General features: G+C 41.4%; 2 protein-coding genes across 2 annotated transcripts; both read right to left on the reverse strand.

The window, feature by feature from the left end:
• Nucleotides 1–7,336: 7,336 nt before the first annotated feature.
• Nucleotides 7,337–32,112, reverse strand: LOC133753975 (ubiquitin-like modifier-activating enzyme 1). Its single transcript, XM_062184613.1, has 25 exons — nucleotides 31,996–32,112; nucleotides 31,809–31,864; nucleotides 31,553–31,721; nucleotides 31,329–31,466; nucleotides 30,042–30,148; nucleotides 29,697–29,787; nucleotides 29,456–29,588; nucleotides 18,184–18,281; nucleotides 17,957–18,103; nucleotides 17,659–17,835; nucleotides 17,466–17,570; nucleotides 17,255–17,335; nucleotides 16,761–16,916; nucleotides 13,922–14,087; nucleotides 13,595–13,791; nucleotides 12,079–12,143; nucleotides 11,674–11,869; nucleotides 10,982–11,056; nucleotides 10,683–10,872; nucleotides 9,042–9,130; nucleotides 8,731–8,823; nucleotides 8,413–8,604; nucleotides 7,836–7,937; nucleotides 7,630–7,730; nucleotides 7,337–7,472 (listed from the first exon to the last, which is right to left on the reverse strand). Exons 1-25 carry the CDS (start codon nucleotides 32,110–32,112, stop codon nucleotides 7,337–7,339), a joined length of 3,177 nt encoding a protein of 1,058 aa, XP_062040597.1.
• A 36,634-nt stretch (nucleotides 32,113–68,746) lies between these two features.
• On the reverse strand, nucleotides 68,747–70,368 carry LOC133753976 (heat shock transcription factor, Y-linked-like). Its single transcript, XM_062184615.1, has 2 exons — nucleotides 69,856–70,368; nucleotides 68,747–69,424 (listed from the first exon to the last, which is right to left on the reverse strand). The coding sequence occupies exons 1-2, from the start codon at nucleotides 70,366–70,368 to the stop codon at nucleotides 68,747–68,749; spliced, it is 1,191 nt and encodes a 396-aa protein (XP_062040599.1).
• Between the last annotated feature and the right edge of the window lie 1,721 nt (nucleotides 70,369–72,089).

Genomic DNA, 72,089 nt, shown 5'->3' on the forward strand with positions numbered 1-72,089 from the left:
GAAACAGAACCTTTTATAGCACAAAACTGCAGAGTCATTGGGGCAGGGCTAAGGACCAACCAATCACTTAAAAAATCACATTACGGGGGGATTTCTATAGGACTAGCCATATGTCTATACACTTGTTACTAGTTTTGTTACCTCCCCTGATGTTGCACAGCCAATCAGTTTTAGTGGTAAACAACTTTGGATTCTGCCCACCTTACTTCCTTTGGGCTCCATCATGTAACTAATTTCCCCACATATTCCCCCTTTTTTGTTTTAGCACGCGGTCCCTGTCTTAGGTTGCCCCTGGCCGTCCTTGCCCTTACCCGTCATTGGTAACCCAGGCAGCTTGGCCATGAGCCCTGTCTTAGGTTGGTGCAGGACGCTGGGTGCTTTACCCGTCTTGGGGTGTCGCGTGACTTGTTATTATGGGAGCGTGATGAGCTTTCTCCACCGCCTGTCTTAGGTTGTTCCGGTCCATCCGGAATCTTACCCGTCGTTGGCAATGTGGAGAGCACTGGGGGCACTTCCCCAGTTCAGGGGATCATAGCCCTCTGTGGCTAGCAGCCTCTAGTAATGAACCTCAACCTGTCTTACCCTTGTTGCCTCTATGCGCTGTTGTATAAACTGTATAAGCCTATTCATTATGCATGGGCCAATAGCAAGGATTAAAAGCAGGGCAAGAAGCAGTCCAAGAAGAGGGAAGAGGTAGGGCAAGAGTCCATTAAGGCCCGTCCAAAGGGGGCTTTCTTGGAATTCTCTTTGTCTTTTTCAGGTCTTCCTGAAGTGTTTTGATGATCACGTTTGGGTCATCAAATCCCCCGTCACTGGGCTGGGCACTTCAGGATCACAGCGAAGAGTAGCATCATCACCTCCTCTGGATCTCTGTCCATTTCTGGAAGAGGAAAGACAAGGGGATCTCCCTCAGGGGCAAACCACTCCCTGGGTGGGTTGTTACTTGCATCGGGCATAGGCCTGATATTTCTGGCCGGTATTCAAATTGGAGTCAACTCCCCTATGGGGAACACACAGCCAAATCCTCTTCCCAACTGAATCAGTGGGTCAGGCCCTCTCCAGAGTCGGGTGAGAGGGTCTCTCCATCTAACGAGCATCTGAGGTTTAGCGTTTAAATGTCCCCAATGTTTTTGGAACCTTGACTCCCTTGACCCTTTCGAAAAATCTAAAATATTGATAGTAAACAAGGCCTTATGTAACTGTAGATGGGGGGTAGCCACTCCCCCTTTTTGTTTTAATAACTGTTTTTTGAGGCATTGATGTTTTTTTTTCCACCATAGCCTATTCCTGTGGGTTGTGAGGTATTTTAGTAGAGTGCTGAATCATTTTACATCTTGGCAGCACTTTTAAACATCCCAATTGGTTATTATCTCTGTAATATGAGAGATATATCTTTTGATATCTCCAGGGGCCCTTTTGAAGATACCAAAAGTTTAGAGAATTTAGAACTTTGATTTTTAGAAAGTTTGTTAAAGGTGCCAAGAGAACTTAGAGTATCTGGTTAGAATAGAATTTTTTAACATCCTGAAATGATAGCCCTTTATTAGACAGGATGATCTTAACACTTTTAGACCAGATCTAATCATAAAGGTATTTAGCAATGCTTTTCATCAATTTGAACTTAACAGAGACAGTAGAGTACACAATAGATTACCTTGACAGAACATGAATTTTATGTTTTTTGTTATTGAATAAACCAGAAATAAACACCTTGAACATAAGAGTTAGTACACAAAATCCTCACATAACTTAGAACTATTTAACAGAGCTAAAAAGGACCTAACTTTAGAAATGGCAGAGTAACCCATTAAGCAGACACTGTTAAAATAGACGTTACAGTTTTTGCAAAAACAGATTCCAAGATTTACGACTTAGACCATTTCCAGATATTTACTAACATTAGTGCACATTTTTTATTTCAACTTTAGGTCAATGTAATTTTGGCATTAGCACGTAACTTAAAGAAAACTCTGTAAACAATTTTAAAGTTGTAAACCTTTTAAAACCTTTCATGACTTGCTCACACCTTCTGAAACTTTATACCTGTAGTTACTTTTACATAGTCTTGAATTGTCATGTATGGACAAACAAACTCAAAATGTCTCTCTTATAAGACACTGAGTTATTAATGAATACCACACCATTAACTCCTCCTGGACAGCAAACATGGACACTAGTACATGTTTACAACTTTGAAAAGATCTTCATCGTTAAGAGAAACAAATTTAAAGCATAAAACCGAGCAAGTGAGCTACCAAGCAAACCGAAGGGCTTTGGCATTAACTTAATTCTCTGAACCAATCTGTATTGGCTTAGTTTAGTTAACAATATAAGGGCTTGTATACACAGAATTTACTCATTTTTGTAAGGCCACTCTAGCTGGAAAGCAAGAACATGAATACAGTACAGGTCTGACGTTATTCACAACATTTTAATATACCTTGCATAATTTGAATTGACTCAAACAGTTGTTAGTTTAACAAATTTAGAGCCCCATCCTTTGAGAGTTCCAGGGATCCTACTGGAAGTCCCAAAGTTGTTAGACTCCATTTGAGAATTTAAACTGTTAGAGAGTCAAACTACTCAGCCAAAAACTAGCACGTATAACCTGAGTATTTTAATCAAAGCTGTGGGGTAGATCTGATCAGAGTTAGGTAATCACTTAAACATTAAAGACAGACAAATCCAATAAAACACGAAACCTTCAAGACACGTGCAAACTCTTAGATAAGTTAACTACAGCTGCACAGAAAAGAGCTGGTCATCAGCATAGGAGCCCATTGCTTAGGACAGGGAAACACATCTGAAACAAAGCGGCAGGGAATGAGAGACTTCCGTAGTGCTGGAGAAAAAGTCTTATTAACTGCAAATAAAGACTCATTAGGTTGGAAAGGGTTAATGGATGAAGGTTTTTGTTCCTTTAGGTAAGGCCAGTGGTAGCCGCAGCATCCATTTGCCCTAGCATATCCTGTCCTAATAAATTAACTGTGAGGTTTTTCACTACCAGGGGCCGTATTTTTCCCTGTTCTCCATCAGGACTGACCCATTTCATGAGGGCAACTGTTTCCTTAGATCGAGAATTGCCCCCCACTCCTAATATTGATGGCCCATCCGCTAGCTCCCAGGTGGGTGGCACCTCCTCTTCCCGGAGTACCGTCCTATCCACCCCAGTGGCGATTAGGCAGTGAAACATTTTTCCACCTATGACAACACTCATTTTGGGACGGAGCCCCTCCATAAGGGGGGCAGTCTAGTGGGCTTGGATTGTTCTAGTACGGGTTACCCCCGGTTTCCCCTTGGATGGGGTTCCTCCTTGAGTTAACGGGGCTGGAGGATGCCCCCCCCCCCTCTAGTTTAAAGGCTTCCCTTCTATATCAAATTTGGACCTGCAATCCTTTTTCCAATGATATCCCTTCCTGCACCTAGGGCAGGGGGTATGGGGCAGCTTTGACCCTCCCAGTCTATTAGTCAAGGAGGCTTGAGGGCACTCCCATTTAAAATGCCCCTCTTGCCCACACTTGAAGCAGGCTCTCTGAGTGGCCTGCCCGAGTGACTTGGAACTTTGGGTGGCCAGAGCCTGAGTAATAGCCTCTGTCATTGCCGATGTCTGGGCTGAGAGGGCCTGGATCATGGCCGTCATCTGAGCCTGTAGGGTCATGGCCAGGGATTGATTTTGATGCTGTTGCGTACCTACATCCTGCGAGGCCACTATCCATCGACTTATCGATGCTTCCCTTAGGCCAGCGCAGCCCGTCCTATGATCAGCATTCATTCCTTCCCAGATGAGCATCTTAACAAACTGATCCTGAAGGTCCCCAGCTGGCAACTTACGACGGAGACTGTGTTCAACCCTAGCTACAAAATCTGGCAATGACTCTCCTGGCTTTTGTTGCACCCCTGCGATGGGAGATTCTGTGGGCCCCTCATCCAGCTTGTACCAGGCATTAAGTCCTGCCTGCCTCACTTGTTCACGGTACAGAGCAGGTAGCACAGCTTGCTGGATCCCCATAGAGAACCCTTCCCCCATCCCAGCCAGCATAGCATATGTAATAGGGATAGCTGGCTGGGCTGTTTCGTTAGCTTCGGCTCTCACCCGGCACTCCTCCTTAAAGAAGGCACACAACTTTATGAACTGGAAACTCGCGGGGACTGCCTTGGCCACGTCCAACCAGCCCTCGGGGACACATGGTTGATAAGCTATGTGTTGTAGCAGAGTTTGGGCCCAGGGGGAATTTGGCCCGTCTTCTGCCACTGCCTTGCGAAGCTCGTGAAGCTCCTTTAAGTCCTTCGCTTCCCAGGGATACCACTCCAGAGCTCTGTTGCTGCCTGGAGCTAAATTAACAGAGTAGGCCTGAGGCAGCAGGTTCCCTGGCCCAGAGTTCACTTCCCTATGCTGCTTTATGTCCACCGGATAAGCTTCCGCAAAGGTCGCCTCATTTCTCCTCTCCCCTCCTGGGCAATCATAAGTGCCCAGATCACAAAGCTCCCTCCCTGGCTCTACATAGGGGGAGGCTGCCTCTGCCCCCAGGAGGTGTGGGGGTGGTTTTGGCCCTCCTGGGGTGGAGGGGCTAGGCGGGATGGCTTTTACTTTCATTTTTACCTCAACAGTTCGTGCCTCAACAGGCTCTCTGCATTCCTGATCAAACTTAGCCCATTCTCTTTCCCCGCCATCTTCCTCTGAGTCTCTGGGCTCTCCCAAGTCCTGTAAGGCCTTTAAGGCCCAGTCCATAATGGACGAAACTGCATTACCCATACTAGGGTTTCACTTACCCTGAGAGACCACTTGGCCTCGGCCGAAAAGTTACTGCTTGAGCCCCACGTTGGGCGCCAGATGCTGGGTCTTAGTCCACCCGTAGAAGGATGGACTGGGTCCGAGGAAAGGTAAGTGCACCGCTTGCCCGTTCCCCAGCCTCCCGATCCTGGAGACAATCAGACACAGCGGGGAGCCAAGTCTAGCAAGGACTCATTTACTTTGTGCGAAACAGAACCTTTTATAGCACAAAACTGCAGTCATTGGGGCAGGGCTAAGGACCAACCAATCACTTAAAAAATCACCTTACGGGGGGATTTCTATAGGACTAGCCATATGTCTATACACTTGTTACTAGTTTTGTTACCTCCCCTGATGTTGCACAGCCAATCAGTTTTAGTGGTAAACAACTTTGGATTCCGCCCACCTTACTTCCTTTGGGCTCCATCATGTAACTAATTTCCCCACAAGACAGCAATCGTACATCATAGCACTTGTTCCTAGGCCCTTTCATAAATTTTAATTATATCATCAGTGCTAGTTCTCTAGCTTGTCCCCTGCAGGCTGCAGGGCTAAATCTTCTCTACTTATCTATCCATACTTATTTCCATATATACGTATGGATTCAACTTTTTAGAGAATCCAGACTAACAGTACACCCCCCGCTCTATCATACCAGCTCAGTGTACTAAGGGTCTACAAGATGGCTATGAAATACCACCACAGGCTTCTCTTGGGTCAATCTGATATAGGTGCATGCTCGTGTGCAGAAAATACAGAGATAAATACAGAAAATCTAGCAGTGATAACAGAACATTATTTCAGAGCAGACAACAGCAGTAATCACTGAGGGCAAGTAGAGTGAAAATGAAATTTGCACGTGTCTGGGCCTGACGTGAAATTAAATTTCAGAGATGATGATGTTAAACATGGCTATGGGAGTTTGTTGGACTTGGAAACTATTACAGCAAAGAAATTATGCCACTTGAATGCAAGCCTCATACATTGTATGTTCAGTGGGCAGAGGCTAGCATCTGTACTGCAGAGCATTCAGTATACAAAAGCACCTACGAGGGGGGCCAGCAGTGTGGCGCAGCACGTTAAAGCCCTGGCCGGGAGTGCTGGCACCCCATATGGGCACCGGTTCTATCAGGCTGCTCCCCTTCCAATCCAGCTCTCTGCTCTGGCCTGGGAAAGCCCAAAGGCCCAAGTTGTTGGGGCCCTTTACCTGCGTGGCAGACCTGGAAGGAGCTCCTGGCTCCTGGCTTTGGATCGGTACAGCTCTGGCTGTTGTGGCCATCTGGGGGAGTGAACCAGTGGATGGAAGACCTCTCTCTACCTCTGTCTCTACCCCTCTCTGTAACTCTTTCAAATAAATAAAATAAATCTTTTAAAAAAGCACCTGTGGTAGGAAAAGCTTTCTCCTTGCTAGATCATTGCCTCAATCAAGTTTTTAAAGCACTCCTACTCAGTATCTCTGTGCTGTAAGGAAAACGGCATTTAGGGAAAAAAAGGACATCTAGAAATACAAAGTCAATGAAAGACCAATAATATCATTTACAGGCAAGCACATTATGCTGGGGCCATCGAGCTGGCCCCAAGCTTGTTGATTCAGTTATAGTTCAGAAATGAGACGTCATTTTAGAAATGAGGATCAAGCTGTCTGAAGTATGGGAATACAAATGGAAGCTTTGGGTAACCTGGGCGGGTTAACAATGTGAAAGTAGTCAAAACTATTGGTTCTTTCAGGATTTTGTAGAATTGTCAAGATGAAAGGGAAAGATTGGGGTTCTTGTGAGGCCAGTGATGAGTCCTGCTGCTACAGATCATCCTAACACAGCTCCATGCTGCCCTGAATGAAGGAAGTCTGGTGATCCTGAAAACAAAATGGTGTTGAGGGAAGTAGGGTACTGGCTCTTCACATTTCACCAGATTTACACCCTCCTTACAGAAGGAAACCATGGTTACACAGGTTTCACTAAGAGTCGACCCATCAAGTACCATGAGGGTAGGATGAAACCTGCATGGCAAAGGCACAGGTTTCAAAGACTTAAAAGGCACATCATATTACAATAGTAAATCCACGTGTAATACATACAAATGTACTTTATTCCTAACAACTTGTTGTCCCTTTGTTACAGATGAGAAATATGGAATATGGCTTACAACCAAAGATTGAGGTGGGATAACCTCTAAATATAATTTGTATTGTGGTAAACCAGGTGTGCAATCTCTATCTTAGAATCAACACGGAAGAGGGATTAGATCCTCAGATTTAACCCTGTTAATGGCTTTGTTGGTGTCACCATTTATTTTAGCAAATATGCCAAATTAAAGTTAACATACCGCACTCATCAATCAGTTGTACTTAGGCTGTCCTGTATCTTTGAATTTTAAGAAATTTCCATGTTGTGAGGGTGGAGCTGGACTCTGGATTATTACTTTAACAAATGGAAATACAGAGATAACAGGGTATTGGCCCTTACCAAAACAAAAATGTATCACATCTGGATCACTTTTTTATTATGAACGCCAATTTCAAACAGTAGAAAGCAGCAAAAAAAAAAAAGGTTCTCTGATCAAAGCTCAAGGAATGATGTAGCGTACATAAGGGACCTCAATGTCCTCGCCACTTTCACTGTTGCAACACAGTTCAAGCACCAGAGCCCGCACATGGTGGCCCACTTTTCTCTTCGACACACAGCTCACAATTTCTGTCATTCTGAGACAAAAAAAACCAGAAGGTTAAGGAGGTGACACAGAAGAGAGGGACATATTGTAGGCAAAGACAAGATCAAAGTTAACTATTGCTTGATACAGCTGGAAATTTAAGATCCCCCTGAGCAGGACACCTCCACCCTCCCCAGCTACCAACTCACGGCTGATCTAGACGTTCCTTCAGCTTGGAGGCAGGCATAAAGAATGAGTAGAGCATGGACACACCCTGGGACAGCATGGTTATTTCCAGTTTGTGCTCCGTCTACAGAGGATGAGAAGGAGGAAGGGGAACGACCATCTGTAAGATTTGGATTTATACAACTACCAACCCCGTGGGTGGGGGAAATGAAGAAGAAAGGCACCTTACCTTGAAGTATTCTAGGAACTGCCTGAGGGTCATCTCCTCACCATTAGGCTGTAATCCATGTACATCAAAGCGATCCCATAAAGTCCATTCTTGGTTATAATACTTGGAAACAAAGAACAAGGGGAAGGATAGTTGTTATTCCAGATGGCCTGGCCACTATCAGCCAACTTGACATGTTAGGTCAGAGCCATTGAAATTCTTTATTCCAAGTAGTCTGATAGCCACATCTCAATTTAAGTAACTGTAATTCTTATAATGACCAAATAGCCACATATGACTGAGACCTTGTTACCTCTTTCACTCATTTTCTATCTCGTTTACTTTCCTCCTTTTAATTTCTTATAAGTACCTTAGTAATCTGTTTTTTTTTCAAAATGTGTGTCATGCTCCCACTTTGTACACTGAATGAATGAACAAGGGAACACAAAAAGCAGATACCCAGTGACAGAAACTTACACGTGCCATAAGGAATACAGATGACTGCACACACATACACACACACATTTTTCACTCATATACATAGTTTACTAATGCGTAACATGACATCTCCATACAGGCAGGCTGTCACCCTTCTCACCTGGTGACGTGGTGGGGCAACGGGCTCAGAGAAGCTGAAGAATGGCAGAGCCAAGTTCATGAAGCTGTTCTTATAGGACTCAAGCTGTTGGTGTCCCTGCACTACCTTGTACAGCTCCAGACACACAAGGCCAACTACAGCTGATGTGGTTGTTGCAATGGCTGGGATGATCTTTCCTGCAATAAGCTTGCTCTGTGAATCAAGTGTGCCACAGAAGTTATTTTTAGAGAAGGCTGAAATCTACACAAGAAGCTAAGTTCAAATTCTAGACTTAAGTAAGCTTGCACAGGGATGGAAGATTCATCAGACTGTCATTACCTTATGACGGTCTGCAGGAGGTATATCATAGTTCTCTGCTCTGAGGTTGGATGCAGCAACAATGAAATCCATATGAAAGTTGCTATCATCATCCTGTTGTGAATGAGGAGGAGGGGGGAGAGGGGAAAGAATAAGAGTGAAAAGGATTCTTAGCTACATGCGAGAAGTATATTTCCCACTCCAACTACCTGCTAACCTCCACACCACAAAGGATGACTGGGCCCTGTTGTAGATCCATAATGCTGACAAAGCCTGAGAGCTGAGCCACTGTCAACTTATTTCCCTACCCAGATCAGGACCCCACCAACAACCTTCTTAAAGTTGATGGGGTACATCTTGAACCCGGAGAGTTTGTCTGGACTGGGAAGCACAGCCTTGAGCTCCTCTAGATGGCTGTCATCTGCGCGAAAAGAGGAGACACGGTTAGTCCCTCTGATCCTAAGCCTGTTTCTGAGGTAAAATCAGTAGCCCAGGGTACACAAAGTGTTCATGCATATCATGGACACTTTGGGAAATAGTGAGACAAGAAAAATAGGAGGCAATATTCCCCCAGAGAAAGAGGTACAAAGATGTAGGAAGCACGATAGGAAAATTATAAAGCTATTAATAAATGATGAAGAAGCACTATCCAGCATAGCCAAGAGGCAACCCAAATTTCTGTCAACAAAATGTAATCCATGTAATAGACTCAGTCTTAAAAAGGAAGGAAATTCTGACACATACTTTTAACACACATTAACCTTCTAGGTGTTGTATCTGTCCATGCATTACTGAAGACATCACAGCAATAAAATAAATAAGACACAAAAGAAAAATAGTATGATTCTACTTTTTATATTCCTAGAATAATAACTTGTGGAAGCAGAAAACAGGTATGCTGCCTGAGACAGTGAGGAAGGGAAAAATGAGGAGAAACTGTAACAGGACTTGAATTTTTAGTTAACATTAAAAAGTCTTAGTCTTGTTGTACAAGAACACATTTAGCATTGCTGAACATACATCATAAACAGGTAATAGCCTTATCAGACTCTGACCATATTAAAAAAAGAGGGAGCAGATAGGATCTTGACAGAAGACAGAAAAGATAAACCATGGATATCGAGGTCGTATGGAAGAATAACACACACAGATGAGGAGATACAGGGGAGGAAACATGAGACTGGAGTTGAAAAAGAAAATGAGTAAGGGAAGGAAGGAAAACTTCCAGACAGTAACAAAGAAGGGAACCATCAAGTCGGATTAATGTCAAGAAATTTGAAGGGCAAGATTCAGTGGGAGAATAGTAGAGATAGGTTACGTACATAAGGCGAGTTAAAAACAAATACATGGAAGGGAGACATGCATGAGAGATACAGACAAATATGTGCACAGAGGAACATAAAGAGGTGGCAATTATAAAGGAAAATATGGCAACTGATCTGAAGTGGTGAGATATGTAAAATGGAAGAAACACAATCAGGGGTAAGACACTACAGAGAGGAAGACACATAGCATGAGCCACATTGTAGATAGATGGAGATGGGAATTTGAGAATGAGGTTTGAGAAGACATACGGAGGACAACAGGATAAGGAGGAAAACAGAAAACAAAAAGTTTGGGGTAAATATTTACATGGGATACAGGAGAAATTGAAGAGATAAAGCAGGTAAGGGATCAAGAAAAGGTAACACTCGTTCAGATCATATAGAGAAGCAAAGAACAAAGGCAAACAAAAACCAGAAAAGGGATAATGAACAGCTATTTCTGACATCTATTGAGGTAGAAAGAAAAGAAATGACACCTGCAACCAGTCATCCTTATTTCACACAGAATAAAAGTAACACCCAAAAAGATGGTATGTTGGTAAACCCTACGCCTATAGTCACAGAGAAGGGCCAAGTAGTGGTAAGGCTAGTGAGGAGACATAGGTGGAGAAAGTAGAGTGAACTCCTGGCCTGCTGGCCAAAACTCACCAGGAGAGACACTGGCACTCTGCAGCTCCTGGTCAGAAACATGAATCCTGACACCAGACTTGGGGATGAATTCAGGTACCTGTAGAGACTGCAGGAGTGTGGCCACAGCAGGTCGGTCTTGAGAGCCCATCAGCCCATACATCTGGGCAAACAGGTTAGCAGCAGCCATCACATAGTCCAGATGTAGCGTCTGTGAGAAGGCAAACACACAAAGTCAGTTCTCAGTGGGGAAATCTGCCTATTTCCTACCTATCCAACTTCCCCTTGACCCAAAGAGATCCCAGGAAATTGAGACTTACATTGTTGACATCAAATATAAGTGGATGTGGACAGCGTTTGGGTCCAGACCAGAACGGGGCTCCTGAGCTTGTCAGCTAGGAGAGGAAAGATTTTGGAGGAGTAGAACCTGAGTGTAGGAGACCAGCTGGCAATGCTAACACCTCACTTTGTTCCTGTGAGTCTAGACACTATTCTGGGAAACTTTTTATCAGAATATCAAAAAAAAAATCATAAACTTGTCACTCTGGCAGGCACTATACAAACTAAAGCTTAACATATATATGTTAACCCTGAAAAAAACCCCAACATATGAGTTATTATTTCTTCTTTACAGATAAAGTTACAGAAATACAAAGAGAAAACTAAATGGCTTGCTCTAATGTCAAGTCCATTGGGTTTCAAACCAACAATGGCTGTTAAATTTGCAACTATATAACTATAAAACTTTAGAACTATAAAGCTTTCCCTGGTAGTATCTACAATGTGAGATCAGAAACAATACTCGACACCATAATCAGGGAACCAGAAATGAAAAAAACCCTTTCCTGGTGGAAAAGGAAATAGGCAGAACATGTTTGCAGAACAGCAGCTTGTTTTTCTGAGATACCAATCCTTGGGTTGCCTGTGATTGCTGGATTATCAAAAACCTGGAGAACTCTCCTGTTTCCCAGAAAAGTACTCTGCCAAAAGGTCCAGAAAAGTGCCATAATACCTGGTTGGGAGGGAAGTTGTGGAGTAGCTGCCGGATGTTGTTAGAATACTGGGTGTGCCAGTGGTAGCAAGCCCAAGTCACACAGTCAGCCCATGTATATGGTCGCTGCAGCACCAGGCTACGCTGTAAGGCCTGCAGCACCTCCACTGGTTGGGTGCCTCCCAGCTGCAAAGTCCGTTCCACAAACTTTGGGTCTCTATAGGGAAGAAGCAAACAGCAGGATTATTCAACAGACCCAGAAGCAGGCTTCCTGAAAATCCCACACTCTCCATGCAAAGCCAGACATGATTCCCAAAAGGTGTCAAGAGGCTCAAACATAATAAGGTACAGATGTGAGGGAAGCAGACACAAGGTTTTTAGGCTTTGTTGGGCAGGGGCAAGCGTCACAGTTCAGTTGTTACACACGTGAGATACTGGTTGACATTTTCTGCAGGGTGCTTGAAGAGGCCTTCAAATTCATCCCAGGCCCACTGCAGACAAAGCAAACATTACACAGGGACAATGAATAACACAGAGGTTTCTAAACGTATTAGAAAGATTAATCAGTGAATCAAGCAAGTTGAAAGAAGCACTTCTGCTCTGTCAGTGCGCAACAGTGAAGTTTGTTAAATGTGGCTCCCCAAATTTCCTCAACTTCACACCTCTACTTTTTCAGTGGCTTATCTATACAGTAGTAACGCAGGTGCTTAGGCATGAAGAGCTACTCGTCAGGTCTGTGTACATTACTAGAATAGGGGTGTTTTTCCTCAAAAAGAAGGAAAATTCACAGCTAAATATAACAACAAAAATCCCCACAGAGACCCTGGGACTGGCAAAAAAACAAGGCAGTTCTGCATATGTGCTGCCATTTTATACTTTAAATATGAGAAGTGTAAGACCAGTAAGTACAATCATTTGCAAAGTCATTTGGATCTCTAGATGCCAGAGATTCACTGGAGACTGTAGCTCTGTCCTACTGCCTACTTTATCATTCTAGAGAGTAATTTCTATGCTCCATGCACTTGCTACAAAGAAACAACCAAATACATATATATCTAGAGCTTATTCAAAATAGCAAATGCATGTTAAATGTTATAGAAAGGATGAGATATTAATTGTCATGGAAATTTTATGGATAAGGAATCCGAGGCATGCAGAAGTTTCACAGAAGTCTGAGGTCATATAATGAAAATGTTTTAAAACCTTTCTCATAGATTTCCCTGCATGTTGGGCACAAAAGAAAACGCGACCTACTAGAGGTTATATAAACATATAAATACACATGAGAGCCAAAAACTGACAGTCATGAGTACATAAATAAGTATATCCACTCACGCTGAAAGTGCTAAGTTGGGAAGACAATTTTTTTTTACAGATAATTCCTCCTAAACAAAGTCTCAAATATTACACTAAGAAACACTCTAAACACACAATGGTGTGGTTCTTGGGTTGCAGATTAGGATTAGGTTATGTGTATCAGTTACTCAGGTGTATTTATTTTCTTCAACTAAATATGGCCTGTTCTATATGTATGGCCATTATGTCAACAGAAACTATTCTGATAAACTAACTGTTTGAAACATTTTGAGCAGCAGTTACGGAAATTTAAATATATACTTTAATGCAAAGTTTTTTTGTAATAACTCTGTTACCTTTGAAAAAACAAAGTTAACAGTGCAGTCAGTTTTGCTCAGACACACATTAGTGTTTACACATTCTCACTTTTCAGATGTTTACTGAAATTGTAGTCTTTAACTAACAGAAGATTTTTTAAAGTTAAAAAAAAGTTTTAAAAACGAAGTTGTTGGTATACATGAAAACTGATTAGCAGAAAGATTTGCCACACTGAGGCTTACAGTTCTGGAATGCCAAGGGTTTCAAAACCCTGAGGCTATGTCTGGGCCTGTCTCTTTCACCTCCCAAAGAGCCCAAGGCTAATCACCTTCAGAGTGTGTTCAATGGCATTGGGGAAGTTCTTCAGTGTGCAGATGGGGATGGACTTCTCAGGTGGGTCCTGGCTAGAGTTGTAAGATTCCGTCAGGAAGGGAATAACCACTTGCACATTGCCCTTGGTGCCCAGTGTCCCTGACTCCAACAATGGTTTACGGTAGTACACGCAGCGGCGGTCCATGTACAGGCCTTCATGGAGGTAAAGAGGATGTATCATGAGAACTGGGAGAGGAGTCTTAGGACACAATAAAAAAGGTACACCCCACCCTAATATGCACAATGATGGCTTTGCCCTATCCTCATGTGCCTAGAAACTCACGGGCATCTACATTGTCCAGGGCATTGGCTACACCATCCAGGTTTTCATAGAAGTCGTCATTGTAGATACACTCAGTGTCAGGGCCCACACGATTCTGGTGGCTTATTACTCTGACGTGTGGATTTATCTGACGCACAGATGCAGCAGCTACGTCAGACTTTAACTTCTGAATGGGAATGGAGGGAGAAAGCTGTTTGTCATACATTCACACACAACCTTTTAAACAGCTAACCTAACAACTGATTAAGTGATGAAAAGCCTTCACTCCAAATTCAAGAACATCAGCTGTTGTTCTGTGACAATGCCACATGTGAAAAATGTGAAATGAGACAAAGAGGGCCCAAGATGTATGCCACAAATAGGAAAAAAATTCCTTAGTTTTGCATTATTTTACCAACTGATTCTACCTTTTTCTTCATTTAATGAGACCCAGGTTAGGGATGACATCACCTAAATAAAAACAAAGGCACACAGGATCTTTTCAAAGCCAAAGCCAAAACCAAGACCAAGACCTTTTCTTATTTAAAACCCATTACTGATGAGGCAACACTGTGGTAAAGTGTTTTAAAGCTGTGGCCCGCAGCGCCAGCATCCCAAATGGGTGCTGGCTCGAGTCCTGGCTGCTCCATTTCCTATACAGCTCTCTGCCATGGCACAGGAAAGCAGGAGAAGGATGACTCAAGTTTCTTGGCCCCTGCAGACCTGGAAGTAGCTCATGGCCCCTGGGTTCAGATCAGCTCAGCACTGGCCACTGCAGCCATTTGCGGAGTGAACCAGTGGATGAAGGATCTCTCTTCTCTCAAACTCTTTCAAATAAACAAAAATAAATCTTTTTAAAAAACTCTCCACTGCTAATACATTTTTCCTTGGAGAAAAATGAGCTGTCTCTATCATTGCACACCATAAAGTATAGTTTTGCTCAGGTTTTTACCTTTATCTGTTGGCACACTATTAGGCTAGACATTCTTTTTAAATTATTCTTTTTTTTTGACAGGCAGAGTGGACAGTGGGAGAGAGAGACAGAGAGAAAGTCTTCCTTTGTCGTTGGTTCACCCTCAATGGCTGGCTCGGCCAGCATGCTGCGGCCGGCACAACGCGCTAATCAAATGGCAGGAGCCAGGTGCTTCTCCTGGTCTCCCATGGGGTGCAGGGCCCAAGCACTTGGGCCATCCTCCACTGCACTCCCAGGCCACAGCAGAGATCTGGCCTAGAAGAGGGGCAACCGGGACAGAATCCGGCACCCCAACCGGGACTAGAACCCGGTGTGCCAGCGCCGCAAGGCGGAGGATTAGCCTATTGAGCCACGGCGTCGGCCATGCTAGACATTCTAGTCTACATCCTTCGAGTATCTGAAGAAAATTTCATCTTTTTTTTAAAGATTTCTTTATTCATTTGAAAGTAAGAGTTACACAGAAAGACGAGAAGCAGAGAGAAAAAGAGAGAGGGAGAGGTCTTCCATCTGCTGGTTCACTCCCCAATCGGCTGCAATGGCTGAAGCTGTGCTGATCCGAAGCCAGGAGCCAGGAGCTTCCTCCAGGCCTCCCATGGTGGGTGCAGGGGCCCAAGGACTTGGGTCGTCTTCTATTGCTTTTCCAGGCCACAGCAGAGGGCTGGATCGGAAGTGGAGCAGCCAGGTCTTGAACCGCCACCCATATGGGATGCTGGCAGTTCAGACCAGGGTGTTAACACACTGTACCACAGCACTGGCCCCAAAAATGTCATCTTTCTAATGAAAGATACTTTTGTCTACACTGTAAACCTTCCAAAGACACCTTTGTTTCTTACCACGTCCATACCCTACCTTTTCACGTATTAATGATATTCTCTGTGACTGTATTTGTTTTTTTTTAAGTTATGAAACCAAGAAACTTTGTTCTATAGATTTTCATATCACATATTTAAATAGAAAGTACAAAAAAATTAGACCATTTTAAAATCCTTAATAGATCCTACACATAATCCGAATTATCATAAAAATATTTTCCAATGCAAACTTCAGTAACAGGAGCCAAACTCCATTTATCTTTTGGTCAGATATCTTTATGTACTTCTTAATGACAGCTAGATTCTCATTTCTAATGCATTCAACCTGGTATTTTGTTTGAAGGAAAATGCAGCACAGAAAAATAGTTTGACAGCCTATCAGCATAACTTGCAGGAGTTTAAAACTATATAGCAAACTTAACAAGTCAAAAGTGTTTATAAGTTTGGTTTTAAGTAAATCTGGAATCCATATTCAATCAACTTCCATTTGGAATGGATATTTACAACTAGTACATATTCTGTCTCATGATACAGTGGTCACTTGAAAAGTGTTTCATTGAATTAAATGAGGATTTCCTGTAGTAGATTAGAAAATTCCACTCTTTGATAAAATGAGTAAAAAAATCAAATAATGGTCTTAGTACTCTTAAAATGGCTATTGCAATCTTGTGGATTCAAAGAGTATTTTACTATTAATTTTCCTATTAGAAAAGGGCAGGAACTTCTTTTTAACATGTATTTCAAATGTCTAGAACCTACTATGTGGACTGTAAAGTTATAAGACTCTGAGCAGGCAGTAAAATTACTGACTTTCACAACGACCTTCCATAACCCCAATTTACAGCACCGCATTCAAAATGGCCCAAAACCAACAACGCAGGAGTGGAGAAATTATGAAAACCTACCAAAGAAATGACCTAAGTGCTTGATAAATGTTTGCTGAGTTGAAGACTGACCGGCAGACAATTAAATTTGGACGCAGCTATGAGACACCCAGAGAGAGGTGTTCTAAGACACTAGGACTGAGAACAAAAAAAAAAGAGAGAGAGAGAGAGATAAACCCCATTCAACTCACTGTGACATCCCAGGGCCGGAAGAGAAACTGTCGGTTGAGATTGGACTTTTCAATGGTATCCATATCTGTCACTGTAATATTCCCACCCTCCCCACAGCCTAGTCCAATCATGGCAAAGTTCTTGAGCAACTCACAGCCAATGGCACCTGCACCCACCTAGAAGATGGGAAAGAGAGTCTGGTCAAGGTGACTGCAGATAGCAGGAAGCCATTTACCGTTCCATACTTCCCGTAGAGATACAAAGATGGAAGAAAGTCACCTATGCCACATATTTAAACTGCCAAATCACAAAAATCTATCATCATCTTAAAAATGGAAGCACTTGAGACCCAAAACAAAGAATATATCAAGTTTTCCTTCAATTCACAGAAAGTGAAAAAATGAATGTGATCAAGCCACCAAAAATCAGAAAGACCCAACTTCTGGAGACAAAAGAAAATTTAAGAGGGGTCAGAAGCTAGTAAGGAAGGTGAAGGCAGTGGGTGTCTACTCACCAGAAAGTACTTCTGCTTGCCCAGTTTCTCTTGTAGGTCTGAGCCAAATACGGCTACCTGCCCATCATAACGGTTCTGATGCTATAAAAAAAAGAAAGAAAGAAAGAAAGAAAGAAAGAGAAAAAAAGGAAAAGAAAAAAAAAACAGGAAGTCTAAGGAAGAGTTGCTTTAGAATTGCTCACAATGAAGTCATCACAGAGGACCCACATACCGGGAGACATTTGTCTTCCATGAAGGCTGCTTTGTTTTCAGGAAGGCATTCTAAAGCATCAAAGTATAACCACTGCATGATAGGCATAAACTTGCCAGAGCAGGCCTGGGGAGAAAAGGCTGTCAGTAGTTGAGGCTTGACAAGTGACAAGTAGAGGACACTTCTGGCCATGCCCTTAATCATCCATGCTGACCTTCATGACCTCCTGGGCAGCCAGGCCCCCAATGAAGGCATTTATAGGTGCCAGATTCCCAGCAGCTACATATGCCAACTTGCGAATGAGGTCTTCATCCAGGATGTCCTGCTGTCCTGGGGGCAAGGCTTCAGAATTCAGAGTCTGTGCTAAGATCACCAGTTCTGCTGCATCTTCCTGACGAGTCAAAAAAGAACATGTCAGACCACTGTAGGAGGATAAGGAGGAACGAAATTGTAGGCAAATGGAAACATATGACAGCTTTGGTCCAATTCACTGGTTATCTCCCCATCTCTACCTCATTATGTGGTCGAGGAGATCGATTGTACTGAGAACAAAACCGATGCAGGGCCTGGAAGCCAATGTGCAGCTGAGCAGGGCGAGAATACTTGGCAAAGTCTGTTATCACAAAATCTGGCTCTGCCAATGACACTACTAAGGATTTCTGTGGAAAGTGGGACATCAGGATCAGAGGCCGGAAACAACTAGAAAACACTCAGAAACCTACCATCAACTCATACTCACAAAACTAATCTTCTTAGGTACTTTGACCTGACTGACAATGCCTCCACGAATATACTCAGAGAAGCTGGAGGTATCACATATGCTGAAGGTGTAAGGACCTAAGGGAAAAAAAGATGGAAGGGAATATGTTAAGTCATGTAACAATTCTCCCATCTTGCCATCTAGCACCATTAAAATTAAAATTAAAAACCAAAATACCTGTAGCACAGTCACTGTCAGCCTCTATTCTTACATTCAGGTATCTAAAACCATTTCTCTCCTACCCCAGATACAGCTCAACCCCCTCAATGACTCTACTTCTAAACACTATTCTAAAAAGCCAAGTTCATAGCTCTTCCTTTTCAATTAAAAATTGTGAATACCTTCTATCCTTTTTGTCTACTTGAGTGTAGGAGACAGCAAGCACTCAGATACAAAGAATGAAACCTGTCTTTGATCTCCAGGGGTCTGCTCAGGCTCCTGAGACTCAGAACATATGAAAGAGATGTCTCTCTCTCCTATTCCAAACTCTAAGAAGTGTCATCAACTCTCCACCTGAAACTAAGTAAATTGTATACCTTTAACCCAGATCCTTGGGAGAGCCACAACAATTAGGAGAGAAGTGTCTCTCCTTCACACAACTCAAATCTTGAGGACGTGTCTCAACCATGTCTCATAATATGTCTCTGACTTTGGGGCTCAACTCAGAATTTCGCCTCTAGTCCAGTCCTCAGCCAACTAAAATGTTTCAGTTCTGATTAATTTAACTTCCTATAATAATTAACGAAGAAACCACTGATATCAGGTTTTAACCATGAGACAAGGCAGTACAAAAAAAATGATTCCTGATAAAACAACAAATGCAACTAGATGCCTGATTATTCCAGCTTGTTGCCAAAGCACATGAAGTAGGAAGGATCACCCTCATTTGACGATGAGTATAGAATTCAGAGACAAGGACATATTGACTTCACAGGACACAGTTCTTGAGGACAGGGAAGCAAATTAAAGAACACCAGCCTTAGAAATATAATGCAGACCTGAGCATAAAGCAGAAAAAATTAACAAACAAAAAACTACCAAAGGCCAGGAAAATAACTATAAAAACACTAAGATCTCTTTGTAACTGAAGAATGGTTCTAGGAACTCGATGGATACAAAACTCCCACAGATGTTCAAGTTCTTCATACAAAATGCTGATCATACTTGCACACACAAACTCAAACTCAAACTCTAACTCACATTAAGACACTAGGACTGTAATATCTAATGCAACACAAGTAAATAGTTAAATGTGTTCCTGTACTATTCAGGTAAGAATGATTAGAATCCTGTATATGCTCAATATACATGCAATTTTTATCATTCACATATTTTTGATCTCTAATTGTTCAATCATGGATGCAGAGGGACAGGACCTTAAAAGAGGGGGCAAGCATTTGAAATGGTGGTTAAGACTGTGCTTCATTAGCCAGCATCTCAAGTTGGCATGCCTAGTATGAATTCCAGCTATTACAGTTCTACTCCAGTTTCCTGTTATTGCACACCGCAGGAGGCAGCAGAAGTGGCTCAAGTCCTCAGGTTCTTGATACATATGAGGGAGATCCAGACTGAGTTCTAGGATCCTAGCATTAGCCTGGCCCAAGACAGCGGCTGCAGCTGTTTATGGAGTGAAACAGCAGATGAAGTTTGCGTCTGTGGAGGTGGAGGCAAGATGGCGGTATAGCAGTGGGATGTTCCAAGTCACACAGGGAAAAATGGATAATTAACGAGTAGAAGGAATACGAGGAAGCAGAGCAATAATAAAAAGTTTATGCAGAGTGGCCCAGGAGTTCACCAGAGTGTGCACAGGTCCACGTTGGGAAAACAGAGAGGTGCCCAAAGTGCAGAAAGGGAACAGCAAGGAGAACCAGTGAGGAGACAGCCACCACTGCCTCAGTGAATCAGGAGAGAGGTTGTGAGCCCACAGAGATGCATACACAGATGAGTGTGGAAATTTGGTGAACAGTAATCGGTGCTCTAAGCAGGAAGAAGAAGAAATTCTGGGGGACAGGCAGGAAGGGTGAACATGCCACGATTCCTCGGTGTCTTACCCCGCCCCCTAACCGGAACTGCAGCTGGCAGGGATAGGCGACACTGATTGTTTACATTTTTGAGTGTAGGCAGCGGGCTGCACTTTTCCCTCCTGTGCCATGAACCCAAAAATTGCGGGGGCCACCTCACAACACACCCCACCAGAGAACAACAATCACAACAATTCAGAGTGACTTCTCTCCCATCATGCAAGTTACACAGCAAAAAATAAATCTGAAAAACAAACACAAGCTCTTTTTAGTGAACAAAGGAGCAGGGAGACCAGCCCTGGTAGGTGGTGCTTAGTACATCAAAGCCTGGGTACTCTCCTCCTTAAGCTCCCAGAAATAAACAAAGCTCCAGGAGGTGGAACTGCTTGCTTACACTGGCAACCAGCACAGACACATAGCAGCTCATAGCAGAGGGAAATCAACTTAAAAGTTAAATCAATCAGAAAACAAACAAATGCCAAAGAACAAAGGAAAAATTCTGAATAAGAAAGAACCTATGAACTTGCCAAGGGGGCAATCTAAATCTTCATAAAGGGAGACTGAAGAAAAAGAAATTGAAGACATGCCAGAAAAAGAGTTCAGAAAATTGGTAAGATTACTTAGAAGCAATAAAAACGGATTCAAGATCTCAATGAAAAGCATTCCCAAGAAACTGAGATTCTAAAGAGAAGCCAAAATGAAATACTGGAAATGGAAACTTCAAATTGACCAAATAAAAAATGTCGTGGAATCTCTCAGAAACCAAATATATGAAATAGAAGAGTGAATATGAGAACTGGAAGACAAACTTCTGCAATTAATACAGTAATACTAAATTAATACAGTAATACTAAATATAAGAAAAAAATTAGAAAATTAAAAATCACAGTTTTAGATTTACAAGATTGTATCAAGCAATGCAATGTTCATATAATGAGAGCCCTGGAATGTGTGGAAAGAGAGAATGGATTAGAAGGCCTTCTTAATGAAATCCTATCTGGTTGGCACCCTGGCTCACTTGGCTAATCCTCCGCCTGCAGTGCTGGCACCCTGGGTTCTAGTCCCGGTCGGGACGCTGGAGTCTGTCCCGGTTGCTCCTCTTCCAGTCCACCTCTCTGCTGTGGCCCGGGAGTGCAGTGGAGGATGGCCCAAGTGCTTGTGCCCTGCACCCACATGGGAGACCAGGAGGAAGCACCTGGCTCTTGGCTTTGGATCGGTGCAGCATGCCAGCCATAGCGGCCATTTGGGGGGTGAACCAATGGAAAAGGAAGACCTTTCTCTCTGGCTCTCTCTCTGCCTAAATCTGCCTGACAAAAAAATAAAAAGAAAGAAATACTATCAGCAAACTCCCACAACATCCAAGTACAAGAAATACATAGAACCCCCAACAGACATGACCAGAAAAGGTATTCACCATGACACATTCTGGCAATGCTCAGCTCAGTGAAAGAACAGATCTTAACATGTGTCATAGAGAAACTGATAGATGACACTCAGAGGTAATCCAGTCAGACTCACCCCCGACTTCTCATCACAAACCTTACAGGCAAGGAGAAATGGCATGATATATTCCAAGTTTTAAAGGAAAAATACTTCCAACTGAGAATACCGTACCTTGCAAAGCTACCATTTATGAATGAAGGGGAAGTAAAGAGTTTCCACGACAAACAGAAACTGAAAGATTCATGTCCAGCCCTACAACACTGGCTCAAGTATGTGCTGCACAGAAACACAGAAACAGGAACTGCACTACAAAGAAGATGACCGTGGGAAATGACCTAGCTAAAATACAAAGAAAAACCAAAATACATAAACAGCTCTACTTAAGGAAACATGACAGGAAAAAGACAGTATTTAACACTAGTCACACTGAATGTAAATGGTATCAACTCTACAGTCAAAAGACACAGACCAGCTGAATGGATTAAAAAAGAAAACCCATCTATCTGCTGCCTTCAGCAATCACATCTCACCAGTAAAGATGCTTGCAGACTGAAAGTGAAAAAAGGGAAAAAAGATATTCCAAGCTAACAGAAACCAAAAAAGTAGCCATCCTAATATCAGACAACATAGACTTTAACACACCAACTATTAAAAAGAGACAAAGAATGACACTATATAATGATTAAAGGATCAATCCAACACAAAGACGTTACTATTATAAATCTATATGCATCTAATTATGGGGTGCCTGGTTCTTTGAAAGAATTATTATGGGATCTAAAAGAAAATATGGACTCAAATATAATAGAAATATGGGACTTCAATACCCCACTTTCAGCAAGGGACAGATAAAACAGACAGAAAATCACTAGGATGGCCGGCACCGCGGCTCACTAGGCTAATCCTATGCCTGAGGCGCCAACACCCCGGGTTCTATTCCCGGTTGGGGCAACAGATTCTGTCCCGCTGCTCCTCTTCCAGTCCATCTCACTGCTGAGGCCTAGGAAGGCAGCGGAAGATGTCCCAAGTGGTTGGGACCTGCACCCGCATGGGAGACCGGGAGGAAGCACCTGCCTTCTGGCTTCAGATCGGTGCAGTGTGCCGGCCATAGCAGCCATTTGGGGGGTGAACCATTGGAAGGAAGACCTTTGCAGATATTAACAGAGCCTTCCACCCCACAGCTACAGAGTACACATATTTCTCCCCTGTGCATGGAACTTACTCTAGGATTGACCATATGCTAGGTCATAAGGTGAGTCTCAGCTAATTCAAAAAATTTAAATCATACCATGCATCTTCTCAGACCACAATGCAATGAAGCTGGAAATCCACAACTCGGGAATCTCTAGAGCATATGCAAACACATGGAGACTAAACAACATGCTCCTGAACAAATTGTGGGTCACAGAAGAAATAAAAAGAGAAATCAAAAAATTTCAGGAAGCAAAAAGACAATACAACTTATCAAAATGTGTGGGATGCAGCAAAAGGTAAGAGAAACGTTTATAGCAATAGGTGCCTACTTTAAGAAACTGAAAAGTCGCAAAATAACTGAACTCTATTTTAGGCATAGAAAGCCAAGACACTCTGGAAAAAAACAAAAAAAAAAAGGAGACCTAAATGAAAGATCTCAGCGAGTGCGATCCCAGTGGAAAGAACGGGGCCATCAAAGGAGGTATCTTTCTCTGAAGGGAGGACAGAACTTCCACTTTGACTATGACCCTGTCAGAATAAGATTGATGTCGGCGAACCCTAAAGGCTTCCATAGCCTCGGCAACTCATGACTAGAGCCTAGGGAGATTACTGACACCATAAACAAGAGTGTCAAATTGTTAAATCAACAACAGGAGTCACTGTGAACTTACGTCCCATGTGGGATCTGTCCTTAATGGGCTGTCCAATGTGAAGTAATGCTATAACTAGTACTGTAACAGTATTTTTACACTTTGTGTTTCTGTGTGGGTGCAAACTGATGAAATCTTTACTTAGTATATACTGAATCAATCTCCTGTATATAAAGATAATTGAAAATGAAAAAAACCCTGGTGTTAAATTGGAAATTACATAGAAAATTAATCAATTTTTAAAAAAAAATCATGTAGGATCTCTGTCATTAATGTGCTATACACTGTGATTTAATGCTATAACTAGTACTCCAACAGTATTTTTCACTTTGTGTTGCTATGTGAGGGCAAACTGTTGAAATCTTTACTTTATATATACTAAACTGATTTTCTGTATATAAAGAGAATTGAAAATGAATCTTGATGTGAATGGAAGGGGAGAGAGAGTGGGAAAGGGGAGGGTTGCGGTTGGGAGGGAAGTTATGGGGGGTGGAGCCACTGTAATCCATAAGCTGTACTTTGGACATTTATATTAATTAAATAAAAGCTTTAAAATTTTTTTTTAAAAATGAACTCTCTAAGTACCTCAAGGATCTAGAAAAACTACAGCAAATCAAATGCAAAGCTAGTAGGTGAAAAGAAATAATTAAAATTAAAGAAGAAATCAACAAAATTGAAACAAAAAATAAGCAAACTGAAGAGCTGGTTTTTTGGAAAAATAAACAAAATTGACACAACATAGGCCCAATTAACTGAAAAAGGTGATAAGACTCAAATCAATAAAATTAGAGATGGTAATGGAAATTTAACAACAGACACAACAGAAATAACACCTAAACAGACCCATAACCAGACAGAAATTGAATCAGTAATGAACGGCCTCCCAACAAAGAAGAGCCCAGGACCAGATAGCTTCACTGCTGAATTCTACCATAAATTTAAAGAAGAAGTAAACCCAGTTCTTCTCAAATTATTCAAAACAATTGAAAGGGAAGGAATCCACCCAATAAGTCAATATCACCTTAATTCCTAAACCTACAAAAGATACAACAGAGAAAGAAAACTATAGACCAAGCTCCCTGATGAATATATTAGAAAAAATACTCAATAAAATCCTGGCCAAATGAATCCAACTACACATCAGGAAGAACACTCACCCAGACCAAATGGGATTTATGCCTGGAATGCAGGGATGGTTGCAAATTTGAAAATCAACCAATATGATAAATCACATTAACAAACAGGAACAAAAGCCATTTGATTATCTCAACAGATGCAGAGAAAGCATCTGACAAAATACAACACCCTTTCACGATGAAAGCTCTAAGCAAACTGGGTTTATATAGGAACATTCCTCAACACAATCAAGGTAATTTATGACAAACCCATGGCCAGCATCATATTGATGGGGAATATCTGTAAGCATTCCCACAGAATTCTAGGATGAGAGAGATGCCCACTCTCACCATTGCTATTCAATATAACTCTGGAAGTTTTAGCCAGAGCTATTGGGCAAAAAAAAAGAAATCAGGCCGGTGCCACGGCTCACTAGGCTAATCCTCCGCCAGCGGTGCCAGCACCCCGGGGTTCTAGTCCCGGTTGGGGCGCCGGATTCTGTCCCAGTTGCTCCTCTTCTAGTCCAGCTTTCTGCTGTGGCCCGGGAAGGCAGTGGAGGATGGCCCAGGTCCTTGGGCCCTGCACTGCATGGGAGACCAGGAGAAGCACCTGGCTCCTGGCTTCGGATCAGCGCGGTGCGCCAGCCGCAGCGTGCCAACCACAGCGGCCACTGGCGGGGGGTGAACCAACCAAAAAGGAAGATCTCTCTCTTTTTCTCTCACTGCCCACACTCTGCCTGTCAAAAACAAACAAACAAACAAACCAAAAAAAAAAGAAATTGAACAGAAACTGGGAAGGAGGAAGTCAAACTATCTCTATTTGCAGATAACATGATTCTGTATTTAGGGGATAAGATACCTTTGGAACTCCTAATTAGAGTTTTGTAAAGTAGCAGGATACAAAAACAACACCCAGAAATCAACAGCTTTTGTATACTCAGACAATGCCATGGCTCAGAAAGAATTTCCAAGGACAACCCTACAAAAGCAATCAAGTACCTTGGAATAAATTTAACCAAGTATTTCAAAGATCTCTACACTATGCAACCAAAAAAGGATTAATAAACAGTATCTACAAAGAGATCAAGAAACTCCACAAGAACAAAACAAACAACACAGTTAAGAGAAGGGCCAAGGACTTTAACAGCATTTTTCAAAATATGAAAATCAAATGGCCAACAGACACAAGAAAAAAATGTTCACGATCTCTAGCCATCAAGGAAATGCAAATCAAAACCACAATGAGGTTTCACCTCACCCTGTTAGATTGGCTCACATACAGAAATCAACAAACAACAATGGGAATGTAAACTGGTAAAGCCACTATGGAAAACAGTATGGAGATACCTCAAAAATCTGAACATAGACCCACCATATGACCCAGCCATTCCACTCCTGGGAGTTTACCCAAGGAGCTATCTGCACCTCCCATGTTTATTGCAGCTCAATTCACAATAGCTATGTCATGGAAGCAACCTAAATGTCCATCAACCGAAGAGTGGATAAAGAAATTGTGGGATATGTACACTATGGAATGCATGGCAGTAAAAAAAAAAAAGAATGAAATCCGTTCCTTTGCAACAAAATGGAGCAAGTTGGAAAACCTCATACTTAGTGAAATAACCCAGTCCCAAAGGGACAAATACCATATATTCTCCTTTATTTGGGAGAATAGCACTTCTAAAATAAAAGCTAAAGAAGCAACACTGACACTTTTAGAATCAGTGACTTGAACAGTCGAGGGAGAGTTTATTATTTTTACTTTTTATTTTGTATATTTTTTCCTCTGTTTTCTTTCTTTTCCTTTTCTTTTCTTCATACTATGTATTGAACTCTGTATGTAACGTAAGAGTTAATCATATGTATTTTAATTCAATTGGAAAAAGATACACATTAAAAACAAGAGAGGGAATAAGAGAGGGAGGAGGTAGTCTATAATTGACAAGCAGTACAGTTCTGCATACAGTCATACAGACTTAATTCCAAGGGTACAGCCTAAAAAATGGACATGGGACTCCAAACACATAAAAATTGGTGGTACAAATGCCATCTTAATTGTTAAAAGTGATTATATTAAATGTTAAAGTCAACATATAGATAGGTTTAAGTATAAAAGTGATCATATTTGTAACATCAAATGCCTGATAATAATCATAGAATTAAAAAGGAAAGAAGGGCAAATATGGGAAGCAGTTCACACAGCAGACTCCTAGAATGACATTCGCGGCAAATACCACTGACCTCAGAATCAACCCTTAAGGCTTTCTTGTCTGGCTGAAGGGCCTGTGAGAGAATTTCAGGCATGGAAAACCAAGACTTTGGCAAAAAATATTCTATGTGGAGGATCTCTGTGAAACCCCAGAGGAAAGAAAGGGCCATCAAAGAAGGACGTAGGGATGAGAGAACATCCACTTTGCTCATGGCCATGTCCAAATAACAATGCAGTCTATGGTCACAAAAGGTTTCCATAGCCTTGGCAGCTCATGGCAAGAACTTCAGGTGATCACTGATGTCATAAATAAGAGTGGTAATTGTTAAAGGAATGACCGAAGTCACTATGCACTTAGTCCCCATGTAGGACCTCCGTCCTTTTTGAATTGTACTATCAGAACCGACTGCAAATCTTTTCTCAAACTGTACTCTCTATGCTGTGTGTATGTGTGTGGATGCAACCTGTTGAAATCTATGCTTAACATGGAGTTGGTCCTCTGTATATAAAATCAAACTAAAAGTGAACCATAATGAAGAAGTAGATGGGAGAGAGAGAGAGAGGTGGCAGGATGGGAGTTGGGGTGGGAAACAGGGGTAATGGGGAGAAGAACCATTATATTCCCAAAGTTGTATCTGTGAGAAAATTCATTCTTTCAATAAAAACGTAAAAAAGACTGCTGTCTGCCTGTCTTTAGCTTTCAACTAAAATGAAATAATTAAAAGCTTCAGGAAAACTGATTGTTTTTTTTTTCCCTCAATGATAGGATAACTGTTTTCTTTTTCTCTCAATGATAGGATCACATCAAGTTTTCACTAGATGTAAAAACTCACCTTAGGTGATTCAGTGGAAATGAGATTATCTCTATAAAAATTACAAAATCTTACATACCAAAAGTATGTAATCTTCACAACTGTTTATCAAATGCCATTGTTACCTAATTTCACTGAGTCTTATGACCTGTGACCTTACCATTCATTAAATTTTAAAATTTTGGCCATAAATTCTTTCAGAAAACTTTTTTTTTGGTCATACACCACTGTACTGAGCCACAAGTATTTTTCATATGTAGAAATGAAATTTATGTCTCTTTGATATCTTCCAAGTCTCAACATATTCAGTTTTTCTAGAGCTTCGTGAATATATAGGATTTATAACACTAACATTAATATCTTTTTAAATAAATTTATTGACAAGATTAATCATATTTAGACCACTAACAGACTGGTAAGTGACACAGTAAAATAAAAGAAAAGGAATAAACCAAGAATAAGTGAACTGTGCAGCATGAGATAGTTTTAAAAATGCATTTCTAAAAGTTTCTGGAAAGCCAGAATTACCCACTGCATTACAAAGCTCTTTGAAGATAAAAACATTTTAGTTTCAGTTACCACGAAATTCTGACATGCTCTTATACACATTTTATCCGAGTTTTTAAGAAGGGATGATGGGGAGCTGGTGTTGTGGCAAATTCAGCTCTCTTCTATGACCTGGACAAAGCAGGGGAAGATGGCACAAGTGCTTCAGCCCTGGCACCTGTGTGGGAGACTTGGAAGAAGCTCCTGGCTCCTGGCTTTGGATCAGCTCAGCTCTGGCCACTGTGGCTACATGGGGCATTAGCCAGCAGACAGAAGAACCCCCCACCCATGGCCTTCTGTAACTCTTCCTTTCAAATAAATAAATACATATTTTTAAAAAATGGGATGATGGATGAAGGGCAGTGAGAAAGCATTATTTTGAAAAACAGAAAAGGCTATCATTTTTCCAAACATGACACACAGCAAAAAACTCAGAGATCAATTCAGCAAGTCCCGGGGAAATGACTCATGAAGAAACACATAAAGGTAAATTACCATCATGATGCTTATAATCAGTGGTAGAAAATATGGGCATATTACAAAGGGAAGAAAAGTATGAACAAGAATTACTGAGGAAAACAATGCAGTCAAGTAACCCAGAACAGTAGTTCTGGGTTGAAGCAAAACAACTGTCAATATACACTTTAAACTCTTAAGAAAATTCTTTAAAAAATAAACAAGATAATGGCAATTTCTGACATGAAAAATAATGATCACGTACACATAAATGTTAAAAGGCATTCTTTGGGCATAAAGAAAATATTACCTGATGAAAATATGGGCCCAAAGACAGGCAGGATGAAAACTAAAAATTCTGAGAATTTGGGTGATATTATTCATTATATTTCTTTGTAAATAATGTATTGCAAAGTTTATGCTACATATAAATAAAAATATCTGATATAAAGATGATAAAAATTAAAGTATTTTAAGGTTCTTTTATGTGAATCAACAAAATATCGTAAGCTACGCTAAGCACATATTAAGGATATACTACAAACTTAAAGTCAACAATTTAAAAGCAAATGGAATCAAACACTAGTGGCATGCACTCCAAATAACTTTGTAACTTCCTTTCTCTATGACCTCACAGACACCTCTCTAAGTCCCAGCTAAGACTCCAGACTCATTCTTGGCTTTTATTTTAGTTTGAAGTGCAGACATGTTACTACATAGCTTTTGTATTGGCTCACCTATTTTCCCTTTGTTCCAAGCAACCACTTCTCACTTGTGGCCCACCCCTGTGATGGCTATGACATACCCAGAACTTTGATCTCAAGAGGATGAATGCCATTCAGTTCATTCATGCCCTGAACTTCCGTGAAGGAGACAAAGTCTCCACTCTCAAATCCATGTCGGGTCTCATCCAGGCATGTAACAATCCCAGGGTTGTCCTATATGGAGGAAGAGTTAAACTTCAGAAGCAGGCTCAACTGCCAGCAGAAAAGAATGATTTGGTACTGTCCTGCTTATTCTGGAACCCCTAGGATTGGTCTTCTTACCTTGGTGACCATAGAAACCATAGCACTGAGTGGCTGCTCCCCATTAGAATCCATAACAATCATTTCCTTTCCAAAGTCACAGAACAGCTGCCTATAGAGGGAACCAAAAGGACTGGTGCATGACACCCATGAAAACAGACACTCCAAGTTCTTCAATATACAGTAAGTACTGGCCAAGCAAACTCGGTACACTGGTGACAATTAGGTGGCACCTTTTCATGCCATACTGGGAGAATGAATATGTAAAACTGAAAATTCAGATGTCTAAATGGAATCTGAAGACAATAAAAGCCTCCCAGAGTGCGTGTGGCAAGTGTTGGAGGAGAAGGAAAGATAAAAACTCACCCAAACAGGCCACGTGTGTCTGCTACCACAAGCTTGATGCCATGGTTGTGGCAGAACTCACCCACCTGCAGCTGATCCTCCAAGGGAGTGTTAGTAAGGACCACTACCTGTAAAAAAATCACAGGACTGGGCTAAAAGCCTGACGCTATAAGTTACAGAGAGAACAAGCACCAAGTTTTTCTCTGGTTAAACCCTCTTCCACAAACTGTTGTACACTTCCTATGTGTGTCAGATTCAGGAGGGTAAGAATTGGTGAAACAATATGAACTCTTAGAGACTATGACAAAAAATCAAAGATGACCTGTAAAGAATCTGATGAACAACTATTTCATTTCTTTAACTAATACTCACTACTGCCTGTATTTTTTTGTGCTTGAGGGGTCAAAAAAAAAAGTAACAATACTATTCCAGTGAAAACATCTTGTGTTTATCCCCACCAAACCCTATTGCTCCAATACTTAAGAAAATAGTTGTAGGGGCCACTGCCTGTGGTGTTGCAGGTTAAGCCTATGCCTGCGGTGCTGGAATCCCATATGGACACAGTACGAGTCCTAGCTGCTACACTTCTAATCCAGCTCCCAGCCTACGGCCTGGAAAAGAGGTAGAATATAGCTCAAGTGCTTGGGTTCCACACCCACGTGGGAAACCTGGATGAAACTCCTGGCTTCTGGTTTTGGATCAGCCCAGCTTTGGCAGCTTAAGCCATCTGGGGAGTGAATTTGTGGATGGATAACCTCTCTGTCTGTCCGTCTCTCTCTGTGACTCGGCCTTTCAAACAAATAAATGAATTCTCCAATACTTGTTCAGCCACAATCTATAGGATTTGTTTTTTACTGCCATCATTTATTCACCAGGATAAATTCCAACTCCTACATCAGGGATCCTTGCGCCCTAGTCCTCTAGTATAGAAAATCAGCTATTTAATTTTACTAAAAATTAGGCGCACTATTAAGCTTGAGTTTCACAAATACTCTGCAAGACCCACACTTCTGTTTATGCACAGGAAATAATAAGGCAGAAGAGGTCAAATGACTTTCTCTAGACCACACTCTAGAAGAGTTCAAGACTTAAACAGTAACAGTTTAGCTACAAAGTTCTATTACAACAATCCATGTACCACAATGTATGGCCATATCTTCCTTTAAATAGATGAATACTTAAAGGACAGCTCGGCTTCTCTTAGCGTTCTAGCAATAAACCTAAGATATCAGGTCACCCTGCTAGGTAAATATTTACTAAAGGAATCAGCAATAACATCTGGAAAAAAGATAAAGGCCTGCATATTACCTGGAAATCTCTAAGGAAGTCCTCAACAAACAGTGGTCCTGTGTAGGTGCTGACAGGCACGTAGCTGTTGAGTTCAGCGAGGCGGGGTTGGGATACTTCAGCTCGGTTTTTACCAATATCTTCTTCCCGTAGGTAGTACTACAGTATTAAAAAAGAGAACTGAACTACATGAGGAGTCTAAGGAGTTTGTCTTTCCAATGGTTAAGAAAGCAGAAATGAGGTACCTGAGAAGAGAGGTCAGCCCACTGGGCAGTGCCCTGGTCATGCAGGGTAACAGCTTTCACCCCACCAAGGATGATGTTCTTGGCAATCTCAACACCCAGGCCCTGCAGGCCTGACACTAGCACACTGGATGTCTGAAGATGCTTCATTGCTTCATGACCCAGCACATACCTGCCAGATTTAGAGAGGCCTCTGGGTGAAACCATAATCTTGCTGCACCTATTTTCAACACTCATCATTAGCTTTGGACCCACTTACAGCTGGCGGGAGTAAAGACCTTCATCTATGACTGTTTCAATACTTTTCTGCATTCCCTATGGATGGAGGAAAGAAAAACGGAGTTGGGAAAACAGGCATTAATGGAACATGGAGAGACGGATAAGGGCACTTTCTTCAGATCACGCTACATACCCACTTCTCCGATTTCCATGGAGAAAACACTTACGTTGGTTGGTTCTGAGGGCACTTCCGACATCACAGGGTAGGCAGGGAAACAGTGAGACTCCAGTGTTGAATCAGGCCCAGAAACACGACGTTTCTTAGATGAGAGTGAGCCTGACATCTACTGGAAAGCCAGCACGAAACATAAGGTACTTAAGGATGGGATTTTTTTGTCAGAAGCAATTCTGGGAAAGAACAGAGCTTTAGTATTAATATACCATCTTTAAAGAAACACAGGACATGTTACTAAGGTTATCCTGAAGGAAAACTGAGGCTGAGTTTAAACAGTATAGGGCCCAAAATATTAGGTACAAACTTGCTAGATGAAAAGTGAGGCTCAGGGGCTTGCACAGTGGCGCACTAGGTTAATCCTCCGCCTGCGGCACCAGCGTCTCATGTGGGCGGGCCAGGTTCTGGTCCCAGTTGCTCTTCTTCCAGGCCAGCTCTCTGCTGTGGCCCCGGAGGGCAGTGGAGGATGGCCCAAGTGTTTGGGCCCCTGCGCCCGCATGGGAGACCAGGAGAAGCACCTAGCTCCCGGCTTCGGAGCTGCACAGCGCCGGCTGATGCGGCCATTTGGGGAGTGAACCAACGGAAGGAAGACCTTTCTCTCTCTCTCTCTCTCTGTAACTCTACCTGCCAAATAAATAAATAAAAATCTTTAAAAAAAAGTGAGGCTCAGTACCACCACTCAGTAATACTGAACCCCATTTTGATCTTTTTAAATTGTTTTTACAAATTTTATTTGAATGTCAGTAAAAGAAAAACATAGAAAATGAGTCTCAAAAATGTGAGATATCTCCCATCCAGTGATTCCCTTCCCAAATCCCCAAAACAGCCAGAGATGTGCCATGCCAAAGCCAGGAGGCTGAATTGCAATCACAATGACCTAGGATTTCAAACAGGCACTCTACTAAGGAGTTTGGGTATCCCAAGTGGCAACTAATAATTGTCTCACATGCTGACCAGAAACATAATTTTAAACTCTGATTTTTAAAGCGATTTATTTATTTATTTTATGTATTCATTTGAAAATCATAGTATTAAGCAGGGGAGACAGGGAGAGAAAGAGACACATTCTCCATCTGCTGGCTCACTCTCCTCATGCTCCAAAGGGAACGGGGCTAGCACGAAGCCAGAAGCTTTATCCATTTCTCCCATATTGTAGCTGGGGCCCAAACACTCGGGCTACCATCTCCTGCTTCTCCAAGGCCATTAACAGGGAGCTGGATTTGAAGTGCAGCAACCTGCACAAGCACAAGCATGCACAGGGGATGCCAGCTTTGCAGGTACCAGCTTCTACACCCTTTTAAGAGAATACAGGTGGACATCCAGCAGGGGAGATGAAGGGGTGGGTCTCACAATTAATAACAAATTTGATAGGGTCAGTGGGGGAAAAATACTAGTGGGAATGGTATAGACTTCTGATAATTATGAGTCCAAACATGTATTTCTTCGAAGTATGGTCTTCGGGGGACATCTTAGCGGAGACACTGAGAGTTTTCTGAGAAGAATTCTGACACCCTGTGGAAAATAGTATTCCATAAAAGTCTATCCTGGAAGTGTGCCTCTAAATGGCTAGTGAAGGAAAGTTTCCATTGGAAGATGATGTAATTTGCATTGTGGAGGTGGGGCCGATATTGGGTGTAGGGGTCTTCCTAACGGTCAGTTCATGGAAGTCTCCAAAGGCAGATTTTGGATTTGACAACTTTCTAAACGCTAATTTAAATTATCCAAGTAGAATTTCTGGGCTACATAGAATGTACAACCAAAAATGAGATCTCAGAGGCAAAGTAAATATGGTCTGCCACAGAGTCTGGTCCTGCCTTAGCTCCTAAGTTAATTTTGGGGTCAAACAGCAAGGGAGGAGATATCTGAAGAAAAATATCATATAAAGCTCTACATTGGGGGGAAGCTAAAAAGCAAACTAATCTTCCTTACAATCTGGTCTCTGTTGGAAGCTGTGGGGACAAATACTGGAGGGTCAGGGCGCCTAAGGATTTTAAAGACCCTTCAGAGGAAGTAATGACCACGAAGATTCAAAAGTGAAATGCTACAGGAAACATTCAGATATTAGATGCTAGGACCAGCAGAACATGGTTCCAGGCTCAGAGCAGTAAAGCCTGATACACTAAAACATGAGCCCTGGTATGTGGCTTGATTAAATGTGTGTCAGCTAAATCCCAGAATCAGTTGTGTTTGGGCGCCCCCTCTCCAAAACCTGCTTTCCTTTTCCGCTCCCCCAGTCTGCATTTCCAGGATGTTCCTCCTTTCCAAACTTCCTCTCCCCCACCTCTGTGGGCACACCTCCCAAGCATCCCTGCCTCTCCTCCCCCATTCCCTGCTGCCTGTTCTTCTACTCGTCATTTCCCTCCTGGCTTCCCTCTGATCTTCTAATTCCTCTACTCCCACTGTTTCTCATTTCTGCTCGTAAGCCCCCTCTGCACGCTGTCCTCCACTCCCTCCCAATTCTCACTTTCCAACCTGCCCTCAAAAAAGCGTTTGCGCCACAACAGCCCGGCTCAGCGACTACGCAGGCCCTTTCAATGTCCCCAGCACGTCTAGTAGCAGTGATAAAGCAAGAAAGGCCGTAGGTTACCAAATGCCGTTTTCTGATTCTTCCGCTGTGGTGGACACCTCCACGAGCCAAGGTCAATCACACGCTGCCACCGTCTTCCTACTGCTCCCTGCCGGCTTGACCACCTAGACGTGAGGCTCTCGCCTTCCACTCCCTAAGCCGTTGAAATTGTTGTCCCCCTTCACTAGGCGCTGAAGAAAGATGGCGACCGCCAATCCGGAAGCTGAGCAATATGTTTGTTGGATTCGGTGACCAGGATGTAGGAGGACCACGCCTCCTTATGAATTATGCATGACGTCATCGACGCTTAACTAACGGAAAGGTGAGAACGAGGGTAGCGGCTCTGCCTCATGGCTGGAGTTACTACAATTGTTAAGACTTAGATATACATATATGTTCAGTGACTAACGATAAGATGGTAAGACACAAATACACAGTGGTTTTGGTCACAAATCGTACATCACAGTGGGTAGTAGGGAACTCAGAAATTCAATTTTTTAAAAAAAAGACAACAAAGGCAAATGACAAGTAAAGCAAAAGAGATCGACGTTTCCCAGAACGGAAAAGCAGTTATTTCTAAATTTAAATTAATAATCTGTGGCCAGGGATTCATGATTTGTTTCAGACTCCTAAAATTATACTTGAGGAGAAACCAACGCCTCATTTCCTCTTCTGTGAAACTGATAACAGCATGAATTACGGAGTTTGAGATTTAAATGTTGAATGCCGTTTATGGAAATAAGAAAATAAAAAGCACATGAATTCTGTGTTGCAAACTCCAAATGTCAAATTTAAAACAATAGTTGATATAGACGTTACATTATTAAGTAAGTTATGTGCTAATACAATTTTGAATTAGATATCATGCAAACCTGCAACTTCAGGCTTTTAAGTCATAAAGGATGGGCACACTGATGCAAGACCAGTGCTGTAGTGCAGTGGGTTAACCTGTTGCTTGTAACATTGGCATCCCTGTAATACCAATGTGTCGCTTTGCTACTTCACACCTACCTTCCTGCTAATGTACCACCGAGTATATTGTTTTAAAGTTCACCTATGTTGCAGCACTGATTAGTATGTTGTTCATTTACCCATGAAATGATTGCTGAGCATCTGGATCCTTTTCATCACTTACCTACTAGGAATATTGCTGCTTAAAAATACACTTGCACATGAATCTCTTTAGATAGCTGTTTCCAGTTTTTCTATTAATAGAAGTGGAGCTTCTGGGACACATGATAATTTCCATTTTTTACATTTGGAGGAACTGCAAAACTATCTTCCACAGAAGGAACCCTACTGGCAATTCCCACTGTTTTTCATACCTTTGTCAGTAGTTGTCATTTCTCATTAAAAATTTATATCTATCTGTTATATATTAATGTTAGCCGTCGCAAAACACACACCAAACACCGGAGCAAGGGGAAGGGTTTATTGTGGAACACCCTACAGACCAGAGTGAAGGGGCAGCGAAGGAAAAAGAGAAAGAGAGTATCAGAGAGAGAGAGAGAGAGAGACAGAGACAGAGAGAGGAGAGAAGATAGAGTAGAGAGACGAGCCAAGAGAGAGGAGAGAGTGCAGGAGAGAAGAACCAAGAGAGCACGCGTTCAGGAACAGGTCCTTTTAAAACTTCACCTGAGGGCGGGCAGGGAAGCAGGAGCAGCAAATCCCATTAGGATGGGGGTGGAGCCTGGCTCAGGTAGCTGGGCAATGCAGCCACCTGGCTACAACTGCCCCAGTGTCCTAACACTATCCAATATGTGTGAGGTAATAAAATGGTACTTATTTATATTTCCCTAATAACTAATGAAAATGACCATTTTTCATATATTTTCATCACTTTCTTTGTAAAAAATACCTGTATGTCATTTTTCAACTTTTTTTAAAAAATACTTACTTGTTTATTTGAAAGGCAGAGCTGCAGAAAGAGAGACAGAGCTAAAGAGATCTTCCGTCCACTGGCTCACTCACCAAATGGCCACAATGGCTAGGGCTGGGCCAAGCTGAAGCCAGGAGCTGGGAGCTTCTTCTAAGTCTCCCATGTGGGTGCAGGGGCCCAATGACTTGGGTCATCCTCTACTGCTTTCCTGGGAACATCATCATAAGTAGAATACCTAGGTCATGAACTGCTGGTTGTACAATAAGAACACATTTAATATTACTGAGAAAATGTAAATGAATGTGGGGAAAACATATGGTATCTACCTTTTGGGTACTGGCTTATTTCACTAAGTGTAATGCTTTCCAGTTGCATCCATTTTGTTACAAAAGACAGGATTTCAATCTTATGGCTGTGTAGTATTCCATTGTGTATATATACCACATTTTCTTTATCACTGCAGTTTCTGAAGGCCTGTTTCTATAAAGCATTTGAAATAAAAATAGGCCAGCGCTGTGGCTCAATAGGCTAATCCTCTGCCTGCAGCGCCGGCACCCTGGGTTCTAGTCCCAGTCAGGGCGCCAGATTCTGTCCCGGTTGCTCCTCTTCCAGGCCAGCTCTCTGCTGTGGGCCGGGAGTGGAGTGGAGGATGGCCCAGGTCCTTGGGCCCTGCACCCACATGGGAGACCAGGAGAAGCACCTGGCTCCTGGCTTCGGATCAGTGCGGTGCGCCGGCCATGGCGGCCATTGGAGGGTGAACCAACGGCAAAGGAAGACCTTTCTCTCTGTCTCTCTCACTGTCCATTCTCCTGTCAAAAAAAAAGAAAAGTACTACAAAAAAAAGAAATAAAAATGTAGTTATAATATAGGATAAGACAGGTAGTTAGATTAGGGCCATAAACTGGAAAACACACTCCCCACCACACCCTATGTAACACTACCTTCGTACCTGAGTCAAATCACTCCCTTCCCAGGATGTACCTCCTTTCACCTGGGACCTGAGAGAGGTGCTAGTTAACCACTCCTCTTTAAACTTTATAAGACAGGGCGTCTAGCTGCAATAAACATGGGGGTGCAGATCACTTTACATTTAAGCACATTTATCTCATTTGCTTTACCCAATTTGCATTTAGAAATTACACCTGGATGACTGAAGGTGCTGGTATTTTATCATACCTCTATCTAAATGAAGGTCAAAATTGCATCTATTCAATGTTGAATTCTACTTCTTTTTATGAAACTCTAGCTCTAAATCAGCAACATGAAAGCAGACATTGGAAAGTCCACCTTAGGCGCTGTATACTTATTATCCATTGCTATACAATGGGAAAGCTGTTAAAACCCAATTCCAAACCATGTTTAGCAAGTTTCAAAACAATATTTTTAAAGGCAGTGATTTTCCTAGATTCAAGAGAGAAATTCTTTTAAAACCAATGTCCAGCTACAGCTGAATGAAATTTTCATGTACAAGACTGTTATTTACCTAACACATGTTTTTAGAGTTTAATTGAATCTGAGCTTAGTGTTCCACTGGAGATTGTTCATCATGGTAGGTTGAATAGGGGAGAGCATTCATCAGAGTAGAAGGATACCCCTCTGGTTGGAGAGATTTTTAAAGGGAAGAATCTGATAGGTGACAGAGTAAGGGGAAACTAGGGAAAAGGAGACATGTCTGAAAATAATTAACTGGGTAAGCATGCTGGTTTGAAGGGCTAGTAGTCATGATTATTATTTCACTTAGATTGGAAGATACCTTAAGAGTAATGTTGTCTTTGAAGGGGGACCTTAGAGCTGAGTCTGCCCATACAGAGAGCAAGGCGTGTTTGAAATTAAGTTTAAAGAGCAGAGCTGCTTGATGGGGCACTTGTAGAGCACTGCAAGGACTCTGATAATGAGGGCAGAAGATGCGAGGAAGGCTCTTTGGTGAGGTTTACAGTGTATTTTTTAGCAGTTTAGGCTTTTACTCAGGAGAGAGTGTCAGAACGGAAGAGGAGGGTTTAGGAAGAGAGAGGTAGTTTTCGCTGTTAACCCAGTGCTAACAAATGAAATGTCTAGGAAATGCTCACTACTGGGACCAGGAATTGAGGAGATCTGGCAAGGCCAACTTGACATTCAATTAGAAGGCAGGGATAAAACCTATCAAAAGATCTGATAATCACACCTGGCTTGCTCATGACAAAACAACGAGCCATTAGAAGGGTGAAGATAAGTGACTTGATTACAGTAGACTGTTAGCTCAAGAGGATGGACTCACCACTCCATTGCTATTCTTATGGTAAAATTGGAACAGGGGGAGGAGTGAAGGTTAGTTGGAGGACCTGGGCTGGAGGGTGATGGCATGGAGATAGCCTGTTCCTGAACTTGCCTTTGCTTATCCAGGAGGGTGTTAGAGAGGATCACAGATAAGGCAAGGGGAGTAGACAAGGTGGGGAGTAGACATAAAGGGCTGGTTCTGAGATAAGGTTGAATTCTTAGGTGGGTGAGGGAGGTATGGTGAATGAGACAGTGAAGGGCTAGAAAGGGGCTTGGCTAGTAAGGGCTTTGGAAGTAAAGAGAACTTGAGCTGAAGAACATGAGATAGAAAGAGAAGGCTTAGACGGCACGCTTGCCTCAGAATCAGGCCTTACGGCATTCGGACCTGGCTAAAAAGCCCATGAGAGTTGCCCAGGCATGGAAAGACAAGACACTGCAAAAATGACCTAAATGAAAGATCTCTGTGAGTGAGATCCCAGCGGAAAAAAACGGGCCATCAAAGAAGGAGGTAGCTTTCTCTGAAGGGAGGAGAAAACTTCCACTTTGATTATGGCCCTGTCCAAATAAGACAGGGACTCAAGAGGCTTCCATAGCCTTGGCAGCTCATGACAAGAGCCTCGGGTGATTACTGACGTCACAAATAAAGAGTGCCAACTGTTAAATCAAGAATGGGGATCACTGTGCACTTATTCCCCACGTAGGATCTCTGTCCTGAATGTGTTGTACTGAGAATTAATGGTAAAATTAGTCTTTAAACAGTACCCTATACTTTGTGTCTGTGCGGGTGCAGTCTGTTGAAGTCTTTACTTAGTATATACTAAATTGATCTTCTGTATATAAAGATATTTGAAATGAATCTGATGAAGAATGGGATGGGAGAGGGAGTGGGAGATGGGATGGTTGCGGGTGAGAGGGAGGTTATGGGGTGAAAAACCACTGTAATCCAAAAGTTTTACTTTTGAAATTTATATTTATTAAATAAAAGTTTTCTAAAATAAAAAATAAAAAGAGAAGGTTTAGAGAAAAATAGGAGAAAGCTTAGATATACGGAGTCTACTTTCACTTTCCCGAACACCCACAGATTCCTGAGTGTCAGTGTCAAATGTGCCATTAAGTGGCCATTTTAACTGGTTGTCAAAGTCATACATGGGCCTCGCCCGATACCAAAAAGAGGCAATGACATTTGAGATTTGGAGGCAATTTAAGAGGGGCTAAATAGTTTAGGAGACAACTGAGAGGAGAATCAGATGGAATGTGGGGTGAGGAAGCTCCCATGGCGACCTGTGAGTCAGACCGGTGGTTATCAGGTATCCACAAGTTCATGGCTGTCTGAAAGGGAGGGTACAGGAGCAGAGATTGGGATCATCACCCATGGAGCCACTGGCACCCATGGCCTAAAGCCCACGGAAGGCCTACAGTCCATGGAAGGCTTAAAGCCCGTGGAAAGGCATAAAGCCGGTGGAGAGGCATAAAGCCTTGGGAGTTGTGGTGCCTGGTACCAGGACTTCAAGACAACACAGAGCAAAACCACAATCCGTGGTAAAAGTCACAGTGGGAGAATTCCCCATTCCCCATCTTTCTTGAGGATTTTGAATGGCAAGTGTGTGGATGGAAATCACAGAACATTTGGTGATGAAGGTAGCGCAAGGAGTGAGTTTTGTGGTTGGCAACGGGCCAGGATCCCAAAGCCTCTCAAATCACCAAGGGGAGAACAATGTCCACAGAAAACTTGGATCCAAGTCACAGAAGCAATGGAGGGCCACCACAAAACACCAAACACCAAAGGTAAAGAAAAGGTATGTTGCTGAGTGGAGAACAGGCTGGAGGGAGAGGCAGAAAAGGGAGAGCAATCAGGAGCACATGTGTGGGTGGCTGGTTTTGTTATAGCCTTAGAGAAGGTAGGCAAATGGAAGCAATGAATCTCATTAGGATGGGGGTGGAGCTGATGCTTGTGGTTGGGCCATTTGGTCACCTGACTTTTAGCAAGCCAGGCTGGGCTTAGGACCAAAGTTTACTATACAAGATGGCAATGGGGTCATAGCCTAAGATGGTGCCTGGGGCTTAGATGGTGCCATGGATAAGACTGCACCATTTTACTAACACCACTTGATGCTCGAATCTGTCATTTAACAATTTTTAAACCTAAGTAGTGTATCAAATTTCTTATATGCTATATGCTTTTTGAGATTTTTCACAAAGAACTGCTATTATGGGGTAGAAGATAGAATTGCTGCCTGCAAAGCCAGCATCCTATAATGGGCACTGATTATTCTATCAGCTGCACCACTTCCAATCCAGTCCCCTGCTAATTAACTTGGAACAACAGCAGAAGATGGTCCAAGTAGTTGAGCGCATGTAGTCATGTGAGAGATCCCTATAAGCTTCCTGGCTTCAACACGGCCAAGCCCCAGCCATTGTGGACAGTTGGGAAGTTAACTAACAGATGGAAGATCCCTCTCTCTCATTTTCTCCTCCTCTAATTCTGGCTTTCACATCAATAAATAAATCTTAAAGGAAGTTTTTATATGAATTTCAAATGTTGAAGCCTCTTCACTTCCTATTCATGATCTTCGCTGAATTTACTAAAAACCCTAACTGTGTCACATTATTACCAATTTTAACTATTTCAAGAATAAAATTTAACTCCTAAATATACTTGTACTCCAATATTTCTAAACCTGGCAATACTTATTTTATTAAGAGATGTATTAAATTGAGTTAGTTCAGATTTGATTTAAATGGAAATTAAGGGTTTCAATAACTCTCATTTCAGTCATTTAGTTCTCTAATTTGGATACAAAAAATACTTTTTTCCAGTTTGTTCAATTTCAGTATGAGTCTTTCCTTCCCTAGCATAGCAGTTAATTGCCTATAACCATCATCCAATTGTCTGGGTAACATTACTGTATCTTTCAATTCCATTTTCCTGCCATGTGTCAGGACTCAAAAAAAAAAAAAAAGAAAAACACCTTAGTATTAGGACAGTGAGTTTGTTTTTTTTTTTTTTTGACAGGTAGAGTGGACAGTAGAGGGAGATAGAGAGAAAGGTCTTCCTTTAGCCGTTGGTTCACCCTCCAATGGCCGCTGCGGCCGGCGCACTGCGCTGATCCGATGGCAGGAGCCAGGTGCTCCTCCTGGTCTCCCCTGGGGTGCAGGGCCCAAGCACTTGGGCCACCCTCCACTGCCTTCCCGGGCCACAACAGAGAGCTGGCCTGGAAGAGGGGCAACCGGGACAGGATCTGTGCCCCGACCCGGACTAGAACCTGGTGTGCCGGCGCCTCAAGGCGGAGGATTAGCCTGTTAAGCCATGGCGCCGGCCAGTTTTGTTTTGTTTTTTAAAGATTTATTTACTTTACTTGAAAGTCAAGAGTTACACAGGGAGAGGAGAAGCAGAGAGAGGTCCCCCATCTTCTGGTTCAATCCCCAACTGGCTGCAATGGCCAGAGCTGCACCGATCTGAAGCTCCAGCCAGGAGCTGCTTCTAGGTCTCCCACATGGGTGCAGGGATCCAAGCACTTGGGCCATCTTCCACTGCTTTCCCAGGCTATAGCAGAGAGCTGGATGGGAAGTAGAGCAGCCGGTCTCAATCCAGCACCCGTATGAGATGCTGGCACTGTAGGCAGCAGCTTTACTTGCTACACCATAGTGCTGGTCCATGGACAATGAGTTTTAAAGTCATTCTGGAGACTTCTCAAACCTTTTTACATGTTTCACTTTTTAAAAAGAGCAACTTAATGATTTGTTTATCCTGCTTAATTAAGGCCATCTTGCCATGAAGAAATTTAATGACACAAATGAAATTTCAAATACAAGGGTACTTAAAAAAAACTCATTAGTTTAGAGTTGGCATTGTAGTACAGGAGGTAGAGCCGCCTCCTACGATGCCAGGCACCTAATATGGGTGCTGGTTTGAGTCCTGGCTGCTCCACTTGCAGTCCAGCTCCCTGCTCACACACCTGGGAAATCGGCAGAAGATGGTCCAAGTGCTTAGGCCTCTTGCCACCCACGTGGGATACCAACCAAGGTGAAGCTCTTGGTTCAGCCCAGCCCTGGCTATTGTGGCCACTTGGAGAGTAAATCAGTGGATGTAAAACAGTCTCACCCTCTTTCTTTTTTCTTTTCTTTTCTTTTCTTTTCTTTTTTTGACAGAGTGTGGGCAGTGAGAGAGAGAGAGAGAGAGAGAGAGAGAGAAAGGTCTTTGTTTGCCGTTGGTTCACCCCCCAGTGTCTGCTGCAGCCAGCGTGCTGTGGCTGGCGCACCACGCTGATCCGAAGCCAGGAGCCAGATGCCTCTCCCGGTCTCCCACGCGGGTGCAGGGCCCAAGGACTTGGGCCACCCTCCACTGCCTTCCCTGGCCACAGTAGAGAGCTGGCCTGGAAGAGGAGCAACCGGGACAGAATCCAGCACCCCGACCGGGACTAGAACTGGGGTGCCGGTGCCGCAGGCAGAGGATTAGCCTATTGAGCCACGGCGCCAGCTCACTCTCTTTCAAATACTTATTTCTTTATAATATAAAGGTAGTTTAAGGGCTGGCGTAGTGACGTACAAGCAACAAAGAAAAATGCAACAGGACATAGTGTTTTGTGCAAACTTTTATTCTAAGAACTTTTAACAGTACAAACACTCTCAAGAAGAAACGTTTATTTCTCAACAGCAACACTGACATTTCTTTAAACAAATCTATCTATATATTGTAAAAGGAAAATGTCATGGAAGAGAAGTTAATATCTGCCTCCTCCTCCAAAACCAAGGAATTTCTTTTAATAGCTAGTACTTATAACACAAGAAAAGTAGCATTTAAATTTTCTATCTGCAAAGGAAGTTTGGCAAACAAGTGTAATTTTTGTTTTAGTATCTTCTTCGTCCTCCTCTTTCAGATTGGCCTCCCCCGTGACTGCCTCTAGAAGCCCCACAACTTGAACTACCAGATGATCCATGAGGAACGTCGTACACCCTGTCCAGAGAAGGTGGGAACCCTCGTTCCTGTCTGCTACCGCGTGCACGACCAGTTGGATACATGTCACTTCGACTGCTTGGGGATTGAAACGGTGAATGAGAGATCTCTGTTTCTACCTGTCTGTAACTCTTTCGAATAAATAAAAGAAATAAAATAACATAAGTACCAAATACACGCTATAATGTCAGCGAATCTTAAAAACATGCTAAGGAAAAGAAGACACAAAAGATCACATGAACTATCCTCTATAGATCATACAGATAGAATAAACCTGCTATTTGTCAGGGGTTGAGAGGAGGGGGAACACTGGGAAGTACTGTTTAATTGGTAATGATTTTCTCTGGTGTAAGGCAATATTTTGAGGACTAAATGGAAGTGGCTCTTATATAATATCAAACTGTTAATTTTAAAATTAAAAACTGATTTCCTTTACCTATCTTTTGCAGCATAACCACCACCTCTTGGTGACACATAATAATCTCTCCGTGAAGACACTGGCTTTCTACGCGGTAGATCTCCATAATTCTCTCTCCCACGTGATTCAGGACCTTTAGTTTCAAGAAACATCATAACATTTAGCACCTCAAAGAACATTTTTTCCTCTTTACAGAAGTCAAAAATTATTCCAAGACTCCATCAATGCTTTTCTGTTTACCACTGAACTGTTATTCACATTTTGTCTTGTTACCTTCCCTCTCTATACAGAAAGTTTACAATAATGTTACCTTATGTAGACAAAACCTCAAAAATAAGATTACTTACAGAGTTTCCTTCATCGATTGTCTCCTTCTGTTCCTCTTACACTTGACTATCCTTCCCTTACATGTGTCATTGTTTCAGTTATCTATCCCTTCTCATTACATCAAATTATTGTTAAAAACTTGTCTTCACTCTTACTGCTTATAATTGTTTATCATACCGGTCCATTATTCCTGTTCTTTCTACTATTCAAATTTCAAACACAAAATTAAACGAAGTAATTACAATTTAGTGTAAAGACTAGTTGAAACAAATCTGTCACTATCCTTTCAACCTGTTTTTTTTTAAAGCCTCAGTATACTCCAGTCTTCTTGCTGTTTAACTCATTTGTTTTTACATACCAGTATTGGCACTTAATGCAACAAAATATTTTTGTAAATACAGATGCTTCTCATAATTTAGTTCTAAGTCAAAATCCTCCTTTAATTAATTATGAATTTAATATATTATATCTCCAGTTACTAACACAACATACTTCTATAGAAATATAGGATCATTGGCCGGCGCCATGGCTCAACAGGCTAATCCTCCGTCTAGCGGCACCGGCACACCGGGTTCCTGTCCCGGTCGGGGCGCCGGATTCTGTCCCAGTTGCCCCTCTTCCAGGCCAGCTCTCTGCTATGGCCCGGGAGTGCAGTGGAGGATGGCCCAGGTCCTTGGGTCCTGCACCCGCATGGGAGACCAGGAGAAGCACCTGGCTCCTGCCTTCGGATCAGCGCGATGCGCCGGCCGCAGCGGCCATTGGAGGGTGAACCAACAGCAAAAAGGAAGACCTTTCTCTCTGTCTCTCTCTCTCTCACTGTCCACACTCTGCCTGTCAAAAATTTAAAAAAGAATTTAAAAAATGAAAGAAATATGAGATCACAAGGTTTACTGGGAACTTTCACTACTCAGTATCAGAGAAGAGTAAAAGATCACCTATCACAGCCAAGAAAATACCACAATTCAAACTTTGAAGTACATATTTCTTTCACATTATGCTAGAGTGGAAAAATCTGAAGTCAGGCTACTGTAAACTTTGGAACTATTTCTTATTTTGTTTTACATAACTGCCTCATTTTCAAAAATTTCACTTTTTTTCTGTAGCCACCTCAATGTTTAAAGAACCTAAATTATCCTTAACATACTTCTTTCTTTTTCCTTTAGAGTCTTTCAAAATAAAGTTCTGTTATCAGTTAATCCTCACTTTCCCATTCATTCTCCTAACAAGACTTTGTTATATTTTATGTTATATACTTTATATTCTCTCTGCCTTTGCATATTTTTAAAAGATTTATTTATCATTTGAAAGTCAGAGTTACACACAGAGAAAAGGGGAGGCAGAGAGAGAGAGAGAGAGGTCTTCCATCTGCTGGTTCATTTCCCAACTGGCCGCAATGGCCGAAGCTGCGCTGATCTGAAGCCAGGAGCCAGGAGCTTCTTCCAGGTCTCCCATGTGGGTGCAGGGGCCCAAGGACTTGGGCCATCCTCTACTGTTTTCCCAGGCCACAGCAGAGAGCTGGATTGGAAGTGAAGCAGTCGGGTCTCGAAGCAGCACCACATGGGATGCCAGCACTGTAGGCAGCGGCTTTACCTGCTACGCTACAGCACCAGCCCCTGCCTTTGCATATTTCTAATGTCTCCCCCCTGCCCTGCCCTACCCTGAATGGCTAAAAGTATGTAACTCAAGAAAATTTCTCATAGTTTTACATATCTTACTATGCCTTCAGGACCAATGATTCTCATAAACAATCAACAAATGTAACACCAATTTTAGTGGTTAAAAACTTCTTTAGAAAAGACTTTCTGGGGGCCAACATTGTCTCACAGCACATTGATCTACCACCTGCAAGGTCTGCTTCCCATATCAAGAAAACCAGCTCAATTCCTGGTTACTCTGTTTCTTAATCAGTTTCTTGCTAACGCATCTAGAGAGAAAGCAGAGGGTGGCCTGTACTTAGTACCTTGTCAACTACTGTGAGAGATCAGGATGGAGTTTCCTGTTCCTGAATACTTTCTGGCCCAGCCCTTACTGTTGCAGCCCGTTGGGAAGTGAACCACCAGATGGTAATTTGCTACTCTGCCTTTCCAATAAATTATATTAAAATCCAGGGCCAGTGCTATAGGTCAGTATGCTAATCCTCCACCTGCAGTGCTGGCAAGCCATATGGACACCAGTTCTAGTCCTGGCTGCTTCTCTCCCAATTTAGTTCTCTGCTATGGCCTGGGAAAGAAGGAGAAGATGGCCCAATTCCTTTGGACCCCTGCACCTGCATGGGAGACCTGGAAGAAGCTCCTGCTCCTGGCTTCAGATCGGTGCAGCTCTGGCCAATTCAGCCATTTGGGGAGTGAACCAACAGAAGGAAAACATTCCTCTCTGTCTTTCCCTCCCACTGTCTATAACTCCACCTCTCCAGTAAGTAAATAAAATCTTTAAAAAACATTTTTGCAGCCGGCACCGCGGCTCACTAGGCTAATCCTCCACCTTGCGGCGCCGGCACACCGGGTTCTAGTTCCGGTAGGGGCGCTGGATTCTGTCCAGGTTGCCCCTCTTCCAGGCCAGCTCTCTGCTGTGGCCAGGGAGTGCAGTGGAGGATGGCTCAAGTGCTTGGGCCCTGCACCCCATGGGAGACCAGGAGAAACACCTGGCTCCTGCCATCGGATCGGCACGGTGCGCCAGCCGCAGCATGCCTACCACGATGGCCATTGGAGGGTGAACCAACGGCAAAAGGAAGACCTTTCTCTCTCTCTCTCTTTCACTGTCCACTCTGCCTGTAAAACAAATAAATAAATAAAAGAGCATGAGCCTTTATAAAAAAAAATTTTGCATCTTCATTTATTCCTTTACATATGAAATATGTTTTAAATGCTTGTTTTTAAATTTAAAACAAACAATTTTGAAGCAAAAGAACAAACTCTCATCCCCCTCTCCAAATGCCCCACAAAAGCCACAGAGGAAGTTGAACGAGAGATCTGAATCCAGGTTCCCTACTGTTTGGCAGGAACTCCATTACTTATCAGTCAGCACTACCTTCCGCAGTCTGCATTAACAGGAGGGTGGGACCTGAACTGAAAAATGAACTTAAGTAGTACAATGTGGGACACTATCTTCATTTGCATCTTAACTGTTAGGGTAAATAAGAGCTCCCTACTAATGAATATTAATTACAAAAATGTAAACATTCAAACTATTTACTTCACAGAGTTCATTTTTTATTTATTATTTCTTAGCTAAGAAAGCCATCTTGCTATTCAATCCATCTTACATACACAAACTCTGCTACCTTTTAGCTGAACAATTATTACAAGCTAAATGTTTTTATTTCCTAAATTATTACCAAGTGGCTAGTTTTATTTTACTGCTAATGAACTAGCTTACCCTTGCATTTTAGTAATGTAATGGAATACTCACTTGAGGAAAACTGTACCTTTTAAAGCAAGCAATTCTCTCAAATCTTGTCTTGTGTTAATTCTTATTCCTTAATTCCTAGAGATCAGCGTTTCATGTTTTAAGCACTCACTGGCTAATCCTCTAATCGAAATAGGTTTGCTCCTTATGTATTCTGAAGATGCAGATATCTGTGTTCACTGATATCTGTATTCAAGGTAAACTGGATAATGGCAGCATCAAGAACCCACTGTACCAAAGTTCAAAAGCAGAACTAGAGATTATACTTCTCTCTTTACATGAAATAAGATATTACGTTGTTAAGCCTCTTTACTAATAAATGTTCTTACTTCCGCTTTGGAATCCAGGACCTTATTTTAAATCTCCTAAACATTATCTGTTTTATTTGTTCTCACACCTTTTTGTGTGTGTGTGCTTTCCTGCTTTTAGTTCGCTTCAGATCACTTCATTAGTCCCCCAGTGACCATTACATTAAAGTTAAATCTTTCCTGTGCTATTAGATCTTCCACACATTTCACAACTATGCAAGTGACATGAACTGACTCCTTCCTTAGCTATTACGTAAATGTTATATAAAATGTCTTCTATTGATTTCTCTGTATTTCCTTGCCATAAGAAACAAATTATCTTTCATGTTTTTTCTGTGTTTATACTAGTCTCACAACCAAAAAAGGATGCCTTGAACAGAAATAGTTCTGTGATCTTAGCACTAACAATGTTATGATTGCCAAGTTTCAGTTATTTTATAATTACTTCAAGAACATAAAACCAGCTGCTAAAATATACAACCCAAAGTTAAACATGTGAGACAATGCTCACAGGATATAATTTTCAAGAAAATCTTGAGGAAAAGCAGCCTTATAATCAAAGAATGTTGGAGGGGACTTTTACTAAAATGTAATAGATTCTGTAATGAATTACTGAAGGAATGGTTTTACTACTATGGTCATTAATTACCTATTACATCTGTTATGGGTAACTGAATTTATTTCTTCATCCTGAATTTCCAAATTTATCTAATAAGATGCAGAAATACATAGGCAAGTATATAGGCAGATTTACTATTTCTATGTTGCTTCTTAGGCTTAAACATTAATCCAATTTAACTCATTTCCATTCATAAGAAAACAACTTTAGTTCTAAGGAAAGAAAACTTGTTGTTGCATAATATTTACCTCGTCCTCTCACTGCACTATTGCTTCTTGCTGGAACAGAAGGAGCAGATCTTTTAGGAGGAGGACCTCCACTTCTTGAAGATGGACCTCTTTTAACTGGAAAGGGTCCCCTAGAAGAACTCATGTTGACATTATAAGTGTAGCCTCCATCATCTGCATTTAAGCAAAAAATCTTTTTTATTAAGCACTATCAACATTCTAATGGCCAAATTTGTTGCTTAAAATGCCTACTAAATAGTATCATAGTCTTGAGAATTATTTGACTGTCCAAATTTAGTATTTATAGGATAAAGTCTGCTTATAGTGGATTAGCTTGAAAATTCTAGAAAAAAAGTTCAAGTAGCATTTTATAGTGGTGTGGAAAAGATTGGGAGAGAATAAGAGAGTGAAAGAAGAGGGCAAAGTCTTACCAACAAAATCCAGTTAAAGTGAAGGTGTTTTGGTATATTAGGAAGAAAATAATTGATCTTTTGCCTGGTATAAAGGACGTGTTTTCAAAATAGATCAGCATATAACCAAAACATCCAAACAGAAACCCAGGTCATTCACAAAATCAAAAGATGATGTGTCAGAAAAAATTTGGCTTTTATAATAATACAACATTATACAATTCTCACAATTAATTTACAATTCTTATAGTTAATTTATGAAACACTCCTACAATCAATCAATTTGGACTTTGCTAAGTTTTAAAGAAATGAACATTAAAATGTAAAAACTTTATCTAACTGGAATCACTCTTAAATATATTCCAATTCCCTACTATTATCAAATAATGCATAGTCTCCTGTAAGGTGATGAAGTTGATTTTCAAGATCAATTTACTTAGAGAAAAAAAATCCCAAACTATGGAACTGAAATTTCACATGAAACATCTTCAGTCTTTCATACATCTGATTATAAATGCTGGTTGTTGTTTTTTTTTTGGTTTATAATGAATATATTCCTTTTAAGTGTAAAATAACATTTTTTAAATGTAAGGTACACAAACTTCATGCATTTCATACATACAAATATAGGAACATAATGACTGCAAACCGAACTGCTCTCACACCTATACTCCTGCTCTTCCTCCTCTTCCTTCTCCTATTCCCACTCTTATTTTTTACTAAGATCTATTTTCAGTTAACTTTATTCACATAAGGTTAACAAATAGTATGAAAAAAACTGTTCCTTAACAGTGAAGACAAGAGCTATTGAAAGTCATTGCAACTGAGAGTGTCAATTTCACCTCTATATATTACTTTTAGGTATTCTATTAGTTACCACAGATCAGGGAGAACATAAGGTACTTATCTTTTTGGGACTGGCTTATTTTACTAAGTATAATGGTTTCCAGTTGCATCCATTTTGTTGCAAACAACAGGATTTCATTTTTATTTTACCACTGTGTAGTATTCTACAGTGTACATGAACCATTAATTCTTTTTCCGGTCTTCAGTTGACAGACATCTGGCTTGATGCCATTATCTTAGCTACTGTGAACTGACCTGCATTGAACATGGGGGTATGGATCACTGTTTCATATGCTGATTTCATATCCATTGGGTAAATTCCCAAGAGGGTAATTGCCAAGTCTATATTCAGATGGTAGTTCTATATTCAGATTTCTGAGGATTCCACTGTGGCTGTACAGTTTTATATTCCCACCAGTAGTAGATTAGGGCAACTTTTTTCCCCCACATCCTTAAATCAACGTTTGTTATTTGTTGATTTTGAATGAAAGCCTTTGTAACGGGTGAGTTGAAGCACCATTGTGGTTTTGATTTGCATTTTGCTAATGGCCAGTGATCCTGAGCACTTTTTCTTCTGTGTGTTGGCTATTTGGATTTCTTCTTCTTTCAAGATTTATTTATTTGAAAGGCAGAGAGAGTTACAGAGAAGCATAGGCATAGAGACACAGAGATCTCCCAGCTGCTGATTCACCCCTAAATGGCCCCAATATCCAGAGCTTTGGCAATCCAAAGTCAGGATCCAGGTGATTCCACTGGGTCCCCTAAGGGGGCCCAAGGATTTGGACCGACCATCTTCTACTGCTATCCCAGGCCATAGCAGAGAGCTGGATCAGAAGTGGGTCTTGAACCAGCACCCGTATAGGATTCCAGCACTGCAGGATGCTTTACCTGTTAACACACAGTGCTGACCCCTGGATTTTCTCTATTGAAAGGTGTACATTCAAGTTCTTTGCCCATTTCATAACTAGACTGTTTTATTTTATTGATTTCTCTATATATTCTGGATATTAATCCTTTACCAGCTGCACAGTTTGTAAATATCTTCTCCCATTCTGTCAGTTGCCTCTTCACTTTGCTGGATGTTTCTTTTGCAGTGCAGAAGCTTCCCAATTTGAGTAATTCCATTTATCAATTTGTCTTTGTATTTCTGTGCTTATGGGGTCATTGCCAAGAAAACTTCGCCCATCCCAGGGTCTTTCAGGGTTTCCCCAAGGTTATCTAGTTCTTTCATAGTACTATGTCATAGATTGAGGTCTTTGAACCATTTTGAGGGTATTTTTGTGTAAGGTGTAAGGTAGGGGTCTGACTTCATACTTCAGCATGTGGAGATCCAGTTTTCCCAACATCAATTGTGTAAGACATTGTTCTCACTCCAGGGATAGATTTTAGCTCCTCTGTCAAAGATAAATCGGTTGTAGATGTGTGAATTGGCTTCTGGAGTTTCTACTCTATTCAATTGTTTTATTCATCTGTTTTTATGCCAGTACTAGGCTGTTGTGATTATAAATGCTCTTTATTATGTTTTGAAATCTGGGAATATGATACCTCCAGCTTTGGTTTTTTGAGATTTCTTGTGTTTCCAAATGAATTCAGCATCTTTTTTTTTCTGTGTCTGAAAAGAATGCCCTTGTCACCTTGACTGGGATTGTGAGAGTCCTAAATCCACACAGGGCCAAGATATCTCCCATACTCTTTCCTGGCATCAAGAAAATAAAAACAGTGCTGACATACTCCTAGAGAGCTTCACCATTCTCATAATCTGTCCTAGCTACAAATCAGGCCTCAGAGACTTTCTGTGCTTCACCATTCCCGCAACTGCTCCCAGTTACAAGTCAGAGATCCTGTGCTTCCAGGTCCCTATTACTGCCACAGCTATAAATGAGGCAGCCCTGATGACTCCTTGTGTCAGGAACACCATCTCATGGAATCTAGTATCCTCTCCCACCTTGCTTTGTTTGGCCACTTCAACTCTCCTCCCACCTATCTCTGAAATCCCTTGACACAAGTTCCCTATAAAACTCCAGCTCTGCACATGAACTCCAATCTCCTCTCCCTCTGATGCTGCTCCTGGCAGTTCTTTGCCCTAATGAACTTATTGAGGCTCAGTGTGGTCTTGGTTGTCATTCTTAGTTGTGGCTGAAAACACTAACAGGGATACACTGAATCTGTAAATGGCTTTGGTAGTATGGATATTTTAATGATGTTCATTCTTCCAATCCATGAACATGAGAGTTTCCATTTTTTGTGTCCTTTTCTATTTCTTTCTTTAATATTTTGTAATTTTCATTGTAGGTATCTTTGATGTCCTTGTTTAAACTTATTCCAAGGTGTTTAATTTATTGTGAATCCATTGTGAATGGTTTTGATCTGAGAAGTTCTTTCTCAGCCATGGCATCATCTGTGTACACAAAGGCTATTTAATTGTATGTCCTGCTACTTTACCAAATAGTTTTTTGCCTTTCAATAGTCTCTGAGTGCAGTCTTTTGAATTCCTTATTTATTGAATCATGTCTGTAAATAAGGATAATTTGACTTCCTCATTCCCAATTTGTATCTCTTTCATTCATTTTTCCTTCCTAATAGTTCTGGCTAAAACTTCTAGGCCTATGTTGAACAGCAATAGAGAGAGTGGGTGCCCTTGTCTGGTTCCAGATCTCAGTGTTGCTTCCAACTTTCCCCCATTCAATAAATCTGCTGGCCCAGGGTTTGTCATAAATTGCCTTGCTTGCATAGAGGAGTGTTCCCTCTATAAACAACTTGCTTAAGGTGCTTTCTCTAGATCTACTGAGAGTTTTTTTTTGTTCTAAGTTTGTCGTACCATGTTAATTGATTTGTGAATGTGGAACCATCCATGCATTCTGGGGATAAATCCCACTTGGTCTGCATGAATGATATTTATGATGTGTTGCTGCATTCAACTGGCTATTATTTTGTTGAGCATTTCTGTATATGTGTTCATCAGGGAAAGTGGTATGCAGCTATCTTTATCTGCTGCAGCTACTGGAATTAAAATGATGTAGGCTTCATGTTTGGGAGGATTTGCTCCCTTTCAATTGTTTTGTATAGTTTGAAAAGAATTGTAGTTAGTTCCACTTTAAATGTTTGGTAGAATTCAGCAGTGACGCCAACCTATTCTGAGCTTTTCTTTGTTGGGAGGGTATTTATTATTGATTGGATTTTTGTCTTTGTTAGTGGTCTGTTTAGGTTTTCTACATCCTCATGAATCAATTTTGTCAGGTTGTGCATGTCCAGGAATCTATACATTTCTTCTAGTGGTGAGACCTAGGCACTTTCGGCTAGCTGACAAGGTCACAGCAGAAGGTCTGTCTCAGCAAGGCATGAGAACAACAGCTAAGGTCCTCTTGGTGGTTTTAGGTTTGTTGGGAATTGCACTCCATATAAGAAGCTGGGACTTCCTGGTGGTCCTGCAAATGATAGCTGTATTTCTAATTTTAGGGAAGAGCGCTTGGTCTCATAATCCCCAAAATGTCCATTGCTTTGTAAAATTTTAATCAAGAAGAATGTTGGTATAGGAGAAGCGGTTGATGCTTTATGCAAGGTTGAGTTGTTTGTGGAAAAGAATTAAAAGGCAATAGGCTCCTGGTGTCTACTTCCCACTAAAATGAAGATAAATGTTATTAAAGCTTTAATTCAATATGTGCTACAAATACAAATATGGTTAGGATGTCAAAACTGAGGAATAGCTCTAAGTGAACCTTTAGATAAGTACAATAAATAAAGAGTTACGGGAAGAACTGTGAAAGAAGGGATACATTTTAAAAGGGGCCTGCTTTGAACACTACTACTTCAGTAAAGATTAGATTTGGAAGGTAATATTCTAGCTTGTGTAGCCAATTTCTACATAACTTGACAGCACTTGAGGCCTTGGCTCACATGCTCAGCCCATTATCTTGCACCTGTCTATGATATTAACCCATGCTCTGAATATGCCCTTGAAAATCAAAGAAATTGTTACTACATGAGAATGGATAACAGACTTGTTATTGTAAGGAAAATCATTATGTGACTTATGATATAAAAATAAAGTCTGGTGCTCAAGTGCCGGAGCCATGCCATCAGCCTTGCTGTCCATTTCATTTGTCTCTCATTTCTTCCTGTGCTGATTCTACCACACCTTTGGGAACCCCTAGACTGGCTGGTGCAGGACTCCAACTTTCTAGGTTTCCCAATTTGTTGGCATGAAGCTCTTTGTAGTGATTCCTGATTAATGTTTTTATTTCTGTGGTAATCTGTTATATTTCCTTTTTCTTTTCTAATTTTATTGATTTGGGTCTTCTCTTTCTGGTGGGCCAATGGTGTATCAATTTTTATGTTTTCAGTAAAACAGATCTTTATTTGCTATCTTTTGTAGGTTTTGGTTTCTATTTTTAAAATTTCTTATTTCTTCTCTCATAATTTTGGATTTGGTTTGCTGTTGTTTTTCTAGGTCCTTGAGATGCACTGATAGCTCATTTATTGGTGCCTTTCCACTTTCATGATGTAGGCACCAATTGCTACAAACTTTCCTCCTCTTAACACTACTTTAGCTATATCCCATAATTTTTGATATGTTATGCTGTTGTCTTTTGTTTCCAGAAATTTTTTTGATTTCTCTTTTGATTTCTTCACTGACCAACTGTTCATTCATGAACATGTTGTTCAGTCTCCATATTTTTGCATATGGTCTGGAAATTCTCAAGTTGTTGACTTCCAGCTTGATTCCGTTTTGGTCAGAGAAGATGCATGGTAAGACTTCAATTTTTTTGAATTTGCTGAGACTTGCTTTATGGCCTAGAATATGATCTGTCCTAGAGAAATTTCCTTGTACTGGTGAGAATCTGTATTCTGCAATTGTAGGATGAGAAGTTCTGAAGATATCCATTAGGTCCATTTGGTTTGTAGTGTCATCAAACTCTACTATTTCGTTTCTGATTTTTCTGTCTGATTTCTCTATCCTTTGCTGAAAATGGGGTACTGAAGTCCCCCATTACTACTGTATTACAGTCTATGCCTCTTTAAATCCATTAATATTTCCTTGGAAAATCCATTTACCCTACAGTTGGGTGCATATTACACTTGTTATAGACACATCTCCTGTTGAATTGATCCATCAGTCATTTCATAGTGCCCTTCTTTGTCTCTCTTTTATGTCAAAGCCTACTTTGTCTGATACTAGGATGGCTACACCAGCTCTTTTTTGATTTCTGTTAGCATGAAGTATCTTTTCCTTTCTTTCAGTCTGTTGTGTCTTTGTTGATGTGCTGTCTTCTTTGGAGGCAGCAAACAGATGAATGTTATTTTTTAACCATTCAGCCGGTCCAAGCAAATATTTTATTTAGTATTTGAAAGAGTTACAGAGAGGTACAGGCAGAGAGAGAGACAGACAGAGAGGTCTTCCATCTGCTGATCCATCCCAAATGGCTGCAACAGGCAAAGCTGTGCCGATCCAAAGCCAAGAGCCAGGAGCTTCTTCTGGGTCTCCCAAGTAGGTGCAGGGGCCGAAAGGCTTGGACAGTCTTCTACTGCTTTTCCAGGCTATAGCAGACAGTTGGCTTGGAAGTGGAGCAACCAGGACTTGAACTAGTGCCCATATAGAATGCTGGCACTGCAGGTAGCACCTTTGCCTGTTATAACTCAGCAGCAGCTTATATCTTTTAACTGGAGACTTGAGGCCTTTTAAATTCAGTGTTACCTATTGGTAAGTATCAATTTTGTCCTCCATTTTGCAGATTCCTACTGTTTAACTTGGATTTCCTTTGGGCTTTAACTGGGAAATATTTTGCCTTCACATTCTTTCACAGTGGTGACCATGTTTCTGTGTTTCTGAGTGCAGCAAATCTCCAAGCATGTTTTTTTAAGGCTGGGCAGGTGGTGACAATTTTTTTCCACTTTCTGTTGTGGAAGTCTTTATTTCACCTTCACTCATAAGTAAGACCTTTTCAGGGTACAGTACTCTAGGTTGACAGGTTTTTTTTTCTCTTAAGACTTGATTATATCTTGCCATGCTCTCCTGGACTGAAGGTTTTCTGATAAGTCAGCTGTGAGTTTTGTGAGTTTGATTGGAGATCATCAAGCTAATATGGTGTTTCTCTCTTGTAAATTTTAGAGTCTTTTCTTTATGTTTCACTTGGAAAGTTCACTACAACATGGCATGCTGAAGATCTTTCTGATTATTTCTAGTAGGAGTCTATGTGCTCCCTTTACCTGGACATTTCTTTCTCCTAATTTGGGAAGTTTTCTGTAATTATTTCACTAAAAATGCCTTCTTTTTTTTTGACATGCAGAGTGAACAGTAAGAGAGAGAGACAGAGAGAAAGGTCTTCCTTTTGCCGTTGGTTCAGCCTCCAATGGTCGCCGCGGTTGGTGCGCTGCGGCCGGCGCACCACGCTGATCCGATGGCAGGAGCCAGGTTCTTATCCTGGTCTCCCATGGGGTGCAGGGCCCAAGCACTTGGGCCATCCTCCACTGCACTCCCTGGCCACAGCAGAGAGCTGGCCTGGAAGAGGGGCAACCGGGACAGAATCCGGTGCCCCGACCGGGACTAGAACCTGGTGTGCCAGTGCCGCAAGGCGGAGGATTAGCCTGTTAAGCCATGGCGCCGGCTTAAAAATGCCTTCTAATTCATTCCCTTTTCATGCCTTCCAAAACTCCAAAGACTTGTATGTTGGGCTATTTCAGAGCATCCCATAAATCTCCAACACTTTTTAATTTTTCTAATTTCTCCTTTTGGTCTGATATAAAATTTTTAAGAGCCTATTGTTAATGCCATTTTGAATGCCTTATTGAATTCTTCTTTCCTAATATTTCACTTTGATTTTTCTTTAATATCTCTGTTTCATGAGAAAATTTTCATTCACATCATATATGGATTTATATAATTCTTGGATTTGCTTCTGATTACATCTGAGTAATCCTTTGACTTTTAAATTCCATTTCTGGCATTTAATCTCTTCATCTTCATTCTAGTACTGAAGTGCTAGCGTTTCCTTGGGGTATCATGTTGTCTTCCTAATTCTTGTTTCTCGAATTGCTGCATTTATGTTCAGGCATTTGTGGAAATACTTGTTGAGTTTTTTTCCTCCTTCTGATGGCTTTTATCTTTGGACTATGCCTCTGTGTGCTTTTTCAGTGCATGCCCAGGAGAGTATGCTGGGTGTGGCCAGAAAGCTCTGTTCTGTGCTCCAGGGTAAAGGGAGCATCCAAAATGACATCCATATTGGGCATGCCAAATCTTTTTCTTTAATCAGAGGGGAGGTTTAATCAGCTCTGTTGGCATAGTCTCATACTCAGCTCCTCTATTCCAAGACCTAGGCACTAGGCCCAGTGGGCACAATAGTCATCCATGCTGCCACAAGATCCAAATGACCTCATATTGAGCACAGTCCTCATATTGAGCACAGATCCCACAGGAATGACCCATCAACGGCAATCAGGGAGCCCTAAGCATATGGAGCCACATACAGCCACAGCCCAGAAACTCAGCCACACCCTACACCCTCCCATACAGACACGCTGTTTCCACTGCCCCAGCACACAAGGCTCCCAGTCATTGGATCCACTCTGCTTTGTTAGTCCATCCCATCCATAGCAAGGCGAGGATGCTCCCACAGCCAGCTGCCTATCAGTGTTCGGCCCAGGCTGCCAGAGCCCCAGAACTTGTGACATGCTGGGAGACTGGAGCACCCAGTCCACATCAATCCTTCTAGCCAGACTCAGATGTCTCCTCTGGGCTGGTTGGTGGACATGTGAACACAAGCTGGTGCAGCCGTTACCTACATCTCAAAATGGTGTCTCCCCTCTCTGTTAGTTGCAGGGTACTTTTGTTGGGTAGTCAGGTTGGCAAGTATACTGTTCCCCAAAGGGCTCTAAGCCAGACTCACACAGACTCTCCCCACAACTTTATTGCTAGTAGCTCGGGATACTGCAGTCTAGTCACACCTCACTCTCCAAAAAATGGTGCTGAGGCTCTTGGCTGTTGGTGTCCTGTGTTGTGTCCATTTTCCTGCTTCAGGTCTATAACCCCCATATAGATCCACTGCACGGTATTTCCATTGCAGTTTTCGCCCGAGCTGTTCCCTGAGATTGCACTCTCTCCACTTTTATTTTTACGACCCTCCCCTATCCTAGAGCAACAAGCTCCCTCCCAGTTCTGCCATTTTGGAATCTCTATTCAAAGCTGGTTATTAAATCCTTTCTTTTTGAAGAGCAATAATAAATAAGTAAAACAATAAAACCTGATAATACAGTTTTTTTAACACATGGGTAATTTTTAAAATGTTCACGACCCTCCCTTGACTGTGAAAATAAGGCAACTCTGAAAATAGCTAAAGTATCATTTTCAATGATTCAGCCTCTAAAATTAGTGAAAGTGTTTTCACTTTTCCAGAGTTAAAATCACTCTGATAACTACAGTCCTGGATGCAAATTTCCTCACAACAGACCAACACACAATTCCCTCGATAAAAATGACCATGTATTATTATATTTACATAGATGGTTACATGTGTATACCTAATAAAACAAAACCTGCTGAATTAATTTTTATGTGGAGTTGTTGATCCCAAAGTAGAAAACTGTAATGTTCTTGATCCCAATGTATAAAACTATATGTCTATTTGATCAACAGACATAAGTTCTGCCAGAAAATTTGGAATCAATTAGCACTTACAATAAACTGAACTTAGTATGAAATTTATAAAGCTTTTCTGAAAATAATCACAATATTAAAATAATATTTCAGTCACTATTTAATCTTTCTTAGATTTCTATACCATTTAGTAATTTATAAATAATTTTGGTCAAAAAGAAAATAGATGTTCTATAGATTCAAACTTACTGCTTTTCAGTCCCATGGTTGTATCCTTATATTTTAAAACTTTATCCAAGTGTCCTCCATATGATGGATGCCATCTTGTTCCTCCACTCGTTCTCTTTCCATTTTTCATATTTCTTATAGGACCTCTGTTTCTAGGAGGTTGTGGTCTTCGTGTCCCAACACTTTCAAAAGATGGTTTGTTGGCTTGTTCTACTTTAATAGTTTTTCCATCCAAAGACTAAAAAGATCACAAATATTATCTATAATATCACATAAATTTTAACGTAAATGCTAATTTTATAAATTCACTTGTACTCCAACTCCAGTAACATAACTAGTATCCCATAAGTCATTTTTGCAAACCAAACATTTTCTTCTGAAATGACCATGTGCCTCACAAAGCTTACTTGTAAGACATTTAATTAGGACACGTCATCAAAAACATGAATTTATTATTGAAAATTCTTGAATTTCTCTAGCATTTTAAGACATTTAATACTCTGAAAAGATTAACACCTCAGACATTCTGTAGGTGACAATCCTACATTCTACAATGCTAAATCTCTTTCCTTACATTCCCACCAAATTAAAATTTTCAGTGTCCCAGGATAAGTTGTCATTTTCAGTTACTAATTCAAAGTTATTAGTTGGTTATGTAACTCACATGCAACATTAATTTAATTATTTATTGTGTTGAAAAAGTTGAAGAATGATAAATCTCCCAACATTATCTGTAATTCTGTGTTTATAGTTCTTTAACTTTTTCTATAAATGGATCTTGTTTCATCTCATTTCCAATCTTTGCCTCATCCATTTCACATCAGGTCTTAGAAGTTTCCCGAAGAAATCTCGGTGGAACCAAGATGGCAGAATAGTGAGGGCGTGCACTGACAGTCCGGGAAAAGATAGTTTAATAAAAGTGCAATTACTGTAGTTTCAGGGAAAGGCTAGGGAAAAAAATTGCAGAGGAAACTATTCCGGATCTAGTGGATGTGACACGGAGGACCTACGGGGAAAGCAAGGATGCGCATGGCTCGGGAGCCCAGCCGCAGAGTCTATGCACCAGCGCTGGAAGGGGAAGTGAGGCAAAACCTCAGTAGCCTGAGACATTGGTGGGGAAATGGCAGAAAGAGCCTAGAGGGAATGAGGCTTGAAGCCCTGCTGGGGAAAGTTCACCAGGCTGACTGGAGGAGAGAAAAAATAAATAAATAAAAGGGACCGGCATGGACATGAGCCTCTCTCTCCACTCAGCTTACAAAGGCAAGCAAGACAAAGAGCAGGCACCATTTTGGACATACGTAATGCAGCACCAGCCATCAGCCAAGCAGAAAAACCTGACTCTGGTGGGGAGAAATAGCAGGAAGTTAGGACCTAGTGAAGGTGTAGCACTAATGAAATGAGACTGTGAAAATCTGAGGGTGTGGGAGAGAACTCACAGAGAACACAAACTCGGTAACCTTGGCAACCCCGTGGGAGACTGCAGAGAAATTTGAGACCATACTGAGGACTGCATAGACCCTTTGTGTGGTCCTTGGGGCAGAGCAGACGAATATTATACCTACAGGGGCCAGATTTCATACATTGACTACCTTCAATTCCGCTCAGCTGTGCAGAATTACTTCCCTTCTGAGTTAAAAAGAGGGAGAGGGAAAAAGAGAGAGAGGGGGAGAGAGAGAGAGAGAACAACCTGGGTGAGTCACCTTTGGCACACCCTTAACCCTGAAGAACCACACGGAGCTCTCTGGCCACACCCATCACAAGCTTCTAAGGATCCATTGAAAGCAGACAGTCCACGTAATCTAGAGTCATAGTATAACGAGAAAAAAACATCACAGCGAAGAAACCAAAGAATATCTCCACAATGCCAAAGAAATGCAGAAACCGAGGTAACAAGAACAAGGAAGACACTATGACGCCCCCAAATGAACAAGACACCCCAATTCAAGATTATGAAGATGAAGAGATAGAGGAAATGCAAGAAGCTGATCTCAAAAAGTTGATAAGAACATTAAGAAGGTCTCAAAAACAAATTCTTGACCTATAGTAATCCTTACTGGACAGGAAACAAAATCTCTCTCATGAAAATGAAATATGAAGGAGGAATCAAAATGAAACGAAACAACTAGTAGAACATGATACGGTGATAGTGACAAGAAATCATAATGAAATGAAGAATTCAACAGATCAAATGACAAACACATTAGAGAGCCTTAAAAACAGAATGGGTGAAGCAGAAGAGAGAATATCAGACTTAGAAGACAGAGCACAGGAAAGTATACAGTCAAACCAAAGAAAAGAAGAGGAAACTAGAAATCTAAAAAATATTGTTGGGAATCCACAGGATACTATTAAAAAACCCAACATTCGGGTTCTAGGAGTTCCTGAAGGCATGGAGAGGGAGAAAGGATTAGAAGGCCTTTTTAGTGAGGTACCAGCAGAGAACTTCCCGGGTTTGGAGAAGGACAGAGACATCCTAGTACAGGAAGCTCATAGAACCCCTAATTAACATGACCAAAAGAGATCCTCACCACGACACGTTGTAATCAAACTCACCACAGTGAAACATAAAGAAAAGATCCTAAAATGTGCAAGAGAGAAATGTCAGATTACTCTCAGAGGATCTCCAATTAGACTCACAGTTGACTTCTCATCAGAAACCCTACAAGCTAGAAGGGAATGGCGAGACATAGCCCAGGTACTAAGAGAGAAAAACTGCCAGCCCAGAATATTATATCCTGCAAAGCTCTCATTTGTGAATGAAGGTGAAAAAGACCTTTCACAGCAAACAGAAACTGAAAGAATTTGTCGCCACTCGTCCAGCCCTGCAAAAAAAATGCTTAAAGATGTGTTACACACAGAAACACAGAAACACAGTCACCGATATGAAAGAAGGTAAAGGAAGAAAAACTCCCAGTAAAAGACCACGAGAAGCTCATAGCATATACTAGAAAATGTCTTTGGGAAAACGGCAGGGCAAAGTTACTACTTATTAATAGTCACACTGAACATTAATGGTCTCAACTCTGCAGTGAAAAGATACAGACTGGCTGGCGCCATGGCTCAATAGGCTAAATCCTCCGCCTTGTGGCGCCAGCACACTGGGTTCTAGTCCAGGTCGAGGCACCGGGTTCTGTCCCGATTGCCCCTCACCCTGGCTAGCTCTCTGCTGTGGCCCGGGAGTGCAGTGGAGGATGGCCCAAGTGCTTGGGCCCTGCACCCCATGGGAGACCAGGAGAAGCACCTGGCTCCTGCCTTTGGATCAGCGCGGTGCGCCGGCCGCAGCACGCTGGCCCCGGCCATTGGAGGGTGAACCAACGGCAAAGGAAGACCTTTCTCTCTGTCTCTCTCTCTCACTGTCCACTCTGCCTGTCAAATAAATAAATAAATAAATAAATAAATAAAAGATATGGTCTGGCTGAATGGATTAAGGAACAAAACCCATCTATTTGCTGCTTACGAGAAACACATCTTTCCAAGAAAGATGCATGCAGACTGAAAGCGAAAGGTTGGAGAAAAATATTCCATGCCAACAGAAACCAAACAAAAGCAGGTGTAGCCATCTTAATATCAGACAAAATAAACTTTACCACAAAAACTGTTAAGAGAGACAGAGAGGGGCACTATACAATGATTAATGGATCAGTTCAGCAGAAAGATGTAATGGTTATCAATGTATAGGCACCTAATTACTGGGCACTGGCTTATTTAAAAGATATGTTAAGGGACTTAAAGATAGGCTTAGACTCCAATACAATAGTACTGGGAGACTTCAGTACTCCACTCTCAGAAATAGATAGATCAACCGGACAGAAGATCAACAAGGAAACAGCAGATTTAACCAACACTATTGCCCACATGGATCTAACAGATATCTACACAACTTTCAATCTTACATTTAAAGAATTTACATTCTTCTCACCAGTGCATGGAACCTTCTCTAGATCTGACCACATACTAGGCCATAAAACAAGTCTCAGCAAATTCAAAAGAATTAGAATCATACCATGCAGCTTCTCAGACCATAGAAGAATGAAGGTGGAAATTAGCAACTCGGGAATCCCTAGAGAGTATGCAAACACATGGAGACTGAACAACATGCTCCTGAATGAACACTGGGTCATAGAAGAAATCAAGAGAAATCAAAAACTTTCTGGAAGTAAATGAGGATAACAGCACAGCATACCAAAACTTATGGGCTACGGCAAAAGCCGTGTTGAGAGGAAAGTTTGTATCAATAGGTGCCTACATCAAGAAATTGGAAAGGCACCAAATAGATGAGCTTTCAACGGATCTCAAGGATCTACAAAAACTGCAGCAAATCAGACCCAAATCTAGTAGGAGAAGAGAAATAATTAAAATCAGAGAAGAAATCAACAGGATTGAATCCAAACAAAACTACAAAAAATCAGCCAAACGTGGAGCTGGTTTTTTGAAAAAGTGAATAAAATTGACACACCATTGGTCCAACTAACTAAAAAAAAAAAAGAGAAAAGACCCAAATCAATAAAATCAGAGATGAAAAAAAATGTAACAACAGACACCACAGAAATAAAAGGAACCATCAGAAATTACAACAAGGACTTGCATGCCAGCAAACAGTGAAATCTATCAGAAATGGAGAGATTCCTGGACACATGCAATCTACCTAAATTGAACCAGGAAGACATAGAAAGCCTAAATAGACACGTAACAGAGAAAGAAATTGAAACAGTCATAAAGGCCCTCCCAACAAACAAAAGCCCAGGACCAGATGGATTCACTGCTGAATTCTACCAGACATTTAAAGAAGAACTAACTCCAATTCCTCTCAAACTATTCAGAACAATTGAAAAAGAGGGAAGCCTCCCAAATACTTTCTATGAAGCCAGCATCAATCACCTTAATTCCTAAGCCAGAGAAAGATGCAGCACTGAAAGAAAATTACAGACAAATGTCCCTGATGAACATAGACGCAAAAATCCCCAATAAAATTCTCACCAACAGAATACAACAACACATCAGAAAAATCATCCACCTAGACCAAGTGGGATTTATCCCCGGTATGCAGGGATGGTTCAATGTTCACAAATCAACCTACATGATACACCACATTAACAAACTGCACAAGAAAACCCAATATCTATCTCAATAGACACAGAGAAAACATTTGATAAAATTCAACGCCCGTTCATGATGAAAATTCTAAGCAAATTGGGTATAGAAGGAACACTCCTCAATACAACCAAAGCAATTTATGAAAAGCCCAAGGCCAGCATCCTATCGAATGGGGAAAAGTTGGAAGCATTTCCACTGAGATCTGGTACCAGACAGGGATGCCCACTCTCACCACTGCTATTCAATATAGTTCTGAAAGTTTCAGCCAGAGCCATTAGGCAAGAAAAAGAAATTAAAGGGATACAAATTGGGAAGGAAGAAGGCAAACTATCCCTCTCTGCAGACAATATGATTCTTTATTAAAGGGATCCAAAGAACTCTACTAAGAGACTACTGGAACTCATAGAAGAGTTTGGCAAAGTAGCAGGATATAAAGTCAATGCACAAAAATCAACAGCCTTTGTATACGCAGGCAATGCCATGGCTGAGGAAGAACTTCTAAGATCAATCCCATTCACAATAGCCACAAAAACAATCAAATACCTTGGAATAAACTTAACCAAGGACGTGAAATCTCTGTACAATGAGAATTACAAAACCTTAAAGAAAGAAATAGAAGAGGATACCAAAAAATGGAAAAACCTTCCATGCTCATGGATTGGAAGAGTCAATATCATCAAAATGGACATTCTCCCAAAAGCAATTTACAGATTCAATGTGATACCAATCAAGGTACCGAAGACATTCTTCTCAGATCTGGAAAAAATGATGCTGAAATTCATATTGAGATGCAGTATACCTCAAATAGCAAAAACAATCTTGTACAATAAAAACAAAGCTGGAAGCATCACAATACCAGATTTCAGGACATACTACAGGGCAGTTGTTATCAAAACAGCATGGCACTGGTACAGAAACAGAAGGATAGACCAAGGGAACAGAATAGAAACACCAGAAATCAACCCAAACATCTACAGCCAACTCATAGTAGATCAAGGAGCTAAAAAGAATTCCTGGAGCAAGGACAGTCTATTCAACAAATGGTGCTGGGAAAACTGGATTTCCACGTGCAGAAGCATGAAGCAAGACCCTTACCTTACACCTTACACAAAAAACCAATCAACATGGATTAAAGACCTAACTCCACGACCCGACACCATCAAATTATTAGAGAACACTGGAGAAACCCTGCAAGATATTGGCACTGGCAAAGACTTCTTGGAAAATACTCCAGCAGAACAGGCAGTCAAAAGCCAAAATTAACATTTGGGATTGTATCAGATTGAGAAGTTCCTGTACTGCAAAAGACACAGTCAGGAAAGTGAAGAGGCAACTGACAGAATGGGAAAAAATATTTGCAAGCTATGCAACAGATAAAGGATTAGTAACCAGAATCTACAAAGAGATCAAGAAACTCCACAACAACAAAACAAACAACCCACTGAAGAGATGGGCCAAGGACCTCAATACACATTTTCAAGAGAGGAAATCCAGATGGCTAACAGGCACATGAAAGAATGTTCAAGACACCAGCAATCAGGGAAATGCAAATCAAAACCACAATGAGGTTTCACCTCACCCCGGTGAGAATGGCTCACATTCAGAAATCTACCAACAACAGATGCTGGCGAGGATGTGGGGAGAAAGGGACACTAAGCCACTCTTGGTGGGAATGCAAACTGGTTAAGTCACTATGGAAGTCAGTCTGGAGATTCCTCAGAAACCTGAATATAACCCTACCATACAACCCAGCCATCCCACTCCTTGGAATTTACCCAAAGGAAATTAAATTGGCAAACCAAAAAGCTGCCTGTACCTTATTGCTTACTGTAGCTCAGTTCACAATAGCTAAGACCTGGGACCAACCCAAAAGCTCATCACCAGTGGACTGGATAAAGAAACTGTGAAATATGTACTCTATAGAATACTATACAGCAGTCAACAACAATGAAATCTGGTCATTTGCAACAAAATGGACGAATCTGGAAAACATCATGCTGAGTGAAATAAGCCAGTCCCAAAGGGACAATATCATATGTTCTCCCTGATCGGTAACAACTAACCGAGCACCAAAAAGGAAACCTGTTGAAGTGAAATGGACACTATGAGAAACGGTGACTTGATCAGCCCTTGCCCTGACTGTTGATGAAAACTTAATACTTTATACCTCATAGTATTTTTTGGTCCTGCTTAATACTATTGGTTGAACTCTGTAATTAATACTCAATGATTCTTAAGTGGTGAAACTTAACTGAAAAGTGATCCCTGTTAAATATAAGAGTGGGAATATAAGAGGGAGGAGATATACAATGTGGGACATGCTCAATCGGACTTGCTCCAAATGGTAGAGTTAGAAACGTGCCAGGGGATTCCAGTTCAATCCCGTCAAGGTGGCATGTACCAATGCCATCTCACAAGTCCAAGCGATCAATTTCTGTTCACAATTGATCATAGTGATAGGACTAAGAGTCAAAGGGATCAAATAAACAGGACTAGTGTCTGAAAATACTAACTGATAGAATAAAAAAGGGAGAGGAAAATCCCTTTTTTATTCTTTTATGGGAATTTATGGGAAGCAGGATACACAGCAGACTCATAGAAGGGCAGATGTCCTAAACAGCACTCTGCCTCAGAATCAGCCCTTAAGGCATTCGGATCTGGCTGAAGAGCCCATGAGAATATTTCAGGCATGGAAAGCCAAAACACTCTGGCAAAAAAAAAAAATGACCGAAATGAAAGATCTCTGTGAGTGAGATCCCAGTGGAATTAACAGGTCATCAAAGAAGGAGGTACCTTTCTCTGAAGGGAGGACAGAACTTCCACTTTGACTATGACCTTGTCTAAATAAGATCGAAGTCGGCGAACCCTAAAGGCTTCTATAGCCTTGGCAACTCATGACAAGAGCCTAGGGTGATTACTGATGCCATAAACAAGAGTGTCAATTTGTTAAGTCAACAACAGGAGTCACTGTGCACTTACTCCCCACGTAGGATCTCTGTCCTTAATGTGCTGTACATTGTGGTTTAATGCTATAACTAGTCCTCAAGCAGTATTTTACACTTTGTGTTTCTGTGTGGGTGCAAACTGTTGAAAGTTTTACTTAATATATGCTAAATTGATCTTCTGTATATAAGAGAATTGAAAATGAATCTTCATGTGAATGTAAGGGGAGAGGTAGCGAGAGAGGAGAGGGTTGTGGGTGGGAGGGAAGTTACGGGAGGGGAAAAAGGCATTGTAATCCATAAGCTGTACTTTGGAAATTTATATTCTCTAATAAAAGTTAAAATAAGAAGTTTCCCTAAAAGATAAATCTTGAATAGTACTTACTTTAATAGTTCTTGTAACTCAGAAATGCTTAAATGTCATAATTAATATTGTTATCACTTTCTAGTAATATATTTTTAATGTTTTGAGAATGTAATCCTGGTCTTAAATCTCACTCTGATGACTTCCTGTTATTTTGGGGTAACTTCTGACTTTCCTCAAGATCCTGTGGATGGATGTACCATTATACAGTATTCTTAAGTACTTTTTTAAAAGATTTGTTTCATTTATTTGAAAGACAGAGTTACAGAGAGAGGTACAGACAGGGAGAGAGGTCTTCCATCCGCTGATTCACTCCCCAGATGGCTGCATTATCAGGAGCTGTGCTGATCCAAAGCCAGGAGCCAGAAGCTTCTTCTGAGTCTCCCACGCGAGTGCAGGGTCCCAAGCACTTGGGCCATCTTCTACTGCTTTCCCAGACCATAGCAGAGAGCTGGATCAGAAGTGGAGAAGTGGGGTCTTGAACCAGCGCCCAAATGGGATGGCAGCACGGTAGGCCATGTGTTAACCCATTATGCCACAGTGTGTGTCCTGAAGTAGTAAGCTTTTAAATATTTATATTATAAAGAATCATAAATAAGGATTCCTAAACATTTTACTACTTCAGTTCTTTTAATGTTTTTCATTCTTTTTATCAATTATTATTGCACGGAAAAGAAAGGAATAAACAAAAACAGAAGTAGAGAAAACATTTTAGTGTTCAAATTTTCTTAACCATTTTTCCAAAAAATAGAGTTTGGCCCACCATATACTAAATTGATCTTCTGTATATAAAGAGAATTGAAAATGAATCCTGATGTGAATGGAAGGGGAGAGGGAGCGGGAGAGGGGAGGGTTGTGGGTGGGAGGGAAGTTATGGGGGAGGAAGACATTGTAATCCATAAGCTGTACACTGGAAATTTATATTCATTAAATAAAAGTTTAAAAAAAGACTAACTTCAAAAAAAAAAGAAAATAGAATTGAATTGTATTCTAGTAATTATTATGCATTTGCTTTGACCCTGAGAATCCAATGTATTAATACATTTCTTTATAAAATATAAAATGAAATAAAGTTAACTTTGAAATATTAAATGTCAAGTTTCATATCAAATGACTAGAACTTCATAAACTATACAACTAATAGCAGACTAGCCTCCCAACATAAAATATGTACTATAAAACTATATTTTGAAAAGAAAAAAACCATTAAGTTGATTGATCATTGTCATTTTATTGTTCAAGTAATAGAATTCCAGGCATTTTTTTCAGAACTGATGAACATAACACCTTTCCGTGTCTAATTTTCATTTAGTAGAAGGTCAGTTGTAATTAGGATATTGGTATATTGAGGATGGTTGATTAGTTGACATTGACGGAGCAGCAGCAGTTCTACTAGCTATCATTGGCATAGTGAACCATGGATTACTTGCTGTTAGCGTGCTAGAAAATGGACCCACAAGTGTTGGTAAAGAAGGATGTCTAGGTGCAAAAGCAGGACGGTTTGCCATTAGTCCAAAATAATTATTCTGCACAGGAGACAATATTTGAAATTGGGAAATAGAAGTTGTAGTTGTCACAATGTTCAGGATATGGCCATGTGCTTGAGTGTAGGTACTACATGAATGCCTATGAGAAGTGGTCATTTGATTTAAAAGAGCATGTTGATTTGTTACAAATTGTACTGATGGTGCAATGGAAGTTGATGGAGGAGTCAAAATATTCCTTGTCATTGGATCATTTGAATTAGCAATTCTATGGCTAGTAGGAGGCGCACTTAAATTTGTAGAAGTTGAAAGTAAACGTTCTCCATTAGTTTGTGTAGATGAACTAGAATTTTGAGACTGCACATACTCGCCTGCACTGAGGTACGTCTTGTCAAGATCGTGAACTAAAGAAGCAGATAGTGGTGATGCATGTTGAATCCCAACTCTGCGCTTCATTCTTACTAGAAGTTGGGGACAGCCTCGCTTAAAATTTGGATTCTGATAGAACTGTAACTGAAACCAAAGGAGAAAGCATTTAGTGATACTTCAAACCAAGAGAGTCACAAATTAATATATATGAATATATGAAATCTATGTATAAATGAATAGATAAAATTATAAAATCTAAAACATCAGGTTCAACATAATTACAAGAAATAAAGCTTGATTATTCCTAAATGTAAAAGTTAGTAAACATTTAAATATGATAACCGTTCCACTAAACTAGCCTTAATTTCTTTGTGTGGAGCTCATTGATAAGATTCAAAATAACTAGTAACACTGCTTATATTTTTGAATCCTAAACTTTCTTCTCACAAAAATTTAATGTTAATCCAGCCAATTTTAAACTTTGTGTCTTACTCCATAAATAAACATATTAAGTGAGGTACAAACTAAACTTAGTTGTGATGCCTACATTAGGTGTAAGTGAATATGTTAAATACCTTGCTAAAAACGGGTATGCTGTTTTCTTCTTCCAGAAAGTCAGTCAGGGATGCCGATCTTTGGAAATCCTGTCGTATTTTTCTAAATCCATAAAGGTTGAGCTGCCGAACTAAGCTTTTCATGCTGTCTGTTTCAAATATCTTAAAAGGAGTCTTTCTTTCCAACACTTCTTTCTTAAAGTATTCTTCATTTATCACAATAGAAGTCCCATTTTCGTCCCACCAAATTGACTTAAATTGATCACTTTCAACTATCTTCCAAAGTTTTACAGGAAAGGTCAGAGAAACAAAATCATTCCCTTCTGGGGTATCAGAGTTACAAAGTGTATAGCGTGGTCTTTTTATCAAGGGTCCTTCAGACAAAGCTTGAAAGGCATTTTCCTCAACTACAGACCTTAAATCCAAGTCATTATCGATTGTGGGATACCAGCCTGGAGCTTCAGCGGTGTTTTCTGAGTCAGTTGTTCCACTCTGAGGAGAGACATCTTGAACTTCTGAGGGAACCTGGGCCATCGCAAATAAACTTCTTTGGCTTCTGCCTGGTTTTGAGAACTGAGGCCTAAATGTTGCTTTAGTAGCCCACACAAGACTAGCTGATGTCAACCATCACCATGGTCCCCATCCTGAGTTACTGTGACATCATAAGAGGACTTGTGTCTCTTAGCACTGCAAATATGACATTCTGCCCAATGTTGACTTTCCTCCCTGCAAAACAAAACAAGTTAAAATAAAATATTCACAGATAGTTTACACAATACACATGCTGCAAATTCTTGTTCACAGCAAATATTTTGGTTTAATAAAATGGATAAAATGCCTAGATTAGAACTTTTCCCCTTCTTACTAGCTACATTCTTTACTAAATTTTCATAAGTTGAATGATTCCTGCATACCAGGAATAAACTTGACTTGCTCCAGATGCACATTCTAGCTGATCTATTGTTGGATTAAATTATATCATCTTTTGTTGAGGACTTTTGCATCTATATCCATCAGACATTCCTCTATAATTGTCTTTCCTTGTTGTATCTTTTTCTGGTTTTAGATTTAGGTGATGCTGGCCTCATAAAAGGAGTTTGGGAGAATATCCCTGTAAGTAAAGCTATCTATTTTTTTCCTCTTCCTTTCCTTTTTTTTTCTTTTTCTTTTTTTGAAAGGCAGAGTGGACAGGGAGAGACAGAGACAGAGAGAAAGCTCTTCCTTTGCCGTTGGTTCATCCTCCAATAGCCACCACACCCGGAGCATCTCGCCGATCCGAAGCCAGGAGCCAGGTGCTTCTCCTGGTCTCCCATTGGGGTGCAGGGTCCAAATATCCTTCACTGCACTCCATGGCTGGGAAACTAACAGGTTACTGGTGCCTTCAGGGGCTACAGGAGAGCCAAGAGGTGCAGTTCTGGCAGCAGATAGACAAGTTCGCAGTCCAGACAGGGGTCCTAAGAAGACCAAGGAAGTATGGTTATGGAAGCAGACTGACAGGTTCCAGGTCCATCAGGGGCTGGCAGGTGAGCTAAGGGGGTGTGGTCCTGAGAACATACTCAAGAGTTTCCCCATCAACTGAGTAAGGCCAGGCAGGTGAGGCAGGAGGTGGGGTTCTGGCTGCAGACAGAGAGGTTTCTTTCCAGGAAGGCCAGGCAAGGGATTCTACGGACATGGGGTTCTCGCCACTAATTGACAGGTTCCAGGTCCAGTCAGGGCCGGGAAAGAAGGCAGAGGGTGTGGGTCCTGGCTGCAGACTGACAGTTTCCCGGTCAAGTGAGTAAGGCCAAGCAGGTGAGGCAGAAGGTGGGGTTCTGGCTGTAGACAGAGAGGTTCCTGGTCCACTCATGGGCACTCCACCCAGTGGAGCCTAAGAAGGTGGGGCTGTGGTCACAGGCTGACAGGTTCCCGGTTCAGTCAGGGGGAGTCAGGGGAGCGAAGGAGGTTGGTTCTGGCTACAGACTAACAGGTTCCTGGTCCTTTAGGGGCAGGCAGGGAAGCCAAAGACGTGGGGTTCTGGCCACAGGCTGAGAGGTTCCAGGTCCATGAGGGGCAGGCAGGGGAGATAGAGGGTGGGGCTCTGGCTGCAGACTGACAGGTTCCCGGTCAAGGAAGGGGCAGGTCGGGGAGCTGAGCACATGGGATTCTGGCGGCAGGCTGACAGGCTCCTGGTCCCAAACAGGGCAGCCAGGGGAGCCAAGGAGGTGGAGATCTGGATGAAGACGGACAGGTTCCGGTCCATCAGGGGCAGACAAGGG

This window comes from Lepus europaeus, chromosome Y (genome assembly GCF_033115175.1).
Source record: "Lepus europaeus isolate LE1 chromosome Y, mLepTim1.pri, whole genome shotgun sequence".
NCBI classification, from domain to species: domain Eukaryota; kingdom Metazoa; phylum Chordata; class Mammalia; order Lagomorpha; family Leporidae; genus Lepus; species Lepus europaeus.

Coding starts and splice junctions, on each gene's coding strand:
- LOC133753975 (XM_062184613.1), bottom strand. CDS start 32,112: ATGTCAGGCTCACTCTCATCTAAGAAACGTCGTGTTTCTGGGCCTGAT. Junction 11,057..11,673: donor ACAACTTCCCTCCCAACCAG/GTATTATGGCAC, acceptor TTCCTCTCCTAG/CTGACAAGCTCAGGAGCCCC. Junction 7,731..7,835: donor AGTTCCTAGAATACTTCAAG/GTAAGGTGCCTT, acceptor CATCCTCTGTAG/ACGGAGCACAAACTGGAAAT.
- LOC133753976 (XM_062184615.1), bottom strand. CDS start 70,368: ATGGCCCAGGTTCCCTCAGAAGTTCAAGATGTCTCTCCTCAGAGTGGA. Junction 69,425..69,855: donor GCATACCCGTTTTTAGCAAG/GTATTTAACATA, acceptor CTTTGGTTTCAG/TTACAGTTCTATCAGAATCC.